We start from the raw sequence: 72,089 nt of genomic DNA, 5'->3' as shown, positions 1-72,089 counted from the left end.
CAGGTGAAGGGGGCAAAAGCAGCATGGAGGGCGCAGTGTGATCATAAGGCATGGCGATGATGAAGGGGCACATTATTGTAATATTGGAGCTGGAGGAAGGCCTAATTATTAATCATGGGTGGTATTGATTTGATGCCAGGGTTGTTTGGAATTATCTAAATGTAGCCATTTTTTTCCAAATAGCGCCCCCAGCATTCCAGGATCCAGACAAGCCGCAACTAAAGAAACATGCAGCCACAGGTGGTGAAAGTGAGAAGAACACGTAGGAGAGAGCAGGACAGTATGTGAATTGTTGTGATTCTAGTAGGGACAATGGCAGTTTTTGGTGAATGTTGTGCCCAATATAAGGTGCAGGCCAAGACTGAACTCTTTGTGTATACACTGCATTCTTTCTATACTACACTGTGGTGCTAGATGTCCTGAAAGTCAGGCGTTCGCTCCGGCGATTTCAGAGCCTAGTGATTTTGATGTGTTAGCCACGCCCCAATGGTGCATTTTCCACGCCCCCAAATGCATGACCACACCTCCGAACGGCGGTGCATTTTTTTTTTTAGCATACTCGACTATAAGGGGGGCCCCATGAATTTGTTGTAACGGGGCCCTGAATTCCTCTTGGCAGCCCTGCCTCTAGTAGACTTCCAGTCCCGTTTTTTTTTTTTTCACGAGGTCCAGCAGGAGTATGAAGTTACACAATTATTGGAATCTCACAGATCTAGAGAGGTACTGTACAGTTTTTGGTTCACTGGAAGGGCTATGGCCCAGAAGAGCGCTCTTGTTTCAAAGCTTCAGACATTCATGCTTCTCGATTACTCAAACAATTTCACAATTTTTTTTTCCAACAAACCCTTTTAGGGTGCTTGGATTCCACCCTTATGGCAGGGGGTACTGTAACAGTTACCTTCCACATGCTCCAGTGATGTCTCCATTTGTGCTGATCCCGGGCACTTCTGGGTAGTGGGACACATGACTCGCCTGTCGGATGGGTGTTATGAATGGCACTCGCTATTTAGACCGCACTGACACTCATCCTGTGTCAGTGCAAAGTTGTTGCTGAGAGTCTGACTCCCTGCTGTGCTGCTCTCTTGGTTGTTCCCTTTTTGCTCTCTCTGTCTCTTCTGCTGATCCCCTGTGTGTTCTCTGCCTCTCTGACCTGAAACTGCTGACCTCCTATGCACCGAACTTGGCTTTTATGACTACGCAATGCTGGATCTCTTGTGTACCGAACTTGGCTTGTCTGACTATGCTTAAATGGATCTTCTGTTTATTGACATTAGCCTGTCTGACCATTCTGTGCCTGACCACTTGTGTACCGGGTTCTAACCTGTCTGACTATTCTACGTTACACCTGGTGTTCATTACTCCTGTTGCTGCTATATCTCCTTGGTATGTTCATCCACATTTTGGACCTTGTGTTACATCCTGAGACAGTCCAACGGGCCGTGACCTGCGAGTTCTCGGCAGCCAAGTCCATCCCGCCTTATGGCGGTTCATGATGAATACCAGAAATCTTTTTCTACAGAGCATAACAGGCAGTGACTAGAAAATGTATCCTACAATCGTGGATACACATACAACCACCTTTTGGATGGATTGGCTGGAGGTATCATTCCATAAAGATTCACACACTGAAAATCTTTTCTAATATGGAGATTGTTTTGTTTTTATTTACAACTTTATTCAAAGTTCAGCATATAACAGCATACGATGACAAAGATATTAAAACATAACAATTGAAGCAGAAAAGAGAGCAGGAGCACAGAAATGTAATCGAGCAATCACTTTGGAAACTAGAAACAAAAAGCGCTGAGCAAAGTTTTCGAGTAGAATAAAAAAAGAAAAGAAAGGGAACACACTCCTTAGTCGCTGTGCTCTGTTCTTTATAATACTATTTTATAATGTGCTCAGATTCATTTTTTATGATTGTACTAAACCATGTGCTTTTGAATTTTCTTTGATTTCTGTTACTCCAATAAAAAAGTTTTACAAAAACGAGCCTTTGTTTCTGTCACTGTTCTCAAACAGCAGGATTATTCAAAATCATTCTTTGTCGAAGCTGGTGCCCCCTCTATGGAAACTGGAGCTATTCGTGCACAACGATCATCAACAATATATCTGTCCTTTAAAAATGTTATGTTGTCAATTCAGTGCTTTTCAAATTACAATTAACCTCAACAATGCAAATTCATGTGCCCTCACTTCTTAAACTTCTTATCATTAATCAATATTCGTCAAAGTTTAGTGCACCTCCTGTGGTAGTTGCACAACAATCCAATGTTTTTTGAGGTGAAGCAAATTTTGGACTCCCTCATCTCCAAAGGGAAGCTTCAGTTTCTTATTGATTGGACAGGATATGGTTCTGAAGAATGCTGTTGGGTAAAAGTTGATAATGTTCATCCCCTTAGTCTTTAGAAGTATTCTATCATAAAATATCCTCATAAATAATTTTTAAGGTGTTCAGAGACCACCTTTATAAAGGGTGAGGGGGGTCTGGTACACTTTTATTTTGGGGCACCGCCGGGTTTCTTTCTCCCCGAAGCATCCACTTTCCGGTTGGACATGCACAATATGAGTGCGTGTGCATGACTCGGTCAGGGGTTCCTGGTAAAGACAGTCATCCCGCTATAGATAGATAGATAGATATAAAATCTATAGAGCAATCACTTGGGAAACTAGAAACAAAAAGCGCTGAGTAAATTTTTCGAGTAGAATAAAAAAAAAAAAGAGAAAAGAAAGGGAACACACTCTAGATAGATATAAAATCTATCAGTTAGGTGTTCACATAACTGGCTGGTAATGGAGGCTACCTGCGACTACCATTCGGGATCCATAAAAAGGGTAGGAACTGAAGTGAACATTGTTTCAAAACCTGCAAGTTGTTTCAAGTTCTCCGGCTTGGGTGGCTAAGAAAACTGGGAACCTAACCAGAAATTACACAGTTGTGGAAGTGAATGATAAAATTGTAGTAAAGGTCCAGTTATGATTTTCCATCACTATATTGCATCCAGTGTAACCCAAATGTATTAGTTTTACTTGGATCTAATGGCAATTTACATGTAAGCATCTAAGTATAATAGTTGTGGTGTGCAGGGTTGATTAATTAGACCCACTGCCCCTTAGGGATACCCCAAAGGGGAAAAAAAAAGGTTGTTTTTTGGGTTGTTTTTTTTTTTGTCTTAAAGTAATTAAGAATAAAAGAATACATTATTGAAAAGTTGTGCCTATCTGATTCAACACATAGCAAAACGTGTTGTATCCCACTCCTGGCAGTGCATGTAGCCCTACTCAATGATACATGGTATGAGGATCACTGTGTCTTCAAGTGTTGGAGGACTACAATATTATTTAGTTTAGTTATTTATGTTTGTTAGTCTTGGAAATGCCACTTAGCTATTGTTCATAGTGAAGCCTTCTTTTGAAATAAGTTTCTCTTGTGAGCTAACCTCCAATTCTAGGGATCATCATACCTCCTCTGTGTCATGTGTGTGATGCCCTGAACTTGGAGCTGTTTGTAGAGTAAAAGTGGAATGAGAGATGTGATAATTATGGAAGAAGTAATGAGAGAGAGATGGCGAGAAAAGAAGTCAAGTAGCATGGCAACCATGTGTTGACTTTGAAAGAGTACGAAGTGCATTCAAATCAGTCCTATGTGGCAGTTGGGAATGGAAAGCATTAATGCACGTTATGACAGACAAGTGAGCTGCAAAAACTATAGACCTTTGGCTGGTAATTGCAGTTGAACCGGTTTAAGAAATGAAAGTTGCCTGTGTGGGTGCATGCTAAGAGAGACTGTGAGATTCAGAAGAGAGAACCTGGGTATCCTAATAACAGGGGGTACCTGTTCCAGTAATGTGATCTTTGTTATGAGGAAACAGAAATCACTTACCCAAAAGACACGCTGGAGTAGGAGCAGAGAAGTGAAGTGGGGAGTACTCCTGGTGCAGAAGACAATTATTCGCTTTTGGAACAAGTAAACTATAACTTTGTAATTCATCCAAAAACTTTACATAATGTGTTATAACAAGTGAATGTGAATCATTCTGGCACTATATAACTACAGTTTAATTTAAAAAAAAAAAAAAAAAAAAGTTCCTAATAATTTACACAAGCAGATACCCTGACTAATTTCTCTAGTTATATCTGTATAACATGTTACTTGCCTCATCTATATCACACCTGCACATCAATGGCATTCAGTTTGCTCTCATTAACCCATATAAATTACCTTATGTCAAGATTCCAGTATGAAGACCACTGAGAGTAGTATAGTCTTCATTTTAAACACAGATATAAACGAGATGCAGTCAATGGTAAAGCAGCTAGCACAAGTTTATAGAAACAGAATACCAGGTTTAGCTGAGGAAGCAGGAGTTACTGGTGAAAAGGCATGATTAGAGAACTACAGGTACAGGATACCAGAATCTCTTGTTTAGCTAAAAAGCTGGAGTTATTGGATACCAGGCACAATAGGATAGCTGCAGCTGCAGGTACAGGATACCAGGATAAGCAGATTTAGCTGGAAAGCTGGAGTCCCGGCACAACACGATAATGGCAGGTACAGGGTACCAGGATAACCTGGTTTAGCTGGGAAGCTGGACAATCTACAACTGAGCAGGTTGTAGGGCATGAGGAAAGTCAAACGAAGCTGAAATCAGGATCACAAGAAAAGGTGCAATATGATGATACAAACAGGAGTCAGATACCAGAAGACAAAACGACCTGAGCAGAGGAGTTTCTCAGAGAAAACAGTGACAATGAACTGGCCTAGTTTGCAGGAAAATGCAGTCTTATAAAGGCCAGACGCAGGTGCTTATGATCCAGATCCAATGATGAAAACTTGACCACTTGCAGGCAGGACCTGGTCTAGGCAAAGTAGCATCCACAGAAGAGATGCTGTACTGCAAACAGAGGCAGATCGTGACACCTTACTTCCATGGAAGACTCCCCAATTAGGCACTTAGCAGATTAGCTGGCATACTTTATCAGTGCTTCAAAAATATTCTGTATAATCTTTAAAAGCGAATTTTGATATTACAGAATTGTGTTGTGTATTTCTGAATAATCTGCATAATAGTAACCTCCATTAGACACACATACTGTATAACCCCCCTATATCTATGGAATATTACGATGTGCAGTGGCAAAGCAAGTTAAGCAGCTTAGACTCCACAAATCCAGATATTGATGAAAGTAGACTAGACTTCACAAATCACAAACCTGCAATAATCATGAAACCGAAATCGGTTTCTCATTTGTCTGAAAATGTAGATGTGTTGGAAGGGTTTACTTATTCCTTGAAAGTGGCTTTCACCACTAGATGAATTTAACAATTAGTGTGCTCAGTATAAAACGTCTAGCTGGAAAGTAGAATATGTGTAACAAAGTCCATATTCTATGCAGTGTTAGAGCACATAAAGCTAAAATTTCAATACATGTATAAGTATTTTTTGATAAGTATCTTGTATAATTTGAATTTTGAACTGTGTAGCTGAGAGATAACAAACTTGATTGATTTTTTTGTAACTTTATTACCTATGTTATTTCCTGTATATATCTGTTGTTTCTGTACGTGTGACACAGTAGCTGGTTATCACATAGCTCAGACAAGAAAGTCCAAAAGTACAGAAATACATTTATTGCCTCAAATCTAAGTATAAGGCTAATTAAACAAGATAATAAGGGCTGAAGGGCTGCTGTTTATTTAAATCCGAGGACTATGTCCTAGTTTATGAAGAACCTAAAAGGTGATATTTTCCCTATTGTAAAATTGTGTCCTTTACTATCAAAAATTAAAATTCTAATCTCCTTTTACTCCCTCATGCTTCCTTGCTAATTTCTGATTTATTTTCAACATATTTGTCATTTCCAGTTCATCCTAAACTCTGCAAAAATTACAGCAGCTGACATTTTAGTTCATTTGTGCTCCCATCATTTGTTGCATTCCCTAGAAATGTTATTCCCCTTACATTTAAAGCAATCCACTCAGCTACAAATTACAGCATAATCCAAGTTGTCTTCACTTCTCTCAAAATTAGAAAACTGTTTTTTTTTACACCATATACCTTTCTCTCTGATTGTGGATTGCCTCTGGAATTCTATCCCTCCTGTCCTATTCAAGATTTGTCATCAGGGGAGAGCTGGCAAAGTTCAGCCCGGGGGGCAAGACCCAACTCAACAGCTTATTTTTAAGGACAAAAAATGCTGGTGGCCCATTGACCCAGCCCAATATAGTCCACTATGGGACCAGCCTGGGGGGCAGATGCCCCCAGCCCAGCCTGCCCCTGCTTGTCACTATCTGATTTCAAATGTAAACTGAAATCTTACCATCTAGATTGTTGATGGGCAACCTGTTAAAACTTCAAGGTCATATATGCGACCAATAAACTTTAGGCACATTAGGTCAGCTCTAGTAACTGTGTAGCTAGCATGTGTATTTCATATGTGGCTGACTTGGTAACTGTAAGTGTGTTGTACTAGGATACAGGGCTTAAGTGCAAGGCATAAGTGCACGGTAGCTTGACCTCTTTATCAGCAGACAATGTCTTCAACATATAAAAGTAAGTTGAAGAGATCCTAAAGGTTACAGCTAAAATATATGTACTTGTATGTGCTGCTTGTGTGTTTTTCTTTAGTGTTATTTGAGGCTAGAAATGTACACAGACATGCAGCTTAGTCACATGAAAACCTGCGTGTTTAATTACCAGAATGATGAGGGTGCATAAAGTCAGCAGAATACAGTGTATTTACCTTGCTGCCTGATATTACCACAATTATTGAAACTGTCAAAGGAAGCAAAATGATTTTTGCATTACATTACATTACATATTTGATTCGGGATACAACTATATACATGATGTTCTCCTAGTTTTCACTATACAGAGTTCATTGGAGGTTACTTGAAATAAAAAAAGCAAGAAAAATGCCCTCTTTGCCAACTGCTTTCCTCAGCTTGTCAGCTGATGTACTTATATATTTATTTCTGTTATCTGCCAGTTATGGCAGAGAGATGCAACATAATAATAAAACAGTAATTATGAAAATCACTCGACAGCCAATCTCCAATCTAAGGGACATCTTATTGGTCTTGGTCACACAGCTACTACTGTTGTAATCATTTGGACATATAATTTACCATATTTATAAGAACACACATTCCGATTTTTTTTTATCAATATAAATACTGTTTCAGCATAATAAGAAGCAAAATGAGGTATTAAACAAATACAAGAGAGATTAGCATAAAAATTGCATTTTGATGTTTAGCACCCTAGAAATATGCTTAGAACCATTTTGTACATTGCTCTACATAACATATGCAATTTTTCATAGCATTAATGTTATTCCCCTGAAGTGTGTGTGCTCAGAGCTAAATTTCTTGAGCCTAAGATTTCCTTTATTGTGCCAAGGAGAAAAAAACAGAAGACCAACACACAAGGAGGAGGGTGTTCTGTTTAAATGCCCCCGCGTAAGGATACTAATATAGAAATAATTTTCCTCCCTTTTTTTTTTCTTTGAAATTTACCGTAATTCAAATAATAAAACACTTACTCAGGGTTACTGTGTTACTTAACATCTATAGCATAACTACCTATTATAAGTTAAATATTACTAGTCATGGACTCTTGTGCTAATGGCATAAATAAATTACATATTGCTAAATTTCAAGATATTCATAAATATTAAAACAGCGATTAAGTCTGTTCACCCAGTTCCTGGATCACTTATCTACTAATGTAGCCATCGTCTAGGTCTAAGAATACTGCCTCCCAACAATATATACTGTGTGTGTGTATATAATTATATATATCTATATACACACACAGCCCTGTCAGTTGTGTCTTGAACGCAAAGGACATTTACTACAAGCTATGATTTCGGGGATAAACAGGGCGGGGAAGGGGCGTTTTGCTGTAGTGAATTTACAATAGGGATGTGCCAAACTCAGGTGTATGCAGTCACGTCTGAATCCAGCTCTAGCCATCTCAAAATTACTTGTTTTTCTGCCGTATCTCTTGCTCCAGTTATAGGGCTAGTCTAAGTCCTGATCAGCAGTAGTAGATCGTATGCATGTTATAACATGTTTGGAATCGCAAGAAACTGTATGAATGTATTTTATGCTCATTACACAATAACAACAATGTATTTCATGGGAAAACAACAAAATAAAAACTTTTTTTTAAAACTGTTTTATCATTAATGCCTATATTTTTAACAGGTGCAATAATTGTTCTTTTTTTCCTCTGCATTCTTTTGTGAATTTATAATCCACAGGTATTGGATATATCATGCAGAGTCCTGTGTAGTAGAGCACAGCAGACCTGCCCCCGACTTCAACAACACACGTATCTCGAGGTCTGTGCCTTGATGAATTTGGGAGTACACAAAACCTGAATAGGTGCATTTAATACGCTCAGAATGCGTACCTTGATGAATCGGGCCCACAGATTCTATTGTGTAACAAATATGCTATTTTGTAATTGTAAATTTCTATTACTTCTTCTTTTTTTTTTTTTTTTTAAACAAGTGTTTATTGACGGTCACACAGGAATAACAATGCAATACAATTACTTGTTGTATCATACAGAAAACAACAATCAATCAATACTTAAATTAATAGAACAGAGCTCTCCACGTATCAGAGAGGAAATTAGTCGGATTCTATAAGATAATGTGAAAGAAAGACCGGTATATTTTAATATATTTAAAAGAGAAAGTAAGGAAAGGTGAGAGAGAACGAAAGAGAAAAGTGAAAAAAAGAAAGGTAGAGGAGGGGAGGGGGTGGTATGGTAGAGATCACCCGGGAATTAAGAGCAATGAGGAGAGGAGTAGGAGGGTTGCAGACGGGTATGGAGTATGACTAAGTAAACGGGGAGCGGTATTGAAAGAATGACATCCATGGATCCCAGACCTTGTTAAAAGATTTGGCTGTGTTTCTTATAATGCTAGTCATGTACTCCATCTGGTGAGTTTGCCAAATTCTATTAGTAACAGAGATAAGTGCGGGAGGAGCGAGCTGCTTCCATTCTATGGCAATTTGACATGTGGCTGCTGAGATGATATGGTGGGCAAGCTTGTTTTGGTGCCTAGTGGCCATGGGGAACCTGAGGGAATTTGGATCACTGTTTCTATCAAAGATTTGATTTCACGTCAGAAGGGGGTCAGTTTCGGACAGTCCCACCATATGTGTAAAAAAGAACCTACGCCAGAGCACAAACGCCAACATCTGTCGGAGGAGTCAGGCAGTATCATTTGTAGACGGGTAGGAAATTAATACCATCTAAAGAGGAGTTTATATATATTTTCTTTTATTCTGACACAAATTGAGCTAGAGGCAGCATTCTCCGGAATATCCGACCATTCCTCAGCATCAAGTGGTGAGCCCAGGTCATGTTCCCATGCCAACTCATGAGGGTCACGAGGAGGAGTAGAGGGAGCGAGTAATTCAGAATAAATATTAGATATAAGACCTGACTTTGATGCCTGGCACAGGAACAATGCTTCAATTGTTGTAAGAGGACGAGAGGTAAGGCGCAACTTGGTGATGGAATGTAGATTACGAATTTGTAAGTATTGATAGAAATTCTGTGTGGGCAGGCCAAATGTTGCTTGAATGTCTGTGAATTGGGGAAATGATACACTGTGAGTTATGTCGTTTATGAAACATATCCCTCGGGAATGCCATGGAAGGAACGAGGGATGGTGTAAGCCCGGAGGAAAATCTGGGTTATTAAAAAGGGGGATTATTGGCGATGGATGTGGGGAGAGACCGTAAATCCTGATGGACGAGTCCCATATAGCTAGAGAATGGGAAATTATGGGATGAGTCAGAGCTTTTTTGGGTCAACGTGCCTTTGGAGTCCACAGATGGGAAGCAGGAGTAAGCATCCCCAGACTTTCAACTTCCAGAGTCACCCAGAACCGTTCCATAAGACACATTGAGCAAGTTGATAATTTACAGATATGAAACAAACTATCCGCGCACAGAGGAAACCGCTGCCGTTATTTGCATAAAACAGGGTCCACCTCACCCTATAACGTATTTTACAATTAAAAAAGATATGCAACAAACGGCGCTGGATTCCAGCTCATAACTTATCATATACAGATAATTATAGAAAAAAATGTCCAAAATGTTCAAAGTTCATTTCTTCCTGTATGCAGTCAATATATGTAGATGTCTCTTTAAATAGTTCTATTTGTTGCTGATATGATTGATATATGACAGTATTTTCAAGAAGTCACAACCATAATACCAACATAGTGTCCCTTCATTGTGTAAGTGTGTTTTCCAATTATACTTCACCTATCTATATATTCCCTTATCTCTTAGTCTGCATGATGCTGATTATGGGGTTAAGACTCCACTTTTTCAGGTGATTAAGATATGGTGATGTCATTCACACTGGGTGTGTGAGACACGGAATTGATTGTGGATATACACACTGATACGTTTTCTCTTTATTTGAGGATTATCTCTACTGATGGTTGTGACTTCTTGAAAATACTGTCATATATCAATCATATCAGCAACAAATAGAACTATTTAAAGAGACATCTACATATATTGACTGCATACAGAAAGAAATGAACTTTGGACATTTTTTTCTATAATTATCTGTATATAATAAGTTATGAGCTGGAATCCAGTGGCGTTTGTTGCATATCTTTTTTAATTGTAAAATACATTGAGCAAATTGGGCTGATAGGTAATATTTTTTGAAATTGGGTATACCTAGACCACCGCCCCGTGAGGACCTCTGCAGCACCCCGAGCCGAACACGTGGGCGTCTACCTGTCCAAATAAATTTAGATGACTCAAATTGGAGAAACTTAAATACGTAGGGGGGAATTCGAATAGGGAGGGTTTGAAAAAGGTATAATAGTCTTGGAAGGATATTCATTTTGACAGAGTTTATGCGGCCTATCCAGGAGATAAATTGGTGAGACCAGGTGCTAAAATCCTTCTTAATTTGGGATAGGGTGTGGGGAAAGTTAGCTTGAAACAGATGGGAGGGATTTTTGGTCAGAAAAACCCCCAAGTACTTTATTTTATGGCGATGCCAGGTGAAGGGGAATGTTTGATCTAATACTATTTTATCTTTTTTAGAGATATAAAAATCTAATGTTTCAGTTTTGGCAGGATTAATTTTGTAGCCCGAGAAGTGCCCATAAGTTTCTAATTCAGAAAGAAGGGGGGGGGGGGGAGGGAGGGAGGTAATGGGGTTAGACATGCTAATGAGTACATCGTCTGCATATAAAGCAATTTTACTTTCCGTAGACCCAACCTTTATACCAGAGATAGATTGATTGCAACGAATTCTAGCTGCTAGCGGTTCAATTATGAGGGCGAAGATCAATGGGGAGAGGGGACATCCCTGACGAGTGACGTTGGAAATTGTAAATGGTTTGGAGGTTACGCCATTAACCAATACAGTGGCAGAAGGGTTTCTGTAAAGAGCCGACACGCCAGACAGAAACCTACCAGAGAAGCCCATCGATTCAAGTACCCCCCGCATAAATGCCCAAGGTATGCGGTCAAACGCCTTTTCCGCATCCAAGGCCATCATGAGAGAGGACAATTTTCCACTGTGTATAGAATGGATTAAATTGATGGACCTTCAAATTTCTATTACTACTTTATTTATCTCCACAAATGTTCATGTATGTATGTCACTCATTCCCAGGGCCAGACTGGTCATCTGGCACTTCTGGCATTTGCCAGAAGTGCCGATGGCTGTATGGGCCGGGCCGGTACCCTGTGCAGCGATCATGTGAGTATTTGTATACTTTCATGATCGCGGTGCCAGAGCCACCCCCGCAAACCCACCCCCGCCCTCACTCTCAATTTTTTTTCTTTTTTTGCGTAGCGGTGAGCTCCGGCGCCGTGATCATGTGAGTAGTAATTAATCTTTATCCGTGAATCTAATGTTTCATTTTAGAATATAGTGGTCCTTGTGCGCTGTCGCTAAATATATACATACTATTCAAATTTTTATTGTGGGTTGCAGGCCCCCTGCGACTAGCAGCCTTAATCTACTAAGCATTCCCAGCACTGAAAAGTTTAGTATTTATTGAATACATTTTGTTGTACCTGACTTTCAACTTCTGCTTATCCTGACAACACTCCTGAATCTCTGGTACCCTGACACACAGCTATAATGACCATCTTGTATCTCTGGAATCTGGAATGCTGATCCTGGCAAGGTTGAAGAACTTTTGCTATTTATATACATACTGGACTTTCTTTTATCTGTATGGCCTGGCCTCCAGCCATTGCGTGTTACAGTATATCAATAAATATCACCTTATTTCACCTTAAAAATTGTTTCAGTGTAATATTACAATGTTGACATGAGAAGCAGCAAGTAGAGGGACAAGAGAAGGGTCAAGATTCATCTGCAGAGATCAGAGCAAAGGAGGAGAGGGTTGGTGGGCAAGTAGGGGAGTGTAGCAGTAGGGAGAGGAGGGTGCAGATCTTGTCCCCAAAGTCAGGGGAGAGTGGGGACTGATGGAAAAGATGTTGTGATGTATGAATAAAATTTTAGAAATGGTTATCAAAGTCAAGAGCAGAGAGTGAGGAGGACAGAGGAAGGAATTGAAGGTGGGTATTGGGGTTGGAGGACTAGGGAGAAATGAGAACTTTAAAGTAGGACTATTTTGAAAGTGATGGAGCAGAACTGTAAAAGGAGGGAATTAATTTGAAGTGGAGAATATCTGTGTGAGAGCTTGGTTTCCTCCAGAGGGCCTTAGTGGTGTGAGAGCATTTTTGTAGGTAGTGGGTAAATTAGGTGTGCAAGGGTTGGGGCTGTGGTGGGGGTGGATTGATGACGGCTGGAATTGACAGCTGGAGCAAAGGGGTTAAGAGCAGGTGTAAGGGTGTGATTGTAGAAGAAGCCTGTTTGGGGCAAGAAAGAAGTGAGACAAGAGAAGAGAATGTGATAGGGTCAATAGCATTAAGATTGCACCTGTTGAGGGTAGCTCTAAGGGATGAGTGAGGTAAAAGAGATGGGAGATGGTGGTCAAAGAGTTGTTGAAGTCATAGACAGCACAAAGTTGTGAAAACATCAGATCAGGGGAGTAGTCACCATTGTGTGAGGGAGAGGAGGTCCATTGTGAGAGACCAAAATAGGAGGTGGAGTAAAGAAGTTTGGAGACAGGGGAGTCAGAAAGATTGTCAATAGAAATGTTAAAGTAACCCAAGATTAGAGAGGGAAGGTTGGAAGAGAAGATGTGCATGAGTCATGGTGCATGGTGGCAAAATTATATTGGAATTGGGAGACAGAACCAGGGGTGTTGTACATGAGGGTCACACAGAATAGGCCAGGTGGAAGAGGTAGATAGATTTGACCTTGAAGGAGGAGAAGAGGTAAGGTTCAGGGGGTATAACCTGGAAGGTGCAGTAGGGGGAAAGAAGGATTCCCATATCTCCTTGCTGGCCCCAAGTCTGCGAGAGGTGGCCTCAAAAAGACAGGTGGTAGTAGAGGTGGTATCAGCATAGGAAAGCCCTGTTTTAGTGATTGTGAGGCGGTTGAGTGAATTAGAGATGAAAAGATCATATATGGGGGATAGTTTGTTGCACACTGATCAGGGATTCCAGAGAAAAGAGGTAAAAAGCAGTGATGGAAGAAGAGATATGGATGAGGTTGTTTAAGTTGCAGTGAGCAGGGTTTTGAGCAAGGGGTGAGAATTGGGAAATGGGCAGAGAAACAGGGTGCATGCAAAGGGAGAATAGGGAGTGGATAGGTAGGAGCAGAGAGTGACAGAGAGAAGAGCCGCGGAACATCGGAAAATGACAGGGAAAGAAAAGGGGGAGGACAAGGGGTATAGAAGGATGGATGGGGAGAGTAGGAAAGAGAGAAGAAAAGCATGACTAATGAAAATATAAGCTAGAGGTTGTAAAAAAGGCATGACTGATAAAGTATAGTGGTGAGAGGGCAGATGTGAGGTGGGATGATGACTGGAGGGAGACAGAGTTGAGAGGTTAGGTGAGAGAAAGGTGGTGGTATAAAGGTAATAGGATTGGCGTGGAGGTGGAAAGTAGGAAGAAAGTATTCATAATGACAGTGACAAATAAAACACAGTGAGGTATAACAGTAAAACAATGGCAAGGCAATACTAGAGCAAAGTAATATTATGGCACAGCAATGGCAAAGCCAATGCAGTACAATAAAGGTGGAGTTCACAGCAGTCAATACAAAGGCAATAGACAAATAGATTGGGGGGAAATTAGTAGAGCAGTGAAAACCAAGCAGGAGTAAAGTGGTGAGAAAGAGAGGTGAGAGATTTTGTGGAAAGCAGAAGTAGCAAGACCAAGGGTATCATCAGAGCTTAGATGTCTACTTTCCTGCAATGTCCGGGAGATTCCTGAATTTCAGGTAGTTTTCTCTAAAGGGCCTGATTCATTAAGGCATATATGCGGATTTTGAGCATGTCGTACGCAAAATCACTCTGCGCATGCACAGAATCGGCAGAAACGTCATTTAACACAGACCTGCTCTATGCACTTGTGAGTGCAAAGGACACGATATCCTACCATTTCGGGGAGTGACCTAGGTCGAGAAAGGGCATTTTTCCATAGTGGATTTACAGTAGCAGCGTGCCAAATTCACACGCAGCCACCTTCGAATCAAGCTCTGAGTGTCTGAAAGTTACTTTTTTTCTGCCATATCTCTTGCTCCAGCTAAAGGGCTAGTCTAAGTCCTGATCAGTAGTGATATATTTTATGCTTAGTAGACATTAACAATATTCTAAAGAAATGTATTTCATTGAAAAAAAACAACAAAACACTTTATTTTCCTCTTCTTCCTGCCCCCGATTTCAAAAGCAAATGCATCTTGAGATCTGTGCCTTGCTGAATTCGGGCAGATGCAAAGCCTATATACATGTATATAATACTGAACACGGGTTGTGATCAGAATACATGCCTTGATTAATCAGGCCCAAATAGTATTTCTGGTTGCTTTACCTTTTTTTTTTTTTTCTTACATACTAGATAACCACAGGCAATAACCTTACATTTTAAGGGCCTTAATAGACCCCAAAAAGGTCTAAACTATTCTTATAATTGAAGCAAAGAGTGGGAGATGTAGTATTTTTAGAAGAAACCCGCTTAATAGGTAAATGATATCCTGAGTTACGTTCCAGGAAGTACTCTGCTGTCTATAACGCATGTGATGCAAGACAAAAGAAATGGGTATTAGCCACTTTCTTTGCAATACGTCTTAAATTTTATGCTAAAAGGTTATTGCAGATAAGATTGGTAGATATACTGTCGGTCACCATTAATACTTTTCTTGTCTTCTTGGTGAATAAGTATGCTCTAATCAAAACCACCAAGTTTTTTTGGGGGTTTTTTTTTGCCTCTCTTGACCAAATAAAATCTTTTAACATAGAAAAGGACAGGTTATAGTGGCAGGGGACTTTAATTGGACCTATCTACATCCCTGTCTCCTTCTTCTGTATGGGAATTTCTAAAATGATTGAGATTTGAATTCCTGGAGGAGTATTTCTCTTTGCACTAGTCACAGAACTGTAGGTTACCTGGAAAGAAGACAAGAGTACCACTCACCTGCTCAGTAGTGTAGGTCGGAAGTTTGTCAGCAGAGGTAGAAGAGTGCACGGCTGCTAGAAGAAAGAAGATAATGTCATTCAGGTGTCGCCTGAAGAACTTGATCCTCTTACATCTAAGTGAGCGGAAGATTTGGGGGCAGTTTCTGATGAAGACTGGATTATGATGATCTGGGGCACAAAGTGGTCACTTTATGCTGAAGGATTCAACAAGTGCATTTCTATATTTTTCACAGGGTTTACCTTACCCCTATGGGTTTGCACAAAATAAGTTGAAGTGGTTCTTCTAACTGTCCTAAATGTAACACCCGTCCTGGTACCTTTTGGCACATGCTCTGGAGCTGCACTGTTATGTATGGTTTTTGGGTAAAGGTGTGGAAGGGTATATAGTGGTAACTGCCCCTGCCCTCTGTAACTGCCCCTCCCATTGTAACATATGTCTCTTCACCCTGACCCTGGAGGTGTGATTTAGTAATCAATTTTTAAAATCTATTTTTAATTTAACAACTTTAGCTAAGGTAATAATTGCCATGTGATTGCCATTGCTAAGTATATATGGAAACATGAAAGGATTATGTATGAGAGGAGAGAGGCCCTACCTAAATAGCATAAAGTTTAGTCTCACTGGCATACGTCTCAGTTTGTTGTACATCCGCAGTAAGATGCTGACGATTATAGTGAATAAAGAGTGATCTGTTTAGTCCTCTCCTCTCTCCATTTTCTTCTTCTTGCTTTTTAGAGAGTTATGCACAGCCCTGTGCAGTCTATTCATTTGTCCTACTTTACACTGTTTATTTCTACAGCAACTATTTATTTTGATTAAGGTTATTTATCTTTTTTGTGTGTGTGTTGGGAGTTGGGGGGGTTAGTTTAGCTATGGGTTATGTTGGTGTTATGTTGTAAGTATTAACATTTTTCAATAAAAACACTCTATTTAAAAATAGGCCAGAGGAATATACTTTCTATTAAAGACAATAGCAGAGCACTCCTCCAGGTGGATATGGAGGGAAGTTCAAGCTTTACTTGAGGACATTCTGCAAAAATATACCGAGTTAACCCCCTGGTTGGCTCTCTTGTGCCTACCAATCTCTAACCTTAATAGATGGTCACATAAGTTAGTATTTCATGTCCTACATGCAGTGTAATGTATGCTAGCTCAATATTCTAAACATCACATCCACTAACATTCAAGGTGTAAATAATAAATATGATTTATAGCCTCTATGGAAAAAATTACTCACCTTCCTTATAATAAAGGAGATAATTATACCCAAGTATGGGAACTCTGGTTCACTTACTCCTCTAAGGACAGAGCTCCTAGGTGCTTTCCTTACACTTTCTTTTTCAGCTAATCCTAGTGAGCAAACCACTGGCAGTATTTTAATACCTGAAGGGGGCAAGCATTACCCTGAAATAGGAATCATTTCCAGGTAATTGGGGGACACAACTCTATACCTTATCCAGGGGTAAAACATTAAGAAGAAGGCAGGCCAGTAGAAATTTGTCCTGAAAGCTAATCACTTCTGGGGCTTGGCTTATACCTGGAGACACACCATTATATGGACAATAAACATATTTGATTTTTTTTTTTTTTGCATCTAAAGCGCATGTGGATTGGTGTTTCTTAAATGTATTGTGTTTTACCTACACGGACACACCCTGAGATGATTTACATTACTACCATTGGTTCCAGTATAGAATACTGCATTATTATCAACTCTTATCTTACACAGCTACGTTTTCTTATAGTTTCTTTATAGGCTGAAAAATAAATGTCTGAAAAGACAATCAGATGTATAACTAAGTGTGCTTTGGATGCCATTTAGTATATTTCCTGGGGTCTCAAACTCTAGTGCCATTGACATTTTAAAGCCTTCAGGGACAACAGTAGAACTTGATCCCTTTAGCATACAGTAAATGTTCTGAAGCACAGTGTTTGTTGGCATGAAAAATATAGAAATAAAACATTGCAACTGATATGTTGAACATTTTGGCAAATACTTTAGAAAGGTAGCTTAAGATCAAACAGATGTCCTTGCCGTTACCTCCCTCTACAGAAAATTAAAAGTCTTATGACCATATAATGTACACAGCTGATGTTGAACAATACTGCCAACAGCCACTGTAAACAAGTGACTTTTTATCAGCGTATTTATGACATTTTGCTGTAGCACACAGATTTCATTGCAGTGCCCTCCTGCCTCATCTCCCTTCCCACAGAAGGGAATCAACCCCTGGACTGTGTCCTACAGCCAGAGCCTGAGCAAGGAGGAGCTCCCCATGAAGCTCATCTACTTAAAACAAAACAGAGGAGGAGAGACGGTGCTGTGTCATTTTAATGAGTACCTAATGTTGGTCCACAGCCAAGTGGAGGGACATTAAAAGAAAGGGCTACACCACCAACTCCTTCCCTGTCTCCAAAGGATACATCTCCACTCAGTCACCCTGTATCCTGGTCACAATGGGTATGTAACTACTTCAACACTCATTACCTGTACATACTGTATATTCTTATTTGATGTACCATTAATGTTATGTATGATTTAATTCAACTGTTGTATGACAATCACATGTATACACATGCATATTTAATAGCAAGTGAACATAAGCCCAATCAAATAACTGCTAATTGTTTGATATCTGTATGTTGAGATATACGGTACTATTTTGTTGCTTTTTGATTTATTTTTGAGATTATAGCGAGTACAATGTTTCCAAGATGTTCCTAATTCTAGGGGTTGGTTATTGCTATATCCTTTCATAACTGTTACACAGAAGATCAGAAACAAGTCTGTGCAACTACAACCACTGTTCATTTACACCTAACTACATTTTAAGATAGATTGCAGGTAATTTTCTATATTGAGTTAATCAATCACATGCAGTTACTTAAAGAATTATCTAAAAATACAATATAATCTTTATAATACAATAAATATATATTATAGTATTATTGCTGCTTTTAGTTTCTGATCTCTAGCCTTGGCATGTTTTTATGCCTCGAGTTAAGTGTACTATCAGTGATGAGCACATAGTCAAATGGTATGACACACCCGCTGCCCCCCAGACATTCAAACACTGGTGCCTTTCACTGCACCTTGATGTATTATGATATCCGTATGAACGTACATCTGGAAAGAAACATAATCTACTAGGGGCAACTTTGGACAGATTTACTGTGTCTGAGACAGTGTCCGTCACCACAATTAACAAATGATCAAATGGAACTTCTTATGGAAGAAATAGAGTTCTAGACACTTGTGTATGAATCTATGCTGAGATAAATTAAAGCTGTTTTGCTTTTGTACTGTTAAGTGATATGCAATTGTGGTGTGGGAAATAAAGTATTTTATGTAGGAAACACACATTTCATAGTCTGAAAAATATTAACTAATATACATATAGTAGATTGTAGTTTATTCTGCATTTAGATATCAATGGGAAGTAACACCATTTTTCAATATATTGAGCACTCTGCTTGGGCTCCTATAAGCTTCTAAGAGGACTCCCTGAAGAATAACTAGAGACCGGGGCCTGATGTGGCCGCCAGAGGTTTTGTACCCCCTTCATCCAACGCTAATGATCTCCACAGACCTTTCAAAATCTTTTTCTAGTAGGATCCAGCTCATTAACATATTTTTATAACACATGGGTCACATTGAAATGTAGACAACATTGAATTAGAGGTGAATTACTACTGTATAAAGAATGGATTTCTCCCAAAGTACCCTGACCCACCATGATAGACTTCGGGTCATACCAGATACATATAGCTATTAATATAGAAACCTAGTTAATTGCCTTCTTGAGAATCACACAAAAATGTCAGTCTTCTATAGACTAAAAACAACCAGAGGGGCTAATAGGTGATTCTTAGACAGGTGTTTACAATGGACAAATCAGACGTCACTATCAGGAGATGAATGCAGGTTAAGAGCCGGCTACAATAACAAATGTATGTATGGAGCAGCAGCTTTCTAGGTCAGACACAAATTGCACACTTTAGTCTAACAGTTGCTATTATGAATTCAAAATTTCCCGACCATGTATCCCCTTATTTTCTTGGCTCATCTTACAATATAAGTGTCTGGCTGCCTCCTGATTTCTGAAGAACGATGCTCACCATGTGTATTATTGTAAGGTTTAGTCCTGATGAGTATATACACTTGTCTTTGTGTAACGGAGCAAAAGCAAATGTGTGTCTATTAGGTATCCCGTTTTGGTAATGTAAGACAATGGAAGGTATGTAACTAGAAGATAACTATAATGGGAAAAAAGAGGAAATGGTAAAAAGATTAACCTTGTAAACCAGCTTTTATGCATAAACTGTGGATGGTAATACTACTCAACAAGTAAAATCCATGATTATTCTAGAATATGGGCTATTAATGTTGCTAAATTATGCTTAAACTATTTGCAAATTTTAGAGTTGCATTTTATTGCTATTCGTTATAGAGCAAAGATTACAGAAATGATCAGTAATTGCATTCATAAACAAATTTGCAATCTGTTCTAAATGTGATTACAGTGCATACTTTAGACTCAAAGTGCATTTGATTGCTTCACTAAAAGATAACACTGTGATGATATCAAGTGTGCAGAACAAGGCAATTCAGCACTAAGTGCTTGAATCCCTGTTTTGCGAAATTGACAGGAGATGATGTCTACAAATACAGTTATAAATGTTTTATTAACCATGTAGATGCTGAATTCATGTACGTGATTTGCAGTGCTGATTTATTTAATATGTTTAACTCACCGGCCCATTTTGTTCTAGAGTCCTGGCTAAATCCACACATTCAGGGATTTGTAGACCTGTCCTCATGTTCTACCTGAAGGATGTCAACTATACAAAGTTCTGCTTCTAGGAGATTGTTCTACTCCTGGCCCTGGACCTCCTGGGTTATAGTGCAGTCTTTGTTCTGGTCAAATGTACGAATCCACCCACAACATAGCTGTACCTTGGTTCAACCTCAGACTAGCCACTAAAGTTACCAGAAGATCCTCTTGAGTGCCATAAGCCTTCCTGGGCCTCTACAGCATTTTTACTACAAGGACAACAATCATATCCAAATTGTAAACATTTGTGCATGGTAAATTAAATATATTGTTTACAACTCTAAACAGGCCTCTGGTAAATAAGATTATTGTTGGGCCTGCATACCCCAGCACGACACTGCCAGCTGCCACACTTAGACTAACTAACCCTACAGTATACTACATCATACTTGTCTACCATTCAATGCCGTGAATTTTGGCATTTTATAGTGAGGGCGGGGCTATGGTGACACAACGATTTCACCAAGCCCCCTCCTACCCCTTGTCACATGACTTCTCCCTGGGATCTCCCAGGTGAGAAGTTTTGAAAGTTGGCATGTATGTATCAACTTTCAAAAGGGCAATGGTTACCAGAACTAAACACCAATTGATCATTCTTACGTGAATCTTCTCAGAGTTACATCAACTAGTAGAATAGTTGGATTGTTTAGAAATGTTACTCAGATTGTCAGAACAATAACTATTACCTGTAAAATAAGTCCTACAATTACTTATTGCTTACGGATCAGGACTGTCAGGTCTGATCCCCTGTAATCTTTAATATTTATTTCTTCAATCTAATATTTATTCCTTCAACCTCTGGAAGAAGTATTGATAACATACTTTGGCCTTGTGCCATCATTAATTTGTGCCAATCTCTGTTCATCATTGAGATAACCTTAATCGCTGTGACTATTTTATGTTGCTATTTAAATTATATGACATTTTCACTTGCCAAGCAAAACCTAGATTAGACATAAAACTAAGCAAAGCAGTTACAGCACGAAAGACGTCATTGGTATTATCATACAGATTTGTTTGCATAGAGCCACACAAATCCCACTCTGTACACGTGGTAACACAGTGATTACATTAGCACACCCCACAACAATCCAGTCATGGTTTTCACTGAACAGTCCCGTGGCCTACCAGGTGTGGCTTCATGGGAAATGGGTGTGGTCTCTGCTGATAAGGAAGTGGTCTGGGAGGATAATGGGCATAATGTGGTCCTTTGCCATTTTTGACACCTGTCAATAACCGAACCAGGATCCATATGGTTTGGTTTTTGGCCATGTACTTGGCACACACAGCATTTATACTAAACTCTAAATTTGCATCTAATATGTCAAAAGACAGCTGAATCTAAAAGGTTTTACATTTAAGTCCTGAGGTAGAATACAATGCTCAGCCACATCCGTCACCTGCTACTTTGTTGATAAGTATATGTAATACCCCCTTCTCCTCACTCCAGGAGGGGTGTTATCTAACAGCAGAGCCCCCACCCAAATCTTCTACTCTGGTTCTATGAAGATGTGGAGGGTGACCACCAGAGACGACTTAGGAGACCCCTTGTACCTACCCAGACCTTTACACAGAATGCTGCAAATATTAACACTGAGAGTTTATTATTTGGCAGGAGAATCTGATCAAAAGTGGTAGCAGCAATTTAAAGTTGATAATACATTACTAACAAGATGATGACAAAAATTATTTATCATTAAATGCAATGAACTATAAATATATGAATGAATATACGGTATTATATAATATAATATATTGGCAATACAATAAAGGATAGCTTAAATGTACATGGTGATGTAGTAATATACATCAATGTGCCAGCGTAACAATATTTTCGGAGAAAAGCAATAGAACTACTAGAAAAAAGTCAAATAATGGAGATAAAATCCAGTTACATTAATTACTCAATTACCACATAGAAATGATTAAAGTCTACTGCTACTTTACTAATAAAAGTCCCTAATCAGAACATAATTTTTTTTTTATTAAGTCATAAATTAAAATAATAACTGTTAATTGTAATAGTAATTTAAAAAACATATTTTAAAATATAAAACTTTTTTAAATATTTTTTTTAACCATTTCCATAAATAAAGATGATTACAATGCATACTGTACACACAATGCTTAGATAGTATATCTTAGTTGCTCTCAGTTGTTCTTTGATAGCTACGGGCACACATACATGTCATTTTTAATACAAAAACATAGTGTAGAGGGTGCATAAGATACAGGTGAAAACATGCGTACTTACGACAAACACAGAACGTGAATTGGCTGCACTTGTGTTGAAACACCCTTACTGTATATGGCCTACTTTAGTCCGCCCCTTCCCTGTCACATTCCACCTCTCAATTTGTATGCAGTCATCAGCGTCACCTGCAAGCGGATCTGAATTGCTTGCAATTGTGCTCATTGGCGTAATGTTAGTTTCTTGGTATGCGCAGTGCAGAATCTGTACATTCATGATCTGTACATCCAAACATGAATTAGGCCCTGCGTGTCTTACGGATAGCTCAAAACAGTTATAGCAAGGCCTTAGCAGCATTGTATATAAACAGTTTTGAGACAATCTTGACAAAGTCTATTATATACGCCTTAGGGTGTCTGTTAGTGTATGCTGTTACAAAGCCCACTCTAATAGCTCTCTGTTTGGGAATGGAATGCTCCCATCATTAATAAACTCAGTCTCTAAAGGGGTAATAGGGTTGTAAAGTGTCTTCCACACTTAAAGCTGATTTCACTCACGGTTAAAAGGCTAATAAAGCTCCCATACTTTGCGTCTGTATAATAGACCTTTCCTCAATGGGCCTGTGCTGATGGACTAATTCCTTTCCTGGGAACCTCACTTTCCTCTGACAAATAAGGTCTTGCTCGGTCACGCCCCTGGTATAAAGAATACTGCAGTACCTTATCCTCTCTCTTTCCACAACACTGATCAGTCTCATCCTAGTTATACCTCTCAGCCACCTCTTTCTTACCAGCGCCTGCAAGTGTTTCATCTGACTTCTCTTGTCCTGGCCCAACTGCCAACTCTCTTACTAGCTGTTCCCTGTGGCCGGGTAATGCAGTGTTCTGCCGTGGTTGGCATAAATTGTCACCGTAGCAACACATGGGGACTACATCTACATCACCATTTCCTTTTAAAATCATAATTCTAGCCACTCATATAGGCCACCTAGACATAGTTAAGCAAACTAAAGTGTTTTGATCCTCTCAGTAAATGAATCTGTATTATCTTGGGCTACGTATCTTTGTCATATGTTTGCTACAATACGACAAAAAGCTCCAGTGATAAAATGTCAGTTAAACCTGCTGTGAAATCACTGGCAACTTCACAGTCCTTATCGATGTATAGACCATGTGCATTATTATTGTAATATGTCTGTAAAGCACTACTCAATTCAATTATGCTATAAAATTAGTGTTAAAAAAAGTAACACTACTAATAGTACTTATGCAGTGGTTTTGTTTTGCTATGTATGTGTGTGTATTATTGCTTAGAGATACCTTTATTAAGCAGTCCTATGTTGTGTGCATGATCACTGTTGAATGCTCTGTTTTTTTTAAATAGTCCTCCACAGTCTTATTTTACAGTAGCTGTCTAGAGAAACAGTATCTGACAGTTTTTGGAGATTGAGTTCAGAGTAGATAAGAATAATAACAAGAAAAAAGAACCAATGCAGTACCGGTAATAGCCACAAGATGGTCCATGTCCCACCCTTCACTACAATGATGGAATGCAAGGGGTGCAAATGCAATGTTTTGCATGTAAGGATGAAATAATGGCTGCTTTTGCATATAGCATACAATTACTGGGCAGCTTTATTTTCAAACTGCAATTTAGAAAAGTTTTACTTTTCATTTTGAAAAGACATGCATAGGAAATAATGTTATTTACAATTATAATTTAAGAAGCAAGGTTAGGATTTGTACAGCTACATCAAAGATAACAATGTAGTCATTTATTACCCTAGAAATATGATTATCCTATTCAGAGATTCATAGCTATAAATATTTATATTAATTAGTTTTCATTTTTCATTTTTGAAGATACTAATTTACAATGACTGTGTTTTCTAAAAAAATCACTCTTCTTTCTTTTTTCCTAAACAGGGCGGGGCGAAAAATCAACTGTAAGTTCTTTTTATGCAACATATTTTGTCTCCCTGCTTGTAATACGCACTGTAAAATATACATATTTCTCATATTTCATACTTGCCAACTCTCCCGGAATGTCCAGAGACTCACGAATTCCGGGTAGGTTTCCCGGATTTCCATGAGAGTAGGGAAACCTCCCGCATCTGCCCACTTCCTAGTGAAGTGGTCAGGATTAGAGTCGCCATGATGCGATTCTCAGGCAAAATGATGCCATTCCCTGAGCCCCACCCCCTCTGCCTATAGCCTCCCAGAGGGGAACATCAAAAGGTCGCAAGTATATTTATATTTTAAGTTTTACTCTCATAAACATGGTAGTACTTGCCTATAACAAATAAGTAGAGTTGTGGCTATACAAACCTGCTGTAATTTCAGCCAGACATCGTCTATATCAGGGCACTGTAGACCAGGGGTTCTCAAATAGTGCTATACATACACTTGGGGTACATGAGATTAAAGGGTACTTGCACCTGTTAAAATAAATTCTAAGTAAGGGATGTAAATAATGAATGAAGCATATTTAAAACAAAGTAGAAGTGAAAAGAGAAAGTGTTACTTGGTCAACATTTATGCACATTCGGTGGAACTTTAAATAAATGTATACACCATAAGGATACTTGGTAAAGTTTTGACATCACAATGGGATACATTACAATTACAATTACTTTGAGATGAGTCAGCTTCTTTTTTCATGGTGGTGAGGAAAATTACATATATTAAAAGAGGAGAATCAACCAATTAGAGATTCTAATCTCACCCAGATTGTTTATCTCAGTTATTATGTTTTATTTTATAAAACGGGGACATATTACTCAGTGCTGTACATTAAAAGGATCATGACACAAATAAATTACATGATTTTGCATAAAACACAAGGTAAAGATAGCCCTACCCACATGAGCTTACAATCTAAGAGGTATGCGGAACACTTGATTCATAAAGTAGTAACATATGGAATTTCTAGTGGGGGAAAGTGCCTGTGGCTCCTGTAAGGCAGCACCATTATCAGACATCAATAATAAAGCAGTCATTGGCGACTGGCATTTCTGTGTAGCTAACAGTAGTGTAATGTGGTTGTAATGAGAAGAGACAGAGGAAGAAATCTTAAAACAATCAAAACCACAGCTGTCCGTCACCATTATCTGAGCCTCCCTCCTCAGTTCTCGGTTGTAGAGAAAGCTTTTGTGCTGCACAGGAACTCCTGTGGCTATCCGCAAGCTTGGAGAAAGTATATGGAGCCAGGTATTTCTCTTTAGTGTCATGCTCAATGCTGGAAACAGAGCCAGGACTGTTGTTTCCCATGTTCAGTGCAGCTGCTTCCTTGAAGGAGATAACAGGGATTACCAAACGAGGAATAGGGATGTCAAGAGCAATGACAGCTGACAGTAAAGACAGTTAAACTCACTTGGTCCAGGAGCTGAAGTAAGGTGTTACCCAGAAGATCTCCTAAAGAACCTTGTCCTTTGATGACACTCCTTGGTGCAATGTCACTTCTTGGCATCACCATGTAATTTCCCACTGCCTTTGCACATCTTTAACTGTTTTATGTTTGTGTGAAGATGATTATATGGCAGGTAAGGCACAGAGCTGATCTAAAGTGCAGCCATCCAAATACTGCCATCCACATGCCATTGTTCAAACATTAAATGCATGTCATGGGAATATATATTGGATTATATATATATATATATATATATATATATATATATATATATATATATTGTGGCAAAAGCCCGCTACTGCAGAAGCACACGCGAACATCTTCTTCCTTTTTATGGTGCTTTATTGTCAGGATGGTAAATGTTTTGACACCGTATACTTGCACAGCAATCATGGAGACCCTAAACACTAGCTATACATAGTCCAGCTCTCTCTCTCAGGACCAGCCAGCTTACCCAGCGTTGGTCTCCGTGCACAAATGATATAAACAAGCTTTTATACCTGATACTCCTCCCCCAGCCTTAGCTTGATGGACAGGTGACACACCCACCTTCTCTTTAAAAGGAAACGCCCATCACTGGCTCTGTAATTCAAACAGACACACCCTGTCTGTTTGCTAAGAGGAAGGATTTCAAGTCATGTAAGTTAAACCAAATTTAAACTATTGCTTTTCATACATAGGTCTTTACATTCAATCTAGGTGCATTACTGCACAAATGTTTTACTCTACTTCCCTGCTTTCTCTGCATATTGCCAGCTAAATGCCTCTTTTTGTTACAATTATTATTATTATTATTATTATTATTATTATCGTTTATTTGTTAGGTTCCACAAGGTTTCCGCAGCGCCGTACACGGCACAAACAGTATACTATACAGGGTAAAACAATACAGAACAATAAACACAAAGTACCAGAACTTCAGAAACTCCAGGCAGGCAAATACTGTAAAGACGGAGTGGAAGAACAGGTGTGGAGACAGGAGGGGAGATATACAATATATATATATATTTACACATACAATGATACACTATTATATAAAGAAATGTGTAGGAACTTATGCTGAGTTATTAGCTAGGTCCTCAAAAAATATAATCGTAGTTATGACTAGGTGGAGAAATACGGATGGGCCACCCAAGAATAATATAATGCAGTTTAAGCAGTGGCTGTAATTCAGGAAATTTTATCAATACCACACCATACATTATGCAAACAGTAGAAAGCAACAATTCAACATACTATGGTATGTTTGTAAACTTTAATATATGAAAAATAAAACATTGCACTCAGAATATGATGTGACAAAATAGCAATATGTAATCAAAGAGCCTCCTAGCTACTTCCTGAAATGTGAAACGTGGTAGAACATAAACTAACTAAACAATAACTTGGACAGAATATATCTGAAATATAGAGTACCCTTGCATTAACCAGCAATCAATTTCAATCCTTTGAGATTATTTACATATATAATATATATATATATATATATATATATCATAGCTAACATATATTAAGTTAAGGGAACCAACGCTGATCAGGTTACATATATCAACTCACCATAAGAAGTTAGAAAATGCATGTGAGACTTAATATGAATTATCACATTTCATCCAGTAAGTCCATAGATACACTGTAAGATACAATGGGTATAGAAAGTCTACACACCCTTATTGAAATTGCAGGTGTTTGTGACATAAAGCCTGAAATCAAGATAAATCATGTCAGACCTTTTTTCACCTTTAATGTGACAGTGCAACAAAGTGAAAAACAAATATACAATTTTTAGGAAAAATAAGTGAAAATAAATAAATCTACAATACCCTGGTTTTTGGAAGCACCTTTGCTTCCATTATAGCAGTGAGTCATTTAAATAAGTGTCTTCACAAACCTGGACTTTGCAATGATATCCACTCTTCCCTGCACAAAGTTCAAGGTCACATTTCGAGGGGGTCTCCTGTGCACAGCACTCTTCAGGTCATTCCACAGTTTCTCAATGGGATTGAGGTCCAAACTCTGACTGGGTCATTACAAGACTTTGATCTTCCTTTTCTGAAATCATTCCTTGGTTGACTTGGATTTTGTGCTTTGGATCGTTATCTTGGAATGTGCAATTCCTCTTCAGCTTTCTGATAGAGACCAGCAGTTTTCATGACAAATATCTTCATATTTGGAGCTATTCATTATGTCTTTTATCCTGACTAGAGCCCCTGACCCAGCTGAAGAGATACAGCCAAAAGCATAATGCTGCCACCACCATGTGTCACAGTAGGCAATGTGTTCTTTGGGTGATTAGTGTTGTTGTCTTTGCGCCAAACATATCTTTTAAAATTAAAGCAAAAAGTTCAACCTTGGTCTCATCAGACCAGAAGACATTGTCCCTCATGGTTTGGGATATTGAAAGCATTTTTTAGCAAAATATAGATGACCTTAGATGTTTTTTTATTGAGAGATGGTTTTCATCTTGCCACCCCATAGCCCAGATATGTGCAGAATACAGTAGATTGTTCTCATAGGCAATGAGTAGCCAGTTCCTGATAAAAAAATGTGCAGTTGTTTTAATGTTGTTGTATGCCTCTTGGTATCCTCCTTGATGAGGTTTCACTTTGTCAGTTGTTCTGATGATGGCAATGTACCTGTTGTGCCACATTTCCTCCATTTACTTCTCAGTGTTCCATGGTACATGTAATACCTTTCTTTTTTATACCCCTCTCCTGATTAGCAAATTAAAAAAAATCGATCCTGTTGTTGTTGTGAAAGCTGTTTGTCGTCCATGGCTATCCCAGTAGGATGCAAGCAAAACAACTGCAAGGAAATCCTACAGGAACAGCCCCTTTATTGGGGTTAATCACAATCACTGTCATTTCTGGCAGTTGTATGCTAATTACCGTTGAACATGACTTTGAATGTGATTGGTTCATTCTGAACACAGCTACAGTCCCATTATGAAATGATGTGCACACTTAAACAACTAGGGTATTGTAGGTTTTTTATTTTCCTTTATTTTTCCTTAAAACTGTTTATTTGTCACTTGAACTATGCTGTTGACAAGGTCACATTAAAGGTGGAAAAAAGGTCTGACTCAATCTAGTTTGATTTCAGACTTTACATCACAAACTCCTGCAACTTCCATAAGGATGTGCAGACTTTTAATATCCACTGTTTACAGGGTAATGTCCGCATAACTTACAATTTATCTATATAATTATAGGATCACTTTTATTTTTAATGATTTTATTTGTATTGCTTTGAATTTAGATAAAGTATTATATATTTTTATACCAAATTAGAAATAATACCAGCAGAATATACAATACCATGAAAGCTGATATAAGGATGTATTTAACCAGATATAGCCTTACTACAATATAGGCAAAATGGTGTTGTACATCTTAACTAGTTGTTACTTGGTAAAGATGAGATGTATCTCCAATCAACTAAATTGGTTCAACCAACATCAACACATTTTTTATTATCATAAGTGTCTTTTAATTTTCCCATTTTCATATTGATTGTTAACATTATGAAAGGTTTTTTTGTCCTGAGGTTATATTATATTTGTGACTTTAAACTAATCTCAGCTCTCTCATATTTTCCATTAGCCGGGCTGCTTTGGTTATCCTCTGAGCATCTTCTTCATTGTCATCAATGAGTTCTGTGAAAGGTTCTCCTACTATGGAATGCGAGGTGAAGGATTTATATCACATGTTATTTTAGAATCATTTGAATAAGCCATAGTGATTTATATGCAAAAGTAGATATCCTTTAGCTGTCAATACAAGAAAAGTTTGTTCCATGTGTGAATGGAACGAAATGTAGTCATTGTGACAGCTGGGGACACAGATACAGAACATGTCCTCAGTCTTCTAATATAATTCAGACCATATGTACAGGATAGTTTTTAATTGATTAGAGCTGTGTGGTCACCTAATCTATATCTTCTTTGTAGCTGTGTTGGTTTTGTACTTCAAATACTTTCTACAATGGGATGACAACCTTGCAACCGTGGTTTATCACACTTTTGTTGCTGTGTGCTACCTGACTCCAATATTAGGGGCTATCATTGCTGACTCATGGCTGGGGAAATTCAAGTAAGATAATCTTTACTAAGTAGTAGAACATGTACTTGGCATAAGGGTTTAGTCATGTTTAATGCTGTTTCTTTGTGAAAGTTAGAATCTGTTCAATGCTATATGCAATACAATATGTTAATTTGTAGTTCCAATCATATTCATGACTAGAAGCAATTATTATAATTGTATACAGTACCAGTGACTTATATTATTTCCATTGTATTCCTTATCTAATTAAATTAATGATAAACATGTTTTACATTTTTTTTGAGAATCTGATTAATGCATTTTCCTTACATACAGGACCATTGTCTATCTGTCTATTGTTTATGCAGCCGGGCAGATTGTTTTGTCTGTAAGTTCCCTTCATGATCTTTCAGACTCAGACAGGGATGGAACCCCCAATATTCTTGGTCTCCATATGTAAGTATTAGTACTTTTCAAGGAAACTCTAATCAAAATGATGCATACTTTATATTGGAACCTTAAGGAGGTTGTAGTCGTGATCTATTTTGTGTGCATAAAATGTTACTCAGAAGTCACAATTTGTAAAGTTTTGCTGTTAGAATAAATGGTAGTCCCTGGTCCAGCTGCAGCTGTTATCACTGGAGTTCTTCTTGAAACATATTTGTAACTCCTACAAAACAATGCATAGTATTATTTCTAATGATGTTATTGTCTATAGCCTATGTCACTAAACCAATTGAATTAAGCGAATTACAGAAGTTGTTATAAACAAGCGAGCAGGGCTCATGTACTGACGTAATGTACCAGCACACACAGAGATTCACAATCACTAAAACCTAGAAAAAATGTAAACTTGACTCTTTATAACACTGACAATAGGACAGGGACATTTTTAAACAAATAAATATTGTGGGGGACTTGATCAATGATTGTATTGTATATGAAAACTAAAAAAAACTGAAATTAGACAATAGCATAATGGATCTACTATAAATCAATGGACTTTCTGTTCTATTTTCTGTTTCTGCTTTGCCAGCATTCCAAAAGATGTCACCATCTCTATGATATCTAGGGATGGAAAGTTATTATTTTAAAGATGTAGTGATATGAGCTAAGAGAGAATCTCCCTTTTTCCCAGTGGGTTATCAATGATTGGTCTCGTCCTGATTGCTTTCGGAACTGGAGGAATTAAACCCTGTGTAGCAGCCTTTGGCGGAGATCAGTTTGATGAAACTCAGGTAGGTGCATATTAGCGATTATACATTTTAATGCCGTCTATGTAATGTAGTGTTGCTAAAATACTTAATGCATTTCTGTACTCTGATTTTGTTTTGTGGGCCAGGATAAGCAGAGGAGTAGATTCTTCTCCATCTTCTATCTGTCAATCAATGCTGGGAGTCTTCTGTCCACTATTATAACACCTATCCTCAGAGGTAAGAGATAATCTCTATATTAAGCCACGCTATGGGGGAATGCTCATTTTCTTTCCTGTGATAGCTTTAATAATTGGAAGAAAAGCAAATCATCTTAACTCCAAAACTAGGCGGCCATCATTCAGCTATAAAGCTAGGTAGACACTAAAGCAATCTTACTTCAGCTGTGATTTCTGTAATGATTTCACCAACGACTGAAAGTCCCGATGATCATGCAGATTCATGTGTACACATCTACACAGTTTACCTTCAGGTCTGTGATTTTCATCTGTCATAACCATCTGCTGAAAGATCATGACTCTGAACACTCTACAGATATCTGCTTATGCTGCTGGCCGTCAGTGCATACACATTTCCCCGACATTATTCCATCGCTGATTGTGATTTTTAGGAAGTTTAGAAACCAATTTAACAGATACAATGTGCTTTGGTATAATCAAACATGATCTTGGGAGCTTACACTCTCTGGCAATGCTCATTTATTAGTGATTTGCACGATAATTGTATTCGTGTGTATCCAGCTTTACCCATGTATGCATGATAAGAGGATTGGCTAATGCAGACAAGCAGATTTACAATCAGGATCTGGGATGTGCCCACATCAGGGGACAACAGAGGCAGTTGTTTTAGGCAACAAGTTCTGGGGGTAGCAAAATGCAGTAGAGTAGTTAAAATCAAAATTTTGCTTCTAGGTACAAAATATGTTTTAGTTTCAAAGTAAAATCACCTATACCCTTATTTGTATTTTTTTTCTTAAATCAATTATAGGTTTCTGCATTTCCTGGCGTGTTAAAAATCCTCCAGATTATTTTCACTCTCATTTCTAACCCTACCATGCATACAGTAAACGCAAATACATTTCCCAAGAGACTATACAGTATATATCAAGTATCTTCATTATCTGCATCCTACCCTTCCCTACAAATCACTTCACAGTAAAAATAATGAATTTGTCACTTTTACAGAAAAAAAAATTCAATATGAAAAAAGATAAGCAAACAGTCGGTGAGGTCTGACAATAGATCCCTGCAGACAGTTGTCCCTGACCAGTAACTTTAGTGTTAATCTTCTTTACTATGCTGAATGATTTGTGTTATGTGTAGTGTAAAGCTTGGTTTGATAAGATTGTATTGTTTTTATATAAAAGTTATATGCTCTTCCCTTAGATTAATTTTATATCTCTTAAGCAAAAATACATTTCTTGAAAGATAAAACAGTCACTAATTGGGGAACTATAATAGAAAGTAGAACGAAGGTTCTTGCTTTTTACTCAGTAGACATCAGGCATATTGTTAATAATCATTACATTATCTGCTATACAAAGAAAGATTAAACTACTGTTATATGTCAAATCTGAAACAACTTTATCAACAGTGTTAATACAGCAATACTACAATGAAATACTGATGGCAACTCAAAGTTATCATCATGTGTCGCAAAGATGATTTGGCAATCATATCACTTCTCAGTTACATATTCCTGAGATGTATGGTTGCTGTGTATGGGTATGCTGTAAGACTTAGAGTGTAGGAGCCCCCCCATCCAGTCATCATCCGCTCAATGCTGTAGTGCAGTGACTAAAATATGGGAAGGAAAAGCAGAGTACTTCCTCTTCTGTCCCTGTTCCTCTCATACTGTCACAGTGCTCTAGTGATTACAAGAAGGAGCACTGGAGACTTGTGTCACCGTGCACTCCTTCTGTAATCAATTACTGCAGTGCAACAGTAACCAATGTTGTGAGAGGTTGGGTGTTGCAAGTTGGGGACAAAGAGGCGAGGTGAGAACCTCGCCAGTGCTGCCCCTAGTTTTGTTCTTATCTTGCCTCCCCTCTGACAAGATCTAATAATGTCAAAACAGCTTCCACAATTCAGTAAGTGAGGATCATATCCCTTTTTTGGTTTTCTGAGAAATGCTATTTACATAGCAGGGATCTTATGGATGTTTTCTGTATATCCAGCACATACAGTTGTGGGACACTGCTGATCATGGGGTATAGAGGGCGCTGTGGGAATAAGACACTAAAAGTCTTGTCTAGTATGCTCCCCTCCCCTCTATGCCCCCTCTGGCCAGAATTATCAGTTTGTTATTTAGTGCCTACAAGTAGAGCACATTTATATATTTTTCTCTTACATTTTTATTTAAAAAATATTTTTTTTAGTCTCATATTTGCGGCGTTCACACTGTGAACGCTGTGGCAAGTACTCAGGGAAAGTGCCGACAGCGCTTTAATGCCAACCTCCTCCTCCTGAGGTTTTTATGGGCTCCCGGTAAAGGGTTACCTGACACCATATTAGGGTCCAGGAACCCAGCTCCTGTCCAAGGCAGTAAAAGTGCGGGCCGCACTGTGAGCCGCAGCTGCAGCACCAGTCTCCCCTTGCGCCGTGGAGAGGGTGCTGCCATCATCTGCACTTGACAGTGGAATTCTTTCAAGCACACGACTGGATTATCAATCTCAAGATGTCAAGCATGGTCCCTACCCAACATATGGTGTTTCTGGGGATGCTATTCGACACCAGGGCCCAGAAGGTGTTTTGCCTCTGGACAAGATTCGACACTTTAACAACAGGTGAAGACATTATTGTTTCTGAAGAGCATCTCAGTTCTTCAGTGTATGAAACTGATGGGACGAATGGTGTCCTGTATCGAGACAGTTCAGTTTGCCCAATTTCATTCTCAAAAGTTCCAACTAGAGATCCTGGCTAAATGGGCAAGAACAGATTCCCGTTTGGAAGGCCAGTTCTTCTAAATATGGGACTGAACAGTGGTGACCATGGACGCCAACCTTGTGGGCTGGGGGGTGGTCACTCTCAATCTTTGGTTGCAGGGGACCTGGACACGGGGGGGAGACACAATTACTCATCAATATTCTAGAGCTGATGGTAGTGTTCAATGCACTGGTTCAGGCGTAGTACCGCGGCTCTGGCCTATTTAGATACAGTCAGACGATGCCTTGGCAATGGCATACACCAACCATCAAAGAGGAACAAGGAGTTTCCAAGCCATGAATGAAGTTGCCAAAATCATGAAATGGGCGGAGAGACAGGTTCCGGCCATATCTGCATCGTTCATACTGGGGGTGGACAATTGGGAGGCCGACTACTTGAGTTGCCATGCTATGCACCCAGGAGAGTGGTATCTCCATCATGAGGTGTTCACTCAACTTGTATGCAGGTGGGGGTCACCCAGAGATCGACATGATGGCCTTGCGGTCGAACCACAAGGTGGACAAGTCCTATGGCAGGGCACAGGATCCTCAGGCATTTCTAGTGGACACCATGACAGTTCCTTAGAGGTTCAGCTTTGTGTACATTTTTCCTCCCCTTCCAATGTTTATTCGGATTCTCAAAAAGGTAAAATGTGAAAAGGTCCCAGTCATTCTTCTAGCTCTTGACTGGCCACGGAGGTCTTTGTATGCGGATCTTCTCGACATGGTCGTGGACCCACCGAGGTCGTTTTATCCATCAGGACCTAGAACGATTGGATTTGACGGCTTGGAAGCTGAAATCTTAATTCTTCAGAAGAAAGGTCTGTCAGATAAGGTCATTCAGATGATGATTAAAGCGAAAAAAATGATGTCTTCTAGTAACTACCATAGGATCTGGAAGTCTTACATTGGTTGGTGTGAGAAGCAAGGCTTTTCAACTTCTTCCTTCAGGTTGAGATAGAGTCCAGCCCAGCTTTCCTTCAAGCTGGGCTGGATAAGAGATTGCATCTGGCGTCCCTCAAAGTCCAGGTTTCTGCATTGTCTGTGGTTTTCCAGAGGCGTTTAGCTCTGTTACCAGATGTGCAGACCTTTCTACAGGGGGTTCTCCATGTGTAGCCACCTTTTGTTTCCCCAGTGATGCCATGGGATCTCAACCTGGTTCTCAGGGCTTTACAGAAACCACCTTTTGAACCACTGGACTAAAACTCCTCTCTTGGAAGGTTGTCTTTTTATTAGCTATGTCCTCGGCCAGAAAAGTTTTGGAATTGGCGGCTTCATCTTGTCGTTCTCTTTTTCTGATTTTTCATGACGACCAGGTGATCCTACGTAGTATGCCCTCTTTTAAGCTGAAAGTGGTTTCCATCTTCCATATAAGTCAGGACATTGTGATTCTGATGTTACCTAGGGATCTACATTCCAACAGTCAGGATTCTATTATGCTGTTGAATATGGTTTGCGTCTTTTGGATATATGTGGATCGTTCAATGTCTGTTTGAAAGACAGATGGTCTTCTGGTGTTGTACGATGCGTGTAAGCATGGCTGGCCACTACGAAACAGACGACAGCCAGATGGATTACTGCTACCATACGTCAGGCCTATATCTCAGAGGAAACTCCAGTTCTGAAGGTCTTACTGCTCATTCCATTGTGTAGGGCAGCTACCTGGTTTTCTGTCCAGACATTCCCCAGATTCTACTTGATTTCACGTCTTTGCTTCTAAAGACGCCAGTTTTGGCCGTGCCACTCCATCTAAGCATTCCCACCCATAGGGGCAGCTTTGGAATGCCTTATGATCAGCAGTGTCTCCCAACTGTATGTGCTAGAGAAAACAAGATTTTTGTACTTACCGTAAAATCTCTTTCTCTAAACACAGTTGGGGGACACTGCGTTTCCTTATTTTTTTCTTTTTTGGGGGGTTTCCGACGATTATGTTGACTGTTCTGTTAGTAGTGTTTTGCCCTCTCTTGTGACTTAATTAGTTAAATAAACTATTTCTGACCAGAGGGGCATAGAAGGGAGGGGAGCAGACTTAATAAGCCTTTTAGTGCTTTACTCCCACAACGCTATCTATACTTCATGGTCAGCAGTGTCCTTCAACTGTGTTTATAGATTTTACGGTAAGTGCAAAAATATTGTTTTTAAATAAGCTGTTACAGAACAGATAGCATGAGGTTAGTTGACACCATGAATGCAAGGTGACTTGCTGGCCACACAAGGCAAGGCTCACTCAGTCGCTCCCCACTCATTTAGCACACCTTACCCATAATGATTGATTGCCTAGGCACTGAGGAAAAACAAACAAATTCATTTAATGTATTGCAAAAGGTATATGTTATCATTAGAGTTGAATATAATATTTGAAGCTCATGTGTCTAGTGTTCTGTTTATGCCACATACTGTATAAAATCACATAAATCAGAATTTAAAGGCAAAAAGTAACTGTTATGGGCTATCATCCCTAACTGTTGGTGGAAAATGAGTTCTAGAATTACTGTGTTACTTAATATACATTCTCTTTCTTTTCAGGAAAAGAATGTGGCATCCACACCCAGCAGAAGTGCTATCCTTTAGCATTTGGTGTGCCTGCTCTGCTCATGGTAGTTGCTTTAGGTAAGTTATCTACATTCACATAGTGTTCTAGGTAGACCATGTCTTTAGTCTCTAGCATATAAACATAAACTTTTATAAATGCGTTTTTTTTAAAAGGATAACAATAAATATTTTCTCATGTGACCAATATACATCCCACATACATAAATAGTTTACTTAATATTTATTTAAAGGGAAAATGTACCCAATCGCCAAAATTAAAAATAAAATTTTACAATAGAATTTTGACTCAAGATCACAGTAAGTATTGATATTCACCCAACAACTAACACAAGCAATTATATTACAGTACACTATAAAGCATTGTAATAACTTAATTTCATGTGTATAGAACCCATTATTTCCATTGAAATCATAACCACTTGCGTTTTTACTAGCTTTCGGGTGCAGTGACATGGTGTTGCATTTCTCCAAACACATCTTGTTCCATTCATTGATTTTACTGCATGTTTCATGCATTTGAGGAGTCTGCATTAATCTCCAATGACCTCAAAACAGTAGTAAAAATGCTAATAATGAATGCCTCATAAATATTTGCATTTAATATCACATCTTTTAATGGAAAAAAAAAACCAATGGGTAGGAAGCCTAATAGTCTTGCTTTCATGAGTCTGATCTGGTTCAAACACAACTAAAAATGTTGATGATTGATTGTGTGAATGAAACATAGAACATATACAAAAACAGAACAGGTAGTATTTTAACAGAAAAATTAATACATCGACAAAATATTAAGTACTTTGATTAAAAAAATGAAAGCATTATATAAAACCTCAATATGGTTAATACAGTCACTCAAAGATGGAAATTCATCATAGGCTAATATGAAATTCAGGAATCTTTTCGGGAAGCCTCATTCGACTTAATTTCCCTTTAAAGTGATCAATTTTCTTTCCATTCTTTCCTCTCTTTATATTTAGTCTCAAAAATTGTGAATATGGTACATTATTCTTCCGACATGGAAGGTGACAATGAAACGATTAGAGTCCACCTTCTTAAAATGGATACTAGTTTGGATATTCATTCCTTCGTCAAGCTTATGCATCAAATACAGATAATCCATTTTAAATACAATTGATATAATTTGTTATTGAATCACTCTGTTGGATCCGTATCCCATAGCATATAGCTAATACTGTCATCTATACTGTTTGATAGCCTCTTTAACATAGTTTTCCCTGTTTTGCACCTCTACACCCACTACCCACACTTATCGGCAGCTCAAATCACTATTGACTTCCTCCTTAAGGCGACGTAAACCATTTTTTTCCTCTCAAGTTAGATTATTTTTTAATCTGACCTTTTTATGATCCAATTTGGTAAAACATCTTTTACGGAATCACAGAAAATATCCACGTAACTACCCCTAAAAATAAAACATAGATCGGAGAGAATATTGATCCACTTCCCACACAGATCAATGTGCTGATTTGCTGCAGTTATAATGTAAGTGGACCTACTGCACAACGCTGAACCTGGATGCATGTAAAATGTCCTTGTGTCCAAGCTGGCAGTGCACAGCTGGGTAATATACTATTCTAATAATATAACAGTTTATTGCTTCTCTGTAGACAATAGTCAAGACAGATAAAAGACTATACAATGAAATATGGAGTCAAATCTATTACAAATATATAAAGTTATATGATTTACAGAGTTTTATTCTGCCTGAGATTTGCTTCTTTTATGTTAATTTGTGTTACTGGGTGATAGTACGCTTAATTTCTAGTATGTTTCTTCACTTTTTCTTACAGTTATATTTATCGCTGGAAGTGGAATGTACAAAAAAGTATCTCCTCAGGGTAACATAATAGTCCAAGTTTTCAGATGCATTTCGGTTAGTAAAATAATGACCGTATGATAAACATGAATATATTCTTTTACTACCAACATAGTAGCCTTTTGCATGCCTTTATCTAATATTTCCTTTGTCATGGGGAGTTACACTAGTTACTTTGTAATATGAAGATTACACCGAATTGACACGTAAATCTGTTAAGTTATATAACTATATCAATTATCAGTAACAGATTCACTACAAGCTTGCCTAAAATTGAAGCACATCACGTCTATTAGTCAGACTGCTTTCATATATCATAAAGGGGTTTATGGATAACATTATATAATGAGTTACAAAATATTAATTACCCAATATGATTAATTTGTGTGAGATATACGAGACATGACCAGCTTTTAAGTAACAATCTCATTACTGAATTTTTTTTGGGGAAAATATTTCGCTGTTTTAGTAGATTTTAACACTATGAAATAAAGGTTAAGTTTTATATGTAAGAATCCCCTATTATGTAGAAACAAACTAGTGGAGTACTTAGTGCATCTTACAAAACCAATATTTCTTTCCTTTTCTTCCCTATAACATTGTAGGTTTTGATGCACCCCTTTGTGACCTAATATAAGGATATACAAAAATTATCCCAATAAATTTATATTAAAAGGGTAACTACTCCTAAAACAATTGGTGCGACTACCCCCTTCCCTTTTGCTCCTATCTATATGATATCTTTTGAGGGTACCAGAGGGAGGGGGCAAAACACCATTCTTATGACGATGATCATCAGCACAGACCTTCGCAGTGTGTAAAAATGTTTAAAAATAAATAATTTAGAAGACAAACAGCATGCGCCCCCCTCAAAGTATTCCCAGCGTAAGTGCCAGAATCACACAAGGCTACATAGGCGTGTACCTATATTCTGGGCACGTGTATAGTGATTACACTGCGCAAACTGGCGTACTCCCCACTCTGCATCATCCTCTTTATAAGGAGTATTATAGCGTGCCAAAGGGTGGGACGTCAGAGTATGGAGAGTTTCAATGGAGAAGCCCCAGAAACCATACAAAGGGAATCTTACTGCTCTGCATGTTTACATTAATTAATATAAGTCTTACCAAATGAAATATCAACCATAGACACTAAACTATAGCAGTGTCACCCAACTGTCAATGTCACCTGCTATAATAATTCCTGAAGCTGAAGAAATACTGTATACTTTGTTTAATGTTTGTTATGCTCCATATGTTTCTGTGCAATCTTTTGACAGTGTGCCATCAGCAATAGATACAGAAATCGTAGCAAATCAATCCCCAAGAGAGAGCATTGGATGGACTGGGCAAAAGAAAACTATAATGTAAGCAACATGTTCCTTTTATTTGTAATATAGCTTAATTTTTGTTAATATTGGTTTTAATTAGGAAGTTATACATAGGTTATAATTAGCAATATATTTCAATTGTGTGGGTGCAGTTATCCTCATTATTTCATTTATGTATATGTTTTTGTATGCCATGACTTCTATTCTTTACCCTTCATCTTTAATAATGTGTATGTGTGTGTGTGTGTATGTGCGTGTACACACTACTTCAATGTGTTATATCAATTCAGATTTATGATGTAAACTTAACTCATCAACTTGTGTGCTTTCTTTTTATTAGGAACTTCTCATTGAACAAATTAAGATGACCCTTAAGGTCCTTTTTCTTTACATTCCACTCGTAATGTTCTGGGCACTTTATGATCAGCAGGTAATTTCTGAACGTGAATAAATTCTGCATTTAATACTAATGTATATCATACACTGCATGATTCTTTATTAGCGCACACTGTAAGATTCGTTGACTTGTTTACATAGTTCTAGCTTTGCCGTTTTTATTTCTATAATTAAAATGTAGGGAAAATATCAGCAATAATAGGAAATATATGTGCATTGGAGCCAAATGATTACACGCTATAACAACTTAGACCAATGGCTCCTTATCTGCTACAAAAGTGATACTTACTGCAGTGGAACTCATAACATGGATACATAAATACAGTGTCAGACTGGGGCATGAAGGGCCCACCGGGGGATTGCAACGCTAGGGGCCCAGCAGGGGGCTGTAGCCAGCCATCATAGAGGCGAGACCAGACACTAGAGGGGGAGTGGTCAGCCCACGAAGGACAGCTAGCACCATAGTGTAGTATATTAAGAATGCAGTGTGTATATAAAGAGTACACAGTCTTGACCTGCCCCTTAGATTGGGCAGAACAGTCACCAAAAATCGGGATTGTCCCACTAGAATCAGAACATTTGACAGACTGTCCTACTTATTCTTGTCACTTTCACCACCATGTGGCTGCTGGTTTCTTTAGTTTGGCTTGTCTGGATCCTGGAATGTTGGGGGCCCTATTTGGTAAAAAAAATTGGTGCATTTAGAAAATTCCAACCAGCCCCGGTGTTAAATCAATAGGACCCACAATTAATACATAGGCCTTCCTCCAGCTCCAACATTAAAGTAATAGTATTCCCATTTAATAAATAAACCTATTTACCTCCCTTCAAACAGCCCCAGCAATAAGTTAATAGCATTTACGTATAATAAATATACCTATTTCCCGCAACCGTCACTGCCATTAAATAATTCATATTCACATTTAATAAATAGATCTCATGCTCCTCAAACTCTGCTCCACATTTAATTAATAGCCTCCAAACCACCCCATCTTAAATCAATAGTCCCCACTATAAAATTAAATTGCCCCATCATCACCATTCTGTGCCCCCTTATGATCACACTGCGCCCTCTATGCTGCTTTTGCTCCCACCTTCTCCTGGCCCCCCTTTATCACATTGTGCCATGCTGCTTTGGCCCCCTTCACACTCTGCCATGCTGCTTTGGCCCCCCACTTTGGCCACAGAGTAATGCCCCCACTTCATATTATGTCACAGATTAATGCCCCCTTCATATTATGTCACAGAGTAATGGCCCCCTTCATATTATGTCACAGAGTAATGGCCCCCTTCATATTATGTCACAGAGTAATGGCCCCCTTCATATTATATCACAGAGTAATGGCCCCCTTCATATTATGTCACAGAGTAATGGCCCCCTTCATATTATGTAAAAATCCCATGTGTACACGTAGCGTAAGTACTTACAAATATGTCTTTCAAAGTTTTTCTTTTTGATTGTAAAAGTTTTTCTGTAGTGTAGCATGTCCCTCCTCTCCTTGTGGTCTTGAATTGGATCCTCTAACATAAGCCTCCTCCGCGAGATGCACGAGAGATTGTTTCTCCGTGATAGCCTGACTTCCTTGCTCCTTGGAACTTAGTGTGCGTTCCAAACGCCAAACGTCCGGTTTCGGCTGTTACTAGGTGGAATGCATGCAGTCATATTCCACTGTAGTACAAGTGTATAGATTGTCGCGTAACGCTGCGTATGTCAGTACTAAGATTAAACGCTTTGGGCCAGGGTGGTCTCCGCCCACAAACAAAAGGGGGTGTGGTAATAAGGCATCGGGGCCCACCGGTGATTCTCCCGGTGTCCCGGTGGGCCAGTCCAACACTGCATAAATATATACACAACCTACAGATTTCAGAAGTAGAATAGAACATACTATTAAATACAATTAAATATATTTGTACTTTTTTTTCCAGATTCTGATCCATGGCTCTGTAGTTTGGGGCTCCAAGACAAAAGCCCTCAATACCCTCCCTTAATACAGGTCCAATGTGCTAACCTTAGTAATGCCCCCTTCATATTATGCCACTAATGAAGCTCATAGTCAATGCACAATACTAACAATTCAGGGATCACAAACCGTTATTAAGGCTGTGGGTTGTAAATGTAATTAGAGTATTGTGCATAATGACACTCAATATTGGAATATGGATGGACTTTTTAGAATTGCAGCATAGATGAACCTATAGGATAACTTGAAACTGATAACACCAGAGGGACAATGCAATCAAAGCAAAGTGCTTAAGTCAAGGACATGCCATGTCATGGACACAATCCATGTCCCCACTGAAACAACCTGCCAAGTTCAGGAGCTTCTATTTAGGAAGTGCTTATGGGGATGATATAAACTTCAACGTAAAAGTTGCCCATTTGTTTATGCACAAATATAGATCTGGGCACATATGTTTCCATGTTTGTATTATGAGTTTGCATGCTTCTTAAGATATATGCAACATTAACTTTAGCATACAGACATGTCCACAGCAAACAATCATCACCATCAACCTGAAAACTTCTGTAGGTGCAAAGAGAGTTATTACTGCCCAGGGAACTCATGGATCTGAACCTGATGCTGCTGACCACCTACTTAACAAAGCATCCTATCCCTATATTGTAATGGCAGAGAGGGACTCTGTAGTAAATATAAAATAAATGAAAATGTAAAAAAATAGAATAATGTATAAAAACAAAAAAACATACTCGCCATTCCTTCCCTTTACCAATAGCCTGACTATTGCAACTGTGCAATGGCCAGGTCACTTTTGCTAAGGGAATATTTTAAAATGTTCCCACTGATTGAGACTATAGAATTAATTTCCCAAAATCAAGGATTTCAGTGGGGTATCGTCACAATAAAGATAATTGTGCGCAATTAAAATTCTCCATACTGTCAGGGCCGGCACTACCACTAGGCGAACCTAGGGCGACAGGATTTATGGAGTGCCTGAATCACAAAAGGAGTGGCATGACATCATTCATTCATTGTATTTTTTTATTTTTCTATTTTGACCGTAGTGCCCCCAACACAGTGCTACGACTGCTATCACAAAAGGGCAGCAGCCGACTGCTATCACAGAAGGGCAGCAGCCGACTGCTATCACAGAAGGGCAGCAGCCGACAACTTCTAAACTGTGAAGCTGTTGACTGCTTCTCCTTACTCTTGGTAATGGGCAGAGAGAGCTGCACTTGACTATGATGTCACAGCCCAGCACCACATTCCCAAGAAGAGATGTTGCCGTGTTCCCCGCTCCACACAAGATAGGAATAATGGGGACGGGCAGTACCTATGGGAGAGGGCAGACGGGGAGGCATCTTATGGACCACATGGCATGCATTTATCATCTGATAGTAATAACTAATGAAAATGAGTTTCCTGCTAATTTAAATTATACACTATTGAAAAAAAAAAATACACAATAACAAGTGTTAGCATGTAATAATGTCACGTATCATCACAAAAAGTATGTATGTAAGGAGTGTGTTGTAGGACTGCCATACTATTTATGGACTATTGCATTATAAGATTTAACTTACTTGAGCAGAGGGTAACTTCGGGAATATACAGATTTTATGATGCAGTCGACCGCTACCAGTTTATCCATTGTTTTCTTTTGCTTTGCCATTTAAAGGGCTCAAGATGGACCCTGCAAGCCACCACTATGAATGGAAACTTTGTAAGTAGCTTAGATTTCTATGTCAGTTTGATCTACATTTTTATATCCTAATTTTTGACATGGTGTGTCCTCTCATGATACAGGGCATATGATTGATTGAATGAGTGAATGAATGCGCTTCTATATAATTCCTAAATTCCAATTATCTGTGACACTGGAAACTTGGTTGCTTACTGATAGTAATTAGTGTATATATGTGGTGTGATCAGTGGTCGACGAAGAGATTCAGTAGTGGTGGTATGGAAATTTAGAAGTGATGGTATGAAAAATGGAATTTTATAGTTTTGCAATCAAAGCAGTGAAAACATAGTGTGAGTGGTGGTTCAGATTAGTGGGCACAGTGCTAGCTTAAACAAACTGTGAGGGTCTCTTTTTGTTAAATAGCCCTGTTTCATTCTTCCCATTAAAATGTATTGTTGCAAGCTACAAATGGTCACAGTAATACCAATAATATTTTTTTTCTTTTTTGTTATTTTTTTTTTTAGGGAGCTATTCAAATTCAACCAGATCAAATGCAGGTAACATTTCAATCATATGAGAGATGAGGAAAAAGCTACCGCACCACATCTCTTTATAGGACTGCTTAATTGTGCTGTTATCTCCCTTTCTTACATGTGAGCAATTGGATCATACATGTATATTGGACAGGTGCTACTATTAAATTTATCAGATACAAAAAAGCAGAGAACAAGAGTTGATGTAGGTAGTGCACTGACAGCTAATCTTATCTTATATCTTAATCAAATATTTCCTCTGGATTAAAAAGTAAAATTTTAATGATTAATCATTAAAATATTTTTTTAAAAATATGAAACTGCAAAATATTAAAATGTAATTCATGCATTCAAATAAAAATAAACACAATTACTTTTCAATCCCCCTAATATTCATGTTTTTTCCCATAGACTGTGAATCCAATATTGATAATTGTTCTTGTGCCATTCGTTGACATTGTACTATATCCTCTTATTAAAAAATGCAAGCTGAATTTCACGTGAGTATAACAGCTAGCAACATATACATATATACTATTATTCTATATTAAGATATGATTGGAATAAAGCTGATGAGAGGAATAATCCTAAACCTGCAATAAAACATAAAACTCTTTCATTTTATATAATCACTTTGTTAGTATTCTACTTTTTGTTAAATAAAATATCTAAATATTACAGAACCACTGGTTTCTAATTAATGTTTATGAAGACATTGGGTATCACAATACCAAGCTCAGTGTCTAAAGGTCTCGGAGTCTAAGTATTAAAGGGTAACCTAATAAGTGTGTTAAGTGTGTCCTGGTTTTTAACAACTTAAAGTGGACCTTTCGACTCGATAATAGCTAAAACTGCATACTACAAGAGATGGGAGGACCAATCAAGAGATTGTGGCTTGTGATTGGTCCTTGTGCTGCATTCTGCGGCCAGTTACACAGTTTGGTGGGTTTTATTGGTTTTCAGGTTTTGTATTACAGAACCCCAGATCCCCGGGAGAGCTCTGCCTAGGGGGAGGGGGCACGTTAGTAATGGAAATAAACAATGCTACCTGAATACTATAAAGCAATACATAGAAGTAGTAGAAAATCCTATTCATATTATAAATCACAAATTCTTAATATGCAGAGATTTCAGGATTATGATTGTAGAGAGGAATAACATATTTGGTGGGAAATCATTTCAAGTGTTGCAATGTTTTTAAAAGAATTGTAAAGAAAACTGTAAAAAACCTAGCTTTATACTGTGTCACGTAAATTGTTATAGCTAGTGCTTACAATCTGTTTATAAATCCACCTGCAGACCGCTGAAGAGGATGACTGTGGGAATGTTCCTGGCTGCCATGGCATTTGTTGTTGCTGCCATTATACAGATAGAAATTGACGTAAGTAATCATTGGTCCTGAGCAGGTCTGTGAGGAATGTGAATGGTGAAAGGAGGAATTGTTATACAGTACATAACACAATGCACCATAGGTAAAGTAGTGAATTTTAGGGCAAATCTCAATATTTCCTTTATGGATCCGAGTAAAGACAATTTGCAGTGTGGTAAAAGTTAGCAAGTTGCAGGTGCAATGTGTATTGATTGATTTATATAAGATATACTCAAGAGGACGGAGAGAACACTCCACTCCAGAATTTGAGACATGTACTTTAATTTCTAAAGCTGGTATCCTTAAAGGTGAAGGACAGAAAACAAGTGTAAAATAGTCTAAAATATGGAAGTAAACCAGTTACTAGATTTATGGTTTTGGTGTGTTTTACACAACTGCATCCATATTTTTTCTGCCATACACTAATAAAAGTATCCTCCACAATTTGATGTCCTGCCACCATTATCTATTCTCTATTCTTGACTTGTGTTATTTGTACCAGTCGGATTGGTTAACCTTGAAATAAACAACATAATTACAAACGTATTAGTATTAATAATGCTATATATAATAAGATAAATAAGTGAGGAATAATATCCTCCACCACAGCATAGGTAAGTGTGTCTTTTTCTAGTTTTGGAATCTTTCCTTATTTTTTCAGTCCCCCAATAACTGTTAAATTGCAGTAACCCATAGCTGATAAATAGCAATTAACTTTGATCTATCTAGTCAGAAAATGTCTGATAGTTTGGTAACCCTCAATGTATGATAGTTTTTGGCCGAAGAGGGGTGTGCCCTAACAAGTCCGGTTTTTACAGTTGGGAATGTTGGCTGGTGTGCCACTAAATGTGTACGTATCCGTGGATGAGGGTGGCCCAGTAGAGCTGTATGTTATCCCTTACCTCTCTGACTAGTAACACCGGGATAACTGAGCGTCACTGAACTGCCCCTTGATGAATGGCATCTATAAGTGATAAAAATAACTGAACTAATAACTGAGCAGTGGCTATACAATAGCTTTAACAGTAGTAAACGTGTTGGCCACATTTGTACTTGAAACAATACAAAGTATTATATACACAGTTGTAACGTGGGCCGCAGTTTTACACTCCACCTGTGATTTTCCTAGACTGACAGAGTTGTTGTTGCACTGTAAATGCAGTATGACCATTGCAGACGCTGTATTCATGGATGTGCACAGACATTTTTCACTCTAGAAGATCTAGGCCAAGGAACTTGTACTACTGTCAACATCAATGGCTCAACAATCCTGTTTTCCTCTAGTCTATATAAGCTTCTATTAGCAGAAACCAGGAATAGTTGCAAAATAAGTCACCATTGCTGTCACGGTTGGCTGATGGGAAATTGATCCCTATGCTCTGCTGGACATGGCTTAGCCCACCCACAGGCACAGAGTCTAACAGGCAGGTGGTTTTCACCAGGAACCCCCGCAAGGAGGTATGGATTTAGCGGCACCAAACCTGCAGGTCGCTGTCATGTGAGTGGGTGAACAGCAGAACGGTGTGGAGGAGCCAGGTAACACGGGTAGAGACAAATGAGGCACAAGGAGAATAGATGTCCTGTGGTACAACGAGGAAAAGCAGAAGCTGTCACAATGGTGTATCCAATGGTGATTGATAGAGATACTGGAACAGCAGGAGTACAGCACTGGAGTATGCTGGGCACACACGGGAAAGCAGAGGAAGCTGAGGGAGAACAGCCAATGAGTCACCAAGGCAGTTGCGGCTCACAGTGATAGCGGTTAGAGAACTGAAGCTGTCACGATGCAGTACATCAGAGATGGTATAGAAGTACTAGAGCAGCAATAGTTCAGTACAGCAGGAGACAGAGTTGAGTCCAGGCCCGGCGCTCCCATTAGGCAAGGTTAGGCACTTGCCTAGGGCGCCGGACTCTGGAGGGCGCCACAGAATACTAAATGACTTTAAAACTGTGCGGCGACCGCTGACCATACCTGTCACGGCCGCCGCACAGCATTCAGATGCATGGGGAGGGGGGAAGAGGCTATTTTGTCACCACCGCCGCCTCTCTGCTCCGTCTCCTCCCCTCCATTTACTAGTGTCAGTGAGTGGAGGGGAGGAGACGGAGCAGAGAGGCGGCGGTGGTGAGACAAGGTAAGGAGAGACGGGGTGAGTGAGGGGGAGGAGGGAGGAGGGCGGCGATTTTTGCGGGGGGGGGGGGCGCCGATTTTTTAAAAATGCCTAGGGTGCCGTGGACCCTAGCACCAGCCCTGGTTGAGTCACAATAGTAGCAGCGGCTCTGAGTGGTAGCGATGAGGGAACTGGAGCTGTCACGATGAAGTACAGTTGAGATGGTAATATCAGTACTGGAGCAGCAATAGTTCAACACAGCCAGAGACTGAGAGCAACCTGAAGTAATGGAGGTAACCCGTGGTAACAGCTGATGAGTCACAGGTGTAGTAGCAGCTCTGAGTGGTAGCGATGAGAGAACTGAAGCTGTCGCGATGAAGTACACTGGAGATGGTAGTAGCAGTGCTGGAGCAGCAATAGTTCAACACAGCAGGAAACTGAGAGCAGACTGGAATACAGGCAAACCACGAGGAGAACAGGAACCAGGACCACAGGCTACAGGAAGTGAGCTTGAAGAACAGGCATCAGACAGGTGAATCCAGGAGGTTTAAATAGTGCTCCAGAAGTGCTTAGCCAATGAAAAAGAGGAAGGAGGTCCTGAAGTGCAATAGGCTTGCACCTGCACAGATCTGAATATAGCTGAATGAATAAATGAAGTTAGTCTGATGCTGGAACATGGCAGTTTCCAGATAAATGAAATGCGGGTAACGGGACAGGTACTACTTGCGGGACCGAAGCATTACAATTGCATGTAGTGTAAACAGTATTTTCCCTTAACATTGTATTATCATTGCTGTTTGTATAGATGTATTTTTAAAAATGTATAGCCTTTTTAACTTTTGTTAATAAAAATACTATTCGCCATATTAAGCAAAAAATATTTTTCAAATAAACATTTTACTCTATTTACAGAAAACTCTGCCAACATTTCCATCCAGAAATCAGATACAAGTTCAAGTTATAAATTTAGGTAGTGAAAACATGACTTTCTTTTACAAAGATATCGCAGAAGGAGACAGAAATTTATCGTTGGCACACTTACAGGTACAGTAGTTCCAATTTTTGTATTTATGACTTTATCAAACTAGTTGTTGTAAGACAAGTCATTTAAAAATATAGCAAAGATTTGGTGCTTCCAGATTCCAGGCTCTTTCTGAATAAACTTTTAGAATATGTCCACCAGGGATGGCAAAAATTATTCCCATTCTACATAGGTTTCCTTTTGTTTGCTTTCTAAATCTTATACATAAATAGCTGATGATGATGATGACCGACTAGCAGGATAACAGTATATGGCTGTTCCTAAAAGCCTCTGAAGAGCATCCTATGGCATACCTCAGCTTTCTGCTTTTGGTATGAGATATCAATAGCATCTATATACTATATTTATTATTAGGAGCTAAACATTGAAATATAACTATCAATTGGCCGTTCATTAAAGGGGTCCTTTTCTAAGCAGTAGTGACCAACTGGAAATAATTAGTGATCTTACACCCTACAAAATATATGATCTGTAATATATAGGCTACATTATAAATTGTTTGTTCTAATAATCAGAAACTTCAGTGAAAGTTTGAGGAACTGGGAACATTGCAGGCAAGGCAGGGTGCATTAGGCAGAAGGGGCATTTGTCTATAACTATGCTTCAAGGAGAAAGCCCAGCAGTGGTTATAATAATTTTTCAGTATGATGATCACATCTGACCAACAACAGGAAGGAGAATTCCCTACTCTTCCATGCTTTATTCAATGAATTTAGTGCCACTAGAAAGTACAGAAGGATACAATAAAAGCCCTGCTCTGTTGCTATACTGCAGCCATGCAGCTACGTAGAAGCCTACAGTGATGGGCGCAGATGTGCATTTCTACCAAGGGTGCCAGAACACATTGTGCTGCCACTGACCCTGCAGGATGATGAGTGCCACACTAATTATCTGATATAGGCTAACAAATTATAACCACAATGTACAATCTGTGTGTTAAAACATACCATGTATGACTTCAAATGTTCTTATGAATGTTTTTCATTACTGTTTAGGAAAGTCGTTATAAGATTCTTGAGCTTAACGGTGCCATCAGTTTTAACTATGGAAATGAAACAAAAGAATTTCCCCTTAATATTTTTTCTGAAGAGACTCGATACACGTATATTGTAAGAAATCAAGACTCCTTGACAGCAGAATGGGTAAGTAACTTTCAAAAGGCACCTGTTACCTAAACAGGCAGCTATTCTGTAGACTGAAGGGAACCTGTACATACATTAGGAGCATAAATACGGTGCCACAGTAGTAACATTAAGGAGTGTGTGTGGTTGCATGTATGTATGTATGTATGTATGTGTGTGTGTATATATATATATATATATATATATATACACACACACACATATACATACACATTTCTTTTTTTATATATCTATCTTAGGGCACGGGCACCCTTCAGGTTATGTGTACACAGACAGCTTCTTGCTTTGTACTTTGCTTTATTTGTCAGGATGGCAAATTAATTCATAACATAAAGTTCCACGTACTTTCTTGTGACAGTAATGCTAAATTAACAGTGGCCAGCTTGTTAGACACCGGCCAACTTATTTGGCATCGATCACACTGAACAATAAACAACTCAGGCTTAAATATTTTAAACTCCTCCCACAGCCTTACCCTGATGGACAGGTGACACTCCCACTTTGTCTTTATAAAGGAGTTCTCATCAAGTGTTTTGCTTGATTAGCCTCATTGCAGACATACTGTCAGCTTGCTGTCAGCTATGGAAAAGTACACTTTCAAACCACTTCAAAACATGTAAGTTAAATCACACTCTATACCAGTGGTTCCCAAACTTTCTGAGCTCGAGGCACCCTTAGGGTCACCATCATTTTTCCAAGGCACCCCTAAGCAAAAATAATTACCGGGTAGTCCCGTTTTTTAAGTAGTTGGGTCAAAATGACGTAAGATGTATTTAGACCACTTCACCATCACATTGTGCCCCTTTATCATATCACTCTGTGTCCCCCTCTTCGCCATCTCACACCCTGTGTCCCCCTCTTCGCCATCTCACTCTGACCCCCCTTCAACGTCTCTCTCGGTCCCCCTGCTTCAGCGTCTCTCTCGGTCCCCCTTCTTTAGTGTCTCTCTGCCCTCCTCCTTCAGCGTCTCTGTCCCCCTCCTTCAGCGTCTCTCTCTGCCCTCCTCCTTCAGCGTCTCTCTGTCCCCCTCCTTCAGCGTCTCTCTGTCCCCCTCCTTCAGCGTCTCTCTGCCCTCCTCCTTCAGTGTCTCTCTCTGTCCCCCTCCTTCAGTGTCTCTCTCTGTCCCCCTCCTTTAGTGTCTCTCTATCCCCCTCCTTCAGCGTCTCTCTGCCCTCCTCCTTCAGTGTCTCTATCTGCCCACCTCCTTCAGTGTCTCTTTCTGTCCCCCTCCTTCAGTGTCTCTCTCTGTCCCCCTCCTTCAGTGTCTCTCTGTCCCCCTCCTTCAGAGTCTCTGTCCCCCTCCTTCAGCCTGTCTCTCTGTCCCCCTCCTTCAGCCTGTCGCTCTGTGCCCCCTTCAGCCTCTGTGTCCCCCTTCAGTGTCTCTCTGTCCCCTTCAGCCTCTCTGTGTCCCCCTTCAGCATCTCTCTCTGTCCCCCTTCAGTGTCTCTCTGTCCCCTTCAGCCTGTGTCCCCCTTCAGCCTCTCTCAGTCCCCCTTCAGCTTCTCTGTGTCTCCCTTCAGCCTCTCTGTGTCCCCCTTCAGCCTCTCTCTGTCCCCCTTCAGCCTCTCTGTGTCCCCCTTCAGCCTCTCTGTGTCCCCCTTCAGCCTCTCTGTGTCCCCCTTCAGCCTCTCTCTGTCCCCTTCAGCGTCTATCTGTCCCCTTCAGCGTCTCTCTGTCACCTTCAGCATCTCTCTGTCCCCTTCAGCCTCTCTCTGTCCCCTTCAGCGTCTCTCTGTCCTCTTCAGCCTCTCTCTGTCCCCTTCAGCGTCTCTCTGTCCCCTTCAGCCTCTCTCTGTCCCCTTCAGAGTCTCTCTGTCCCCTTCAGCGTCTATCTGTCCCCTTCAGCGTCTATCTGTCCCCTTCAGCGTCTCTCTGTCCCCTTCAGCGTCTATCTGTCCCCTTCAGCCTCTCTCTGTCCCCCTTCAGCCTCTCTCTGTCCCCTTCAGCCTCTCTCTGTCCCCTTCAGCGTCTCTCTGTCCCCTTCAGCCTCTCTCTGTCCCATTCAGCGTCTCTCTGTCCCCTTCAGCCTCTCTCTGTCCCCTTCAGCGTCTCTCTGTCCCCTTCAGCCTCTCTCTGTCCCCTTCAGCGTCTCTCTGTCCCCTTCAGCGCCTCTCTGTCCCCTTCAGCGTCTATCTGTCCCCTTCAGCGTCTCTCTGTCCCCTTCAGCCTCTCTCTGTCCCCTTCAGCCTCTCTCTGTCCCCTTCAGCCTCTCTCTGTCCCCTTCAGCGTCTCTCTGTCCCCTTCAGCATCTCTCTGTCCCCTTCAGCGTCTATCTGTCCCCTTCAGCCTCTCTCTGTCCCCCTCCTTTAGTGTCTCTCTATCCCCCTCCTTCAGCGTCTCTCTGCCCTCCTCCTTCAGTGTCTCTATCTGCCCACCTCCTTCAGTGTCTCTTTCTGTCCCCCTCCTTCAGTGTCTTTCTCTGTCCCCCTCCTTCAGTGTCTCTCTGTCCCCCTCCTTCAGAGTCTCTGTCCCCCTCCTTCAGCCTGTCTCTCTGTCCCCCTCCTTCAGCCTGTCGCTCTGTGCCCCCTTCAGCCTCTGTGTCCCCCTTCAGTGTCTCTCTGTCCCCTTCAGCCTCTCTGTGTCCCCCTTCAGCATCTCTCTCTGTCCCCCTTCAGCGTCTCTCTGTCCCCTTCAGCGTCTCTCTGTCCCCTTCAGCCTCTCTCTGTCCCCTTCAGCGTCTCTCTGTCCCCTTCAGCGTCTATCTGTCCCCTTCAGCCTCTCTCTGTCCCCCTTCAGCCTCTCTCTGTCCCCTTCAGCCTCTCTCTGTCGCCTTCAGCGTCTCTCTGTTCCCTTCAGCCTCTCTCTGTCCCCTTCAGCGTCTCTCTGTCCCCTTCAGCGCCTCTCTGTCCCCTTCAGCGTCTATCTGTCCCCTTCAGCGTCTCTCTGTCCCCTTCAGCCTCTCTCTGTCCCCTTCAGCGTCTCTCTGTCCCCTTCAGCCTCTCTCTGTCCCCTTCAGCGCCTCTCTGTTCCCTTCAGCCTCTCTCTGTCCCCTTCAGCGTCTCTCTGTCCCCTTCAGCGTCTCTCTGTCCCCTTCAGCGTCTATCTGCCCCCTTCAGCCTCTCTCTGTCCCCCTTCAGCCTCTCTCTGTCCCCTTCAGCGTCTCTCTGTCCCCTTCAGCCTCTCTCTGTCCCCTTCAGCGTCTCTCTGTCCCACAGTTTGGGAACCGCCGCTCTATACTATTATACTGTCACACATATGTCCTCCTCCTGTGTACCTTTGAACTAGGTACACTGCTGTATAAGTGTGTAAAGCAAAAGGCCTCATGTTTCACGTGTTCTTTCAGGCCTTCTTTGTGTACTTACATTTTCCCTCGAATATTTTGAATCCATTTAACTTTGCATAATGTCTCCCCTGTGTTTCTACTAGAAAACCATCCCTATTATCTTTTAACTTCCTTTTGTATTTTCCATTAAATATGCAGTTGTCATATTGGGTATCCTTAGAATTGCCCACAGGCTTCTCACTTTGAAAATATTTTTCTTACTGCCAATCAACAATTTAACAAACAGTATTTCTGTAGTATGACAATGTACACAGGGTTGTATGTACACACATGGTCACACAGACACTGTACATAGCAGGACAGACTGGGTTACACATAGACAGATTACAGCACAGACTGAGGTATACGCACATATACAGATGGTCACACAGACACTGTACATAGCAGGACAGACTGGGTTACACACAGACAGATTACAGCACAGACTGAGGTATACGCACACATACAGATGGTCACACAGACACTGTACATAGCAGGACAGACTGGGTTACACATAGACAGATTACAGCACAGACTGAGGTATATGCACATATACAGATGGTCACAAAGACAATGTACATAGCAGGACAGACTGGGTTACACACAGACGATTACAGCACAGAGATTGAGGTATACGCACACATACAGATGGTCACACAGACAATGTACATAGCAGGACAGACTGGGTTACACATAGACAGATTACAGCACAGACTGAAGTATACGCACATATACAGATGGTCACACAGACACTGTACATAGCAGGACAGACTGGGTTACACACAGACAGATTACAGCACAGACTGAGGTATACGCACACATACAGATGGTCACACAGACACTGTACATAGCAGGACAGACTGGGTTACACATAGACAGATTACAGCACAGACTGAGGTATATGCACATATACAGATGGTCACAAAGATAATGTACATAGCAGGACAGACTGGGTTACACACAGACGATTACAGCACAGAGATTGAGGCATACGCACACATACAGATGGGAGCACAGACACTGTACATAGCAGGAGAGACTGGGTTACACACAGACGATTACAGCACAGAGACTGAGGCATATGCACACATACAGATGGGAGCACAGACACAACCTACATAGCCAGGTGGACTGGGGCATACACAGATTAGAGCACAGAGACTGAGGCATATGTACATATACAGATTGAAGCACAGGTACACCATATATAACTAGACACACTGGGGCACACAAAACAAAAGTGTTTGCCTTGTATTTCCCCCAAGACTTTTACAACTGCCCCTCTGCCCAGCCCCACTGCCTCCCTCTCCTCTACACGACAGCCGAACTCAGCAGATTGTTAAGGGCAGAGTAGCATGAAATATTCAACTGCTAGTACCGCTTCGTGAGATGTCCACCTTTAGCAACCACTTTCATGAATAACTTGTTATGTTCCACAGTACTCTGTTGTCCCCAGGATTTGGGCTCAGGTAGTAGAAGTTGTTGATCTAGCACTAGCCCGGTGGACAGGACAGTACACAGTAGGAGGTAATGAATATCCTGGATATATTAGTAGAACTCTGAGCCAGACAGGCAAGGGTCAATGTCCGAGTAGTCTGGCACATGTCTGATGAAGTGGACAGCACACAGCAGCAGGTTGTGAGCAGGGCCGTCGAGAGGGGTGGAAACGGGTACTAATTACCCGGGTGCGGGCATGCCAGGGGGCCCGGCGCGGGCCCCCGCTGCCGACAATTTCTTTTTTTAAACAATTTTTTTTCTTGTGTTTTTGATTTTTCATTTTTTTGCGGCGGGGGGTGACTCATTTGTTGGTGGGGGGAGCAGGGTATAAAAAAAATAGAAAAAAAAATACTCACGTGATCGCGGTGCTGGTGTCCCTCCTCTCTGCTCCATTCAGACTGAATGCCGGGCGTGACGTCATCATGTCATTCAGTGATGAGGAGCGGCGCAGAGAGGACAAAGAAAGAAGAGAGAAGAAAAGGAAAAGGTAAGTAAAGGAACAGAACAGAAGCAAAGGGAGGAAAACGGGGGGGTTTTAAAAAACTGGCGGCAGCATGGCACAGTGGGGTTAAAAAACAGGGGGGGGGGGAGCATGGCACAGTGGGGTTAAAAAATGGGGGGCAACATGGCACAGTGGGGTTAAAAAAAATGGGGGGGCAGCATGGCACATTGGAATTAAAAAATGGGGGGGGCAGCATGGCACAGTGGGGTTAAAAAATAGGGGGCAGCATGGCACAGTGGGGTTTAAAAACAGGGGGGCAGCATGGCACAGTGGGGTTAAAAAACAGGGGTGCAGCATGGCACAGTGGGGTTAAGAAACGGGTGGGGGAGCATTGCACAGTGGGATTAAAAACCCAGGGGGGGCAGCATGGCACAGTGGGGTTAAAAAACGGGGGCAGCATGGCACAGTGGGGTTAAAAAATGGGGGGCAGCATGGCACAGTGGGGTTAAAAAACGGGGGGCAGCATGGCATAGTGGGATTAAAAAACGGGGGAGGGGGAGCATGGCACACTGGGATTGAAAAAGGGTGGGAGCAGCATGGCGCAGTGAGATTGAAAAAGGGGGGGGAGCAGCATAGTATAGTGTGATGAAGGGGAGCCAGGTGAAGGGGGCAAAAGCAGCATGGAGGGCGCAGTGTGATCATAAGGCATGGCGATGATGAAGGAACACAGTAACGTGTGTGTGATGGCACGGGGGCCTTCTGGCAATGTAGTGTGTGTGAGGTAGGTGGTGGCTAATTAATGGGTGCTATTTTGTTTGTGGGGTGGTGGTGGGGAAATTTACTAAGATTGGGTGGTTTGGGGGCTATTGAATGTGGGGGTGAGTTTGGGGAGAATGAGGTCTCTATTAAATGTGACTATGAATTATTTAATGTCAGTGATGGTTGCAGGAAATAGGTATATTTATGAAATGTAAATACTATTAATTTATTGCTGGGGCTGTTTGTAGGGAGGGAAATTGGTTTATTTATTAAATGTGAATACTATTATTGTAATGTTGGGGCTGAAGGAAGGCCTAATTATTAATAGTGGGTGGTATTAATTTAACACCAGGATTGTTTGGAATTATCTAAATGTAGCCATTTTTTTCCAAATAGGGCCCCCAGCATTCCAGGATCCAGACAAGATGCAACTAAAGAAACCTGCAGCCACAGGTGGTGAAAGTGAGAACAACAGGTAGGAGAGAGCAGGACAGTATGTGAAATGTTGGGATTCTAGTAGGGACAATGTCAATTTTTGGTGAGTGTTGTGCCCAATGTAAGGTGCAGGCCAAGACTGAACTCTTTGTGTACACACTGCATTCTTTCTATACTACACTGTGGTGCTAGATGTCCTAAAAGAGCTTGGACATATGTGACGCTCCGGCGAATTCAGGGCCTAGTGATTTTGTCGTGCTAGTCACGCCCAATGGCGCATTGCCATGCCCCCAATTGCATGACCACACCTACGAAAAAATGTGCATGCTCGACTATAATGGGGGCCCCATGAATTTGTTGTACCCGGACCCTGAATTCCTCTTGGCAGCCCTGGTTGTGAGCAACCAGACTGTAAATATCAGAACTCTGAGCCAGACAGGCAAGGGTTATTGCAGAGTAGTATGGCACTTGACTGATGGAGTGGACAGCTCACGGTAACAGGTAACGAGCAACAAGAATGTATTTGGCAGACTCAGAGTGAGACAGGCAGGGATCAGGAGTAAAGAAGACAGCAGAATCCTTTAAACAAGCCAGGGGTCAGGGCAGAAAGAGGTTTGAAGGCAAATCCATTTAACAAAGCCAAGAGTCAGGAATGGAGTAGATAGCAATTTCTATAAACAATCCGGGTCAATCACTGATAGCAGAACACGTTAGGATACAAGGCACACTAGGCCAAGCAGGAACTATTAGCAGCATTAGTATGCTGCCAGGAAAAGGTTTATAAATGCAGCAGCACCACCAATCAGAACTGCAGGATGATTAGCTGCAAGAGTGTGGTAGGTGATTGCACACTGAGAGCTGAATGAAGCTTGTAACTATCTGCCTAGCAACCAGCTGAATCAGTGAACTGCAGGAATTATCCTACACATAGTAGTAGCAGTAATTGCACAGATGATAGATCAAACAAACAGGAGAGCTCCTATTTCTTAACATAGATGAAATGGCTTACTCGGCAGCCCAATCAGCTGTAATTGGAGCAGCCAGCCCACCCCTGCACATATACCTTGCCTGGAGAATGAGAGCAAACCCAGCTGCAGGTCAGTGCTGAGACCAGCTCAATCCACATCACATGATCTGCAAGCAAAGTGTCTGCTTGTAGAGCATGTGATCAGCTTGAAAGGAAGCAGGGGGGAGTACACCTGCACATACCGCCCCACTTCGAGCACTACATATATATATCATACTTGCCAACTCTCCCGGAATGTCTGGGAGACTCCCGCATTTTGGGTGAGTCTCCCGGGAGAGGGCAATTTTGGTCCAAAAGGCCGCGATTCTCCGGGAATCGTGCCATTTGGCCCCGCCCCCCAGTGTAAAATGACGCGTTTGTGTCATTACGTCACCGGGGGCGTGTCTAAAATGACAATATTTTGACGCCCCCCCCACGCCCACCTCAGAGGCAAACGCAGGATTTTTAATGGGGGGTTTCCTCCCCTCCAAAAAAAATAGAGAGAGAAAGAGAGCTTGCGGCCCCGAATGCGCAGCAGCTCCATTTTAGCGATGCTGTACTGTACATCAGCCGCGGCGCTGTCAAAGAAGTGTCCTCGGCTGCTGTACAGTACAGGGCAATGTTTAGTGCCCATTCGTTTGCGGAGGGGAGGGGTTTCTGGAGAACCAGAACCCCCCCTACGTGCGCCCCTGCACCTCCCCGGCAGGCTCCCAGAAGCCAACTTTAGAAAGTTGGCAAGTATGATATATCTACTATATAAAAGCCTAGTGGTGTGTGTCTGTGTGTGAAAAAAAAAACAAGCTGCAGCGCCACCTGCTGGACGAAGTTATACACTGACCTACTAAATTCTTAGTGTGTGTGGGGGAAAAAACTCAGAAAGGGCTGAAATTTGGTATACTAAGATGTTTTTAATTTGTTAATTTAATTTAATTGTTAAAAGTGTTTATAAAGATTTTAAAAAAATATATATATATTTCTTGAAGGAGAAGTGACAGTTGGGAGTGGTTGGTGGTTCCTGGGGGTGACAGTGGGGAGTAGTTGGTGGTTGTCGGGGGTGACAGAGCGAGAGGAGTGTGATACTCAGGACCACTGAGAGAGATCCCTGTGTCTGGATAGACATCTGGATAGATGTGGCGATAAAGATGAAGGATGAGGTGATGGAGAAAAATGATGAGGTGGTGACATGTGGACAAAACCACGTTAAAAAAGGGCGCTTGCGTCGGGAAGTAACGCTCTTTCCCTGAGGAGGCCTGGGCTAGGCCCAAATGCATGACAAGAACCTTTTTAACACCTTAAGTAGCTTGATTTGACTAGAATGCATGAGTATCATGCACGGGTTAACTTGTATATATATATACGGTATATAAAGTGACTGGAATTTAATTGCTGTATTTGTCTGATAATGGCTGCAATTTAAAGTCACTGACAATATCAATCATTTTATACTTAGTTTAAACATAGTTTAGAGGTGATACGTGTAATGATATTTCCTATAATGCTTTATGTATTATTGTATTTTTAATTGTAGATGCACAAAGCCCTGAATAATCAAACGACATAATTTATGAAGAGTAAGGTCCATAAATGTGCAAATGTGCATATTTTATGTTGCATAAGCCACTATTGAGCAAGTTAATAGCCCACTTGTGAATCCAAAGTTTATGTTTATTGTGACATTCAAATATGTGTATATTGCACAGCTGGACTGAAGTTATCATCACTAAGTACAGTATAGTATTGTATATGTCACCTTTCCACATAAATTTACACTCTGATAGTTTTTTTCCCTATACATTGCTCATTAGACTTTGTCAAGGAGACGGAGGATGCCTTTATATCCAATTTCACAAATATTTTATGTTCATTACGGATTATTTGAACCAAGAAGGACCATGACACATAGTTGAAATTGAAAAATACTGATTTCTGCTACCTCTATAGTGTTGTACATCTCAAGTCTGTTTGTGTAGTTTAAAAGCCTAGCCTCATCCTGCAAAATCAGGAACGCTACACTGTTATGCACGCACGTATGCCACTCCTTTCTGATAATTTATATCATATCATCTTGCAAAATAAAATATGATTTTGTCAGGCCGTCAGTCATTAAGCAGTATCATAAAGCCAATCCATCAAGGGTAAGAATGCCGCCCCAGATGCCCAGGTCCACCCAACCTCCTGTCTAAAATGTGCAGCTCTGTACAGACTGGTGTTGGGTGCAGAAATGCATAACAGTGCCTGCAAGCTTCTTACACTGCATCGCCAGCTCACAAATTAAACCACATAGTCTTTTTCTATACAAGTGCATTGTGTATGGTTATTACATTTATTAATGAAACATTAATTAGCCTATTATTATATACTGTGTAGTTGTGTCTTTACAACATGAGTTATTATATGGTTTTCAACATAAACGACTGCATTGTTTTCTCTTAAGGCCAAAGACATAAGCAAGAAACCAGAGCAAGGAAGCAATGCGATCAGGTATGGTGCAAGAGCTGTATAATCCTATTTGTGGTCTTATTACACATGTTTTGTGTGCACATGGACCTCCTGTTTTAATCACTGTACTCTGTCTTCTACTTTCCTCCAGGATTAATCCTTACAATTTACTTCTAGTCTATGTTCAAATAGTTCCATGTATAACATGTGCCCAGTTGGCTTTTACCACAAAGGTCACTTGGGCATATGGGGCATATGCTAAGTGCAGCAATGTTAAGGGGCAGCATAGAATTATTTTGTTCTTTGATTATTTTTTTTTTACAAATCTTTTTATTTTTCAGTATGCAGTTCACAAAACAAAACAGTTCCTTTGTTGTGCATAACAGTCAATCGTAAATATGCAATACACCCGCACGTACCGCCAGGAAGTCAGTCTGCCTCCCAAGAATTACCCTCCACACAGTTCAATAGTATAAAACAAGTATAGGACTCTCTAAAAGGAGGCTCAATAGATTAAGTGTATTCTTTTATTATGATAACATCAATGAATCTCATATATGGCTCATATGTGCACATGTGTCCTCTAAAGCATTTTGAAAGCAAGTCTTTCTAAATCAACAAATGGTGTCCATTCTGCCTGAGGAAGAAAACGTTCAAAGTTCATTGCAGGACGCTGGGTTAACCGGTTTGTCCGCAAGGGTGAAGAATGCACAGAAAATATTCAGAGGTGCAAATATAAACTCCATATGTAAATGCGATTCTTTTGTTTTATCCTAATTAAATTCATTAAAGAAAGTAAAGCAAAAAAATGAGTATACTTTGGACCTTGGCAAAACGATGTTACAATGCAAGGGGTGCAAATGAGTTTATTATTTTGCACATAAAGAAAATACTGGCTGATTTTTAATGTAGGACGCAAATACTTGATAGCTTTATTTTTACAGTGACATTAAAAGTTGATCTGGGACATGCCCTAGCCCAATTTTATCTGCCTCTTACAAAGTAGTCAAGGTATTGCCACAATAAAATAGCACTTGTATATAATACACAGTATGTTTTTGTTTCAGAAACTAAAAAGGTCAAGCAAAGAACATATTTACATAATAAATAAACACTTAGGGGGGGTATTCAATTGTTCGGCTTGACGGCCGAAAAACTCGCACTCTAAAACTATTACCGTTAATACGGTAAAATTGCGCTTAAACGTTCATACGGTAATTTACTCGCTGAATTTCAGCTCGCAGCTCAGGGAGCTGCGAGCTGAAATTCAGCGAGTAATTACCGTATTAACGGTAATAGTTTTAGAGCGCGAGTTTTCCGGAGGTCTGGACGAACAATTTAATACCCCCCTTAGTTTAATACTTATAGCACTTTTTTAAGAATTGTTACAATGTATATGTTTTTGTTTTTTTTAGGTTTATTAATAATCTTCCAGAAAGTATAAATGTGACCGTGGAAGGACAAAATATTGAAGATATTTTGCCATTCAGCATTTCCAATTATACTATGTTAAAATTAGGAGTGTAAGTAATTTATATTTTTCAATAACCAAAAACAGGAAGTTTATATATAGACTTAGTGTTGTATTTCACAGAAATATATTTTTATTGTTTCTATTTTATTACATATAATAATGTCTTACAATACTGAATGTGGGATAAGTAAACACATAGAGGTGAAAAACATCTGTGGAGCGTACCTTATTGCTATCAAGGTAGTTTCTTTAGTGATTAAAATCAATGACCAGTGACGGGATGGTTTTCCACAGAAATATGGCATTGGGCAGTTAGAAATTTTTGAATAAGTTGCTAATCAACCAGATCATTTCTTACATTCAAGGAAAGTCAAGATGCTACATGTCATCTGTTAAGATTAAGATCAATGTATTCAGTTTGATGTAGACAAAGCGAAAGTCTCCCTATGCAGAATATTTTTCAGCTTTATAAACTGTTGCATTTCAACATCGAAATTATGAATAATTATAGCGGCAATTTATGAGTCATCATCTCATTGCAGATCACCAGCAAACTAGTTTGTGTTTTGGAGAGAAAGCATAAACTTATTTAAAAAGTAAACAACTGAACTCCATAAAACATTGTAAATAACCAAATATTTATTTGTATCATAGTTTTTTTTCTTTTCTGCAGAAAGGAAATAAAGGGTGTTACCGTGAGTGGGAAGAACTGTTCTGTAGAGTCATTAAAATTTGGTTTTGGAAGCTCGTACACCATAATCATTAATGAGGTTAGTAGCTTACATCCCTAAATAGTGACAGTGTCACCTCTTTGAATGATTTTATTGATTTGTTTATATAATCTAGGTATTAGCCATGTCACTTGTTCCTAGTGAATATTGATAGTCTGTATTCTAATAAACATAGCAGCAAACAAAATGGCTGTTTCTATTGTATGCACATAAGAGGTACACATTAAAGAACAAATAAAACCACTATTTAACATTAATATACTGTATATATCAAAGTCTTTGTATTACTAAGCTGAATAATATACATGAAGTAACTGAAGTGTTTATATTTAACTCATTTAATTGTGTAAATCAAATTGTCCTTCATCCCTCTATGTGATGTTGAATACTTTCGTGTCAAAAAAGACAAAAGTATTATAGGAGTGATACCTTTATTGGCTAACCAAAAGAAATGTTTATATTTGCTAGCTTTCAGCACAGAGGTCCCTTCATCAGGCTAGTTTACAAATGAATGACTGAGAAAAGGGCACAACATTTAAGAGATGTTACATCAAGCAATTTGTACAGGGGGGGGGGGGATACATCATTAAGATAAGCTAAAGTAATAAAATGGAGGTTTTAGTTACGGATGGAAGAGTGAAAGTCCTAGGAGTTAAGAGATATAGAGTCCAGGGCCATAACTAGGCAACCGCCCAGGGCGCAAGGCTGAATGGGGGTGCAGTTTACAAATATTTTAGGTTCACTTGGTAAACAAATATTTTAGGTTCACTTGGTAAAAATTGAGGGCTAGGGGGGCTCCATTTTTGTTTCTCGCCCCAGGCACTAAAATTTTAAGTTACACCTCTGCTGGAGTCACTTTACTGTGGAGTGTGAAGTGTGTCCATGTAGTGGGTCATAAATCCAGGTGTTAGGTGGAGTCCTTGAGTCAATGACTGGAATGTTCTTATCAGCTTGAATTCCCAGATTTTTCTCTCCCTGTCATTTTTAAAAAAACCTTTAAGTATTAAGGCCTTTAAATCTTCACATCCATAGTTGCCAGTATTGAGCCTTCTGGTAGTGGACCCAGGGCTGAAAGTTTGCAGATAATGTCTGTGGTATCCTGGATATAACTAGGTTTTCGTCTCACCAAGGGTTTTAGAACATTCTTTATCCAGCCAGAAATATTTTCTCTTAAGGTCCCAATACTAGAAATTATTGGTCTTCCTGGATTGCCTTCTTCATGTATTCATCTCTCTGCAAAAGGTTTGCCATGTTAGGAGGGAGGTGCTTCATTAACTAAACAGACAGAGAGTGACTGACAGCTAGACAGGCTTATTTTGCAGAAAGACACAGTTTGGATTGGTTGATTAACTCAGCTTTTTGATCAGTATTCAATCCCATCAGGACACTGCCAAGTCCAGATTAAGGGCCAATAGGGGTCTGGAGCTGAAAATTATGAAGAGCCTATTGTTAGCAGCACTGAATCCAACCACCTTTTCTCTCCACTACAATGGATCAGTCCGTAGACCCCACCATTCGCCCCATGGTAGGTGCTTACTGAGGCCCAGTTACCCTCCTTCTCCATCTTCTTCTCCCTTGTCCTTCCTTCTTCTTCATCGTCCTCCTTGTTTATCCTCCTTCCTCCTCTCTCCTCCTCCTTCTTGGCCGGCCTCTGACTGCCCCTGGCCCTATTTGTGAGAGGTAATGTGGTGCTTGTAGCTCCATCAGCCCCATTGTTAATCCAGCCTTGGACACCGTCCTTAACATTTGTGAGGAACTACAACTGTGTGTAGTGTAGTAGAAATGGAATACTTTACTATTTTACAGTTGAGCATTAGGTTATCACCAAATTATGTAACAATTTATTTATTATTAAAGTAATTTTATCGCTTACCAATAAAACATTGTCCAATGCGATTTGTGTGGTTCCAACGCACAATGTTTTTAATTGCAAAATATAGCAGGCTTTTACAGCAAGCCATTGTTACACATTAAAGATGTTTAAAATAAAGCAGGACAGTATAAAAACCAAAATACATTACATCTTCCTTATAGGGTTCACCCAGGTTCAATGAATGCAGCCATGCTCTCACATTGCCAGGATCAAAGAGAGGTAGAACAAAAGCCAGCATGCTTGTATATACTGTACAGATAACACTTGGTGAGGTCTTCATTGGTCCAGGGTTAATGATATTCCAGTTCCTTGCAAGTTATAAGTCAGTTCTTTTGAGCCTTACAAAGGGTGAGGGGAAACTTCCCCCTCCCCATTGTTCACATGATTTCACTCTGAATGACCAGTTCAAACTGACCCACACAAAAGTATTTTTGAGAATTAATCTCATATCGCTAGATGCGATCGCTATTCCGTCCACACCAGGTTAATGCTGGTGAAATAAGCTTTAATATGGGACCAAACTCTTTACCTTTTAAAACACCTGAACCATAAATACCTTTACTACAGTAATATATGCATAAATAAACAATCTAATACATTTTACTAATAAATGAATGTGGATTGGAACCTTAATAAATATGAACTATATATAAGTGAATGTGTAAGTGTGAGTGTATACGTGCGTTATTTATCGTGTGATTGCGCCATGACACGTGGAGTACTGATTGCAGTCTCATGGTAAAACAATATTAATCGATATACTTTCTTTCATCCAATTATTCGACTTTGACATTATATATGTAAAAATGTATTTGTTTTTTTTAAATGTTATGATATGTAGTTCTTGCTCTCTATGAAGCCATTGTAGTCATCCTCCAAATGTCTTTATTTATTTCCATTACATCTAAATTTAGTCACTTAAACCATCATATACGTATATATGTATATCTGGCATGCAGTTCTACTTTAAAAAGAATGCTATTGTCAAGTGAATCATGTTGTAACATAATTTGTTATCATTATTCTTTTTGTAAACATTTCTTTAGTTTTAAACCCCCCAAAAAAATGTAAGTATGTGATAGAACCAGCAATTTCAAACTGTGTTCCTGTAGTTATTAAATTGAACTAAATAGACAAAAAAGAAATGTTACTTATTATGTAACCTATGTTGTTTGACCACACACATATCACATACTTGCCAACCTTATGTTGGCCGGGTCCGGGAGATCCTGGAGGGCAGGAGGGGTGTATGGGCAGAGGGGGCGGGGCTTTGCAATTCACATAATTTTGGCCCTGTCCCCAGTGACGTAAAGACCCCAAACAAGCATTACATCACCAAAATGACGCAAATAGCGAAGCCCCGCCCCCTTCGCCAGTACATTCCGGCTGTAATTTTATTGAAGTGGACAGATGGGCCAGATGCGGGAGAATCGCCAACTCTCCCGGGAGTCCGTGAGACTAACCCAAATTTCGGGAGTCTCTCGGACATTCCGGGACAGTTGGCAAGTATGACATATCACTGTGGTCATTCCACCTGAATGCTTTCTAGCAAATTGTTAAAAAGTTGCAGCAAAACCAGTTTACTCAGACACATAGTGGAGGCAGTCATTTTGGCTGCATTCTCGTACATATTGGTTTAGTCCACAAAATGGCTGCCTACATTGTTTTACTATCCCACCTACTCCATGGTATTGCAAATTAATGCAAGCCTTACCAGCATCCAAAAAACAAAAATTATGAAAATGAAAGTGTTAAAAGTTTATTATGGGCCAAAAAAAACACCACCATTCCAATAATACCAATTACGGTAAAAAAAAAGAGTACTTTGTATCCCTGAGAATATTTTGTGTGCTGAATTAAATTCATGAAAGTAGCTAAGAAACATACAAAAAAATATTTTTAAAATCTCTTTGCTACTTTCATGATTCTTTTTGATATTACCCTTTTTACACATATAATGCCCAAAAAGTAAAAACATATTTACTGGATGATGGTTCAAAAATAAATTACTCTCTGTCGAGTATTTTGGGTGGAGTAAAAAAAAAAATATAAAAAGTTGTTCCCAACTAAACCTGGTCCATATAATAATGTCATCTATTAAGACATATCCTGAGGTACACTTTCATCGTGGACCCCTCATGTGTTAAACAAAATCAGAAATGTAAACATCTATAAAAGGAATGGTGATCGTAAAACATGGAAACAGGGCAGCAAAATTCAGGTTAAGCTCCATTTCAGAACTCCACAGATAATTGCAGGTATAAATATATGCAGCATCTGTTGTATAACTCACATACAGATAACCTTTTTCTCTGTTTTCTTCTCACTTAGTGCTCAACCCAAATGTCCATTAAGTACATTGAGGATATTCAGGCCAATACAGTTCACATGGCTCTTCAGATTCCTCAGTATTTCCTCCTTACCGCTGGGGAAGTTGTCTTCTCAGTTACTGGGCTGGAATTCTCATACTCCCAGGTGTGTAACAATAACATTATATATTGCGTTTTAGGATACCATTTTGTAGCCCCAATGCATGACACATGACACAGCCCCCACAGCCCTCAGGCCCCCAGCTGCAGAGGACCATAGAAAGCGTGAGATGCTATTAAAAAGGTGTGTACTCAATAATTCATTGTGTTCATTGTATGGTTGCAGTACTAAAGGAAAACTTACATAAGAAGTCCCCTGTAGACATCTTGGTGCTCTCAAGAGAGATCATCATCACAGTTTTAAAACCTTTGAGTTTTGTTTTGTAATACAGAACTGCAATTTGTTTTTACTAATTAGTATATAATGGCCTCATATGGATAACGCTGCTACTTGTACAGTCTTTACAATGGTGCTGCCATTTAAACCCCCTAGTTTAATTCAGACCTATAACAGCACCATAATGGTTCGATTCTTTCCATCGCTGTGTAAGTGTCACTTATGTAAGCGTGACAGAATGAAAATGAAAGCACCTCACCTGAGATGTTTGCTCTGCTTTTAGTATCAGTCCCAGGGCTAGATTTACTAAGCTGCGGGTTTGAAAAAGTGGGGATGTTGCCCATAGCAACCAATCAGATTCTAGCTTTCATTTTTTTAGTACCTTCTACAAAATGATAGCTAGAATCTGATTGGTTGCTATAGGCAACATCCCCACTTTTTCAAACCCGCAGCTTAGTAAATCTAGCCCCCAGTGTCTAATAAATTTGTCAGTTTGCTCACATGGTTTTGTTACATTCATTGTGTGTATCTTGCACTGCACTGGCCAATATTGAGGAGTCGCCCTGGGCACTTGGCCTCATTTATAAATAGTGTGCCAGTATCTCCACCAGGGTGCATTGGTTTAAGGAGCAAGATGGCAAAGCCTGTGGAGAAGCAGAAGTTTGCACTGGCCGATGGGAGACGTTGGGCAGAGCGAGTAGGTGCACCTAGTTTGAAAGAGCAGTGCCAAAATGATATTTAATTTTGCTAATGTAAAAAAACCGCTTCAAACAAACAGTGCTGTCTGTAATAAAATCGCCTCTTTTTAATGTTTGTATTGGAGCAAGGGGTTTGTGACTATATCTAACAATAGTTTTCCATTTGGATTTCTGTCAGGCCCCATCCAACATGAAATCTGTACTACAGGCTGGATGGCTGCTAACAGTGGCTGTTGGTAATATCATTGTCCTTATTGTGGCTGGAGCTTCTGGTCTTAGTCAACAGGTAAGGAATATTATTATTTATGATGGACATATCATCTAAGCATCAATATGGAATACAGCTAAACACCTACTGCATTATGCATAATAAACCAATTATTTAGGCAAAGAAACATCAAGAACAAACCTATTGTAATAGGTCTCTCGCTGGAACTTCCCGTTACCGCTGCACCATGAGCACTCCATTACCTTCGGTTCTTAAAGAGTCATGGTTAATGTTAGGGGAACCACCGAGGCCAAATAGCGCATTGGCTGTAAAATGTGAATGAATCGAATATTTTTGTGCATATTAGGTTCCTTTAAATAAAAAGTATTCATCACTGTTGTCATTTCATAAACTGGTAATCTGTGTGTGTATATGTAATCCTGACATAATGTGTTCCTTCTGGATCTTTTCACAGTGGGCAGAGTATATACTCTTCGCTGCGCTCCTAGTGGCTGTATGCATTATCTTCGCAATCATGGGCTATTTTTACACCTACACCGATCCTGCAGCAATTGAGGCCCAGTTTGATTCCAATGGGAAGAGAAAGAAAGACAAGGAAAAGGAGGCGATGAGTTTAGAAATGAATGATGAACCTTATTCACAAACCAAAATGTAACATGACTGTGTCCTTGTAAGACTATGTAAATATTGTACTTAAGCCGTTCAGGACCTGGACAACAATCAGACAAACCCATAGCAGATGCAGCACAAGCTTTGTCTATAAGTGGAGAACTGATGGAAGTTGGTTGAAGTTCCCAAACTCATAAAGAAAAGAATCCAGCTCTGGAGACTTAAAGTCCAACTAAATTGTTTCCATTAACAGCATAAAAGAATTGTATGTTGATCGTTTTCGATTACTATGTAAAGGAGACAAATAAAGATATATGTTCTATTCTCCTCTACCATTTTAATATGATATTTTATGTGTTTGGACTAATTCTCTAGCTATTTGTTAGAAGAAGACTTTACATGAGCATGTACTATCCTTGTATAATGCCCACATTTCTAGTAGCGATACTTCAGAAAAGTTGCTTCTGAGGATGTATTAATCACATTGGTTCCTAAATATTTTTGGAACCAATGTAATTCACTTTACATCTATTTAGGTAGATTGAGTACTTATGGTGTTAAGCTCTGGAAGGATTGGTCATGTGCTCATATTAATATGTCCGACCATCTTTTAAAGAATCCCTTATAATAAGGAAATTGGATAACCTATTATTGACTATTACCTTGAGGAGACTGGTTATACAAACACGTTATTACAATAATTAAATCAGATAGAGGGTCACTTTTATTAAAATAAGCATGTCAGTGTGTATTGGAGCAGTTTATTATAGATACAAGCAAGAAGGATTTTATATGATACAACAAAAAGATTATCTATTGCATACCAAGTAGTGAGGCATAGCACAAATTGCTATTTTAATTCACTATAGCACTTTAATCACCATTTATGTATTTTAAATATTTCTCTAATCGAATGTATAGGAAATGAAACAAATTGTTTTTAAATGTACCAATAAAGTATCAAATTTTATTATAATTGGATCGTTGAGTGCCCCTATTAGCACATTTCTCTTCATTATAAATATGCATTTACATGTGTGGGTGCACCATTCCATAGAAATTTTATTAAGGACTTAATCGTCTTAGTATTATTATTATTATTATTATTATTAATGTTTATTTATAAGGCGCCACAAGGCGTCCGCAGCGCCGTCTAGAGACAAACAAATTACAATACAAAGGGAGACAGCACAGTACAGTAAGCACAGTAACTCGGTAAGCTCAATGCACAGCTAGAGAGGGCGGGGAAGGGGGAGGGAGGATCCGCAGACGACTGGGCCCAAGAAGGAGAGCGCGGAAGACAGGGAGACCCCCAGGGGGAGGAGGGAACGAGAGTGGACGTGGGGTGGAGGACCCTCGAGGAGGAGGGCTGAGTAGCTGGAGAGCAGAGTTAGAAGTGGTGGAAACAGGAGGAGAGATGGCCCTGCTCAGAGGAGCGTACAATCTAAGGGGAGGGGTGGACAGACAGAGAGACGCAGGGGAGAGAGGGAGAGTAGGGGAACGGAGGCAGAAGATAAGGTAGGAAGTTAAGTGGGAGATAGAAAGGCTTTAAGAAAAAGGTGGTTTTTTAGGACCCGTTTGAAAATAAAGATAATTTATGAATCTAAATAGTGATCACCTGGTGCGGTGGTAATCCTTTGTCTTCTAATATTGGTTCCAAAATACACTGATGCGTTTACCTTGTTCAACACCAGAAATGTTTCTCTAATAAAGTTACTAAAACATAGCACTGTACTAATATTGGGAATTGATTTCCAGAGATATTTGGTAGCACAACAGGTTTTTTCTAAACGTGTCTCACACATTATTGTTTAAATTGACCTTGGTGCACTACAATCACCATAACATATTGCCGAACGGTACCGGGAAAATGGGGTCCACACCCCTCAATCTGTCCAACCATGTCCCAGATACACTCAGCCATGACCAGATTTTTTAAGATGTAATGCTACACCCCCAAATTGGTAAGGTTCACCTCTACTAACCAGCAAAGAGATAGCTAGGAAGATATAAGAAACTATTGGGAGACAGACATGCCTTTATGAAACGTTCAATTAACATGGTTAAAATGCATTTATTGTATTTTATAAATATTTATTTAGAGAATTGTTAACTTAGCATAAATAACAATAATTTCATCCAATATACAGAGGAAGTGTATTGTAGTCTGAAGTTGTCAATTGCAGACAAATCTTTAACAGCTGAGAAAGTCCTGGGAAATTAACAGGCGCTCACTCTGTGACACCGGGCGCAGTACGGACTCTGAGAGCAGAGTGGCTGCTTCTCTTCTCATTCATGTGGATGCAGGGGCAGATCCGGGGCGATCATGTCCCCCTTGCACAGTGCCTCGCTCCCTGTACTTTCCTCCCTCCTTCCTCCTCCTCCTCACTGACTGTCGGGGGTGAAGTCATCATCACGTCCCAACGCTGTCAGTGAGGAAAGCTGAGAGGAACTGCAGATAAGACAAAGGAAGGTAAGTACAAAGTTGTGTAATGAGGGACGTATTGTGTAATGATGGGGACAGGGTGATGAGGGCTGTATTGTGTAATGAGGGACGTATTGTGTAATGATGGGGACAGGGTGATGAGGGCTGTATTGTGTAATGAGGGACGTATTGTGTAATGATGGGGACAGGGTGAAGAGGGGCGTATTGTGTAATGAGGGACGTATTGTGTAATGATGGGGACAGGGTGATGAGGGGTGTATTGTGTAATGATGGGGACAGGGTGATGAGGGGTGTATTGTGTAATGAGGGGCATATTGTGTAATGAGGGGGACAGGGTGATGAGGGGTGTTTTGTGTAATGAGGGGCGTATTGTGTAAAGAGGGGGACAGTGTGATGAGGGGCGTATTGTGTAATGATGGGGACAGTGTGATGAGGGGCATATTGTGTAATGAGGGGCATATTGAGAAATGAGGGGGACAGTGTAATGAGGGGCATATTGTGTAATGATGGGGACAGTGTGATGAGGGGCGTATTGTGTAATGAGGGGGACAGTGTGATGAGAGGCATATTGAGTAATGAGGGGTGTAATGAGGGGCATATTGTGTAATGAGGGGGGCAGTGTAATAAGGGGCGTATTGTGTAATGATGCGGACAGTGTGATGAGGGCCATATTGTGTAATGAGGGGCATATTGTGTAATGAGGGGCATATTGTGTAATGAGGGGCATATTGTGTAATGAGGGGCATATTGAGAAATGAGGGGGACAGTGTAATGAGGGGCATATTGTGTAATGATGGGGACAGTGTGATGAGAGGCATATTGAGTAATGAGGGGTGTAATGAGGGGCGTATTGTGTAATGAGGGGGGCAGTGTAATAAGGGGCGTATTGTGTAATGATGCGGACAGTGTGATGAGGGCCATATTGTGTAATGAGGGGCATATTGAGAAATGAGGGGGACAGCGTAATGAGGGGCGTATTGTGTAATGAGGGGGCAGTGTAATGAGGGGCGTATTGTGTAATGATGCGGACAGTGTGATGAGGGGCATATTGAGTAATGAGGGGTGTAATGAGGGGGGCAGTGTAATGAGGGGCATATTGTGTGATGATGCGGACAGTGTGATGAGGGCCATATTGCATAATGAGGGGCCTATTGTGTAATGTGGGGGATAGTGTGATGTGGGGCATAATGCATAATGAGGGGCATATTGTGAAATGAGAGTGACAATGTGATGAGGAGTGTATTGTGTAATGAGGGGCAAAGTGTACTGAGGGGGACAGTGTGATGAGGGGATCAGTGCAGGACCGAATTTACCGCTAGGCAACCTAGGCACCTGCCTAGGGCCCAGTGGTT

The 72,089-nt window shown here is 40.0% G+C and overlaps 1 protein-coding gene across 1 annotated transcript; it reads left to right on the top strand.

Annotated features, from left to right (window-relative positions):
• Positions 1 to 26,128: 26,128 nt before the first annotated feature.
• Positions 26,129 to 68,660, top strand: SLC15A1 (solute carrier family 15 member 1). The gene is made up of 24 exons (XM_075197708.1): positions 26,129 to 26,135; positions 28,205 to 28,353; positions 29,602 to 29,686; positions 29,949 to 30,090; positions 30,376 to 30,495; positions 31,178 to 31,277; positions 31,382 to 31,472; positions 36,703 to 36,786; positions 38,541 to 38,623; positions 39,846 to 39,932; positions 40,237 to 40,326; positions 43,932 to 43,976; positions 44,462 to 44,494; positions 44,882 to 44,970; positions 45,770 to 45,851; positions 48,860 to 48,975; positions 49,598 to 49,631; positions 49,985 to 50,131; positions 59,967 to 60,013; positions 61,387 to 61,494; positions 62,119 to 62,215; positions 66,381 to 66,524; positions 67,632 to 67,739; positions 68,137 to 68,660. Exons 1-24 carry the CDS (start codon positions 26,129 to 26,131, stop codon positions 68,335 to 68,337), a joined length of 2,289 nt encoding a protein of 762 aa, XP_075053809.1. The 3' UTR covers positions 68,338 to 68,660.
• The last annotated feature ends 3,429 nt before the right edge of the window (positions 68,661 to 72,089 follow it).

Source organism: Mixophyes fleayi, chromosome 2, assembly GCF_038048845.1.
Source record: "Mixophyes fleayi isolate aMixFle1 chromosome 2, aMixFle1.hap1, whole genome shotgun sequence".
In the NCBI taxonomy this organism is placed as follows: Eukaryota; Metazoa; Chordata; class Amphibia; order Anura; family Limnodynastidae; genus Mixophyes; species Mixophyes fleayi.
Note: the sequence above shows the minus strand (reverse complement) of the source record. Positions and strands in the feature narration are given on the sequence as shown.

Excerpts from the sequence above, each read along its gene's own strand:
- SLC15A1 (XM_075197708.1), top strand. Across the intron at positions 29,687-29,948 it reads CTCCTACTATGGAATGCGAG|CTGTGTTGGTTTTGTACTTC; the intron begins GTGAAGGATTTA and ends TCTTCTTTGTAG. Across the intron at positions 43,977-44,461 it reads CCACTATGAATGGAAACTTT|GGAGCTATTCAAATTCAACC; the intron begins GTAAGTAGCTTA and ends TTTTTTTTTTAG.